The following is a 72,089-nucleotide window of genomic DNA, read 5'->3' as shown; positions in this document are numbered from 1 at the left end:
TTATGCTCCTTCTCAAATATGCCCGGAACATTAATTAAAAAAATAAAATATTTAAAAATTTCAAAAAATTTCGTTTTTTTATAATTTTTGCTTATAACTTTAAAACGATTCATTTTGTAACAGAGTCGTATAGGAATAAAACCAAGATTATTAAATTTTCTATCAGATACCATTGGTTAAAAATGTCTTAATTTATCACCCTTGCTGCAAAATAGCAATAAATATAAAATAAGGGGGCAAAACAAGCCTGTCCTTATTCAATGATTTTACATCACTTAGGTTACACTTGTAACCTTCCTAGTTCGCTTAGAAAATTATTATAATGTGCTAAAACCGTACACCAAATTTCATTAGAATTGACTTACTAGATTTTGAATAATATTTTGCAATCTAAACTTTTTTTAAAAAATTAAAATGTTTTAAATTCTTGCACAACAAAAACTAGAACATACAAAGATTTGTCAATTTTTTAACATACAAAGAAGCAATCCACCTATCTAGTGCACTTTACTGAATTCAAATCCGATTATTTAAGCAGCCTCAGCAATGTTTTCAAGTTATAGACAGTTTTTTGGCTTAAAAACAAATTAGTTCTCTGTCCATGAGGGGGTGCTACGGGCTCCTTTATTTAGATGGACTTACCCAAGTTTTTTTTATGTATTTTGACCCGTAGAACACGAATTTTTTGGGTAACAGTTGATCCGGATGTCGATAAGATTGTTATAAACAAAGAACTTGGGGAATTACATAACATCGATTTTTCGCAAAATAAAACATTTTTTTGTATTTCTTGGGTAATTCTAAGCAAAAAATGTTCTTACAAGTTTTTTCGTAGGATGCATAGTTTTCGAGATAAACGCAGTGGAACTTTAAAAAATTCGAAAAATTGCAATTTTTGAACGCGAATAACTTTTGATTAAAAAATAAAATAGCAATTCTGCTGACAGCATTTGAAATTTTAAGTCAAATTATACCGGATTTAATTAATTGCATTGCTAAAAATTAATTTTTTTATTATTTGTTTATAATCCAAAAAATTGTTTATAAGTTTAAAACATTGCTGAGGCCCCTTAAATAATCCGATTGTAATTCTGTAAAGTGTATTAGATAGGCAGAGCACTTCTTTATATGTAAAAAAATTAGACAACTTCTAAATGATCTATTTTTTGTTCAGAAAGATTTTTAAAAATTTGAACTTTTTTAAAAACATTTAGATTGCAAATTTATTATGCAAAATCTATTAAATCGATTTTAATAAAATTTGGTACACGGTTTAAGTATGTTAGAAAGAATTTCCTAAGCGAATTACTAAGGTTCTAAGTGCCACCAAAGTGGTTAAAAACATTGAATAAAAACAGGCGTATTTTGCCCCCTTATTTTGTATTTATTGCTATATTGCAGAAAAGGTAATACGTTAAGACATTTTTGACCAGTCGTATATCATACAAAATTCAATTATATTTATTTTATTTCTCTACAACTTTGTTCCAAAACGAATCGTTTTAAAGTTATAAACAAAGAAAGCAGGAAAAAATCGATGTTTTTCGAAATTTTTAAATATTATAGTTTTTTTTATTAATGTTCCGGTCATAAAGTCAATTATTATTATTACTGAAGATGTCACCTAACTTTATCTGCAAAAATCCGAATGCCACCTTTCACATCTAAAAATAGACGTTTTTTTCACAGATCCTTACTGGTCTATATAGTCGATTCGCTAATCTGAGACACAACTGTCTACATTACAATCACAATAAAAATGTACTATATAGAAGTAAACAAACCAAGACACGTTGAATGTTCGAGGAGCACTCCCAAATCATGATTTGGGAGTGCTCCTCGTGCTTGTTTATTTCTAATGCATCGTTATTGCGATTGTAGTGTAGACAGTTGTGTCTCAGATTAGCCAATCGACATAACCCAAATTTTGTAATGACATTAGGTAATTTCTAATTAGTCTGGTTTAGAGCATAGCCACACACACATACACAAACATTTTACTAGAACTAATGGGTGACATTTTAAATTTGAAAGCAAAACTTTGTAACTGTAAATCTTATTTACGCGTTTCTGTATAAAGACGAAAATGATGTATAGTCCGTGCAGGTACATAGAACAAAGCACGGGGTAACAGAGTGTAAAGGTGTTATAAATAATTCGCTTACCATCAGTCGGCTGTAGGATTATCATGAAACATGGATGTTGCGTTGATTACGAGCATAGTGTGACACATATTCTGACATCTACCCGCTAACGGGAAACGGGTAACGGGAATCCATGCGGGAGCGAATGCATCAGTTGACTGCGCCACTTTTAGTCATACGTACATACAATGCATGCCTGAATAGACGGTAACAACTAAGGCGATACAAAGATAGACTGCATACCAAACACATTACTTATAATAATGATTAACAACATTCATCAAAAATTTAGATAGAAATGATTCTGAAGCTTTTATTCGATGTGGATATGGTTTTACTATATTTTCAAATGAATTAATTTTTTTTTGAATAATGAGAAAATTAATAACTATCTTTGAAGAATTTAAACGCATCATGAAAGATTACATTATTACCGAGGGCACAAAGTCCCTTAGAGTAAACAAATAGTTCCGTTTGAATGAGATATTTGAAATTAAAAATCACACTAAATTTTCTCTTTTTTTCACCTCTGTAACTTATTAAAGTTAACATTATAGAAGTTTTCAGGGACTTTCTGCCGTCAGTAATAATGTAATCTTTCATTCAGCCTTTAAATTTTTCAAAGATATTTATTGGTTTCCTCAGGAATCGAAAAAAATTAATGCATTTAAAATGCATTGGTCCGAGATTTTGCGCCTACCCCATTAAGTGTAAAATTACATATAGTTTCAATTACCGTACTGAAATAATTATGAAGACGCAAAAAATCTAACAATAAATAAAGCAAATACTGAATACATATCAAACACATTACTTACACTAACTAACAATATTCATCACAAACCTCGATAGCAATGATTTTTTGAAATTTACTTTGTGCTATGTGACTGTGGTTTTAATATACAGGGTGGGCGTGACAAGTTTTGATTAAAACTAGTGGCGGATATATATAGTTATGTTAAAAATCTGAAATTATGAAACTGTAGGTTTTGGATGACGCTGAGTTGAAATATAATGTTGTCCTGAATGTGACACTGCCGGCTATATCGGAACTAGACGTCAACTTTGTTATTTTAAATATATCCTTAAATGTTTTATTTTATTTTAAAATTGTACATGACATTTTTATAAAATATGTGCGTGCACAATGTCCTATACCAAAAATGAAGCATTTTCGGGATATTTCGATGTATTTTAAATATTTTGAAAAAATCCAGTTCATATTGAATAACAATTTATAACTAGGCTAGTGACATGAAATTGTAACCAATACACAACAATGGGTTGCCAGTTAACTTTATATAGGGTGTTTCAATAATAATTGGAAACGTTTTAACTGTAGATTCCTGGGCTCAAAATAATACGGTTTACTCCAAATCACCTAGGCTGAAAATGCTTCCTGAGGAAACCAGAGCTCTTTGAAGGGGGCGTCTTGTATTTAGTTTTGTTTAAGTATCTTCAGAACACTCTTTTTAAGAAAAACGACAACTGCAATTTCATTAATTGTGAATTTTTAGGTATCCGTTTGCGATAGGGCAGCGGTTATTTTATCGCATAACTTTTTTTACTTGAAATTTTAAGCTTTTGACACTTGATTATTAAATCGTGAGGTATTCTAGTCCTAAAAGGAACTCTTGCTGTAAGTCGGTAGAATACACCGTTTTCTAGAAAAATCGATTTCAAAATTTAGCGTTTTTAGAATTGGAAAAAGAAATTTCAAAAAAAAAGCTACTTAGAAAAACGGAAACTGGTACGTTAATTTACCTTTCAGAGATGAATCGATTTCATCAATGGCGAATTTCTAGTACCGGTCAGATGCGTCGTTTTGGGTAGGTCAACGGTTATTTTATCATATTATTTTTTGTTTCTTTAATTTTTAAGCATTTTTGACAATATGTTATTAAATTATGAGGTCACAACATGTCCGTTGCGTTTATTTTTGCCTTGTAATACGTTCGATAATGACTTCTACTCTGTTGTCTACGAACTTTCTCGTTTTTAGTTTATTTGTTAAGCTTGTTACAAGATCTGAGAACAATTTCTGAAATGAAAATCAAAAGTTCAAAATTAACTAGTTTTAAAGTAAAATTGTGGCTTATTCCCAAAAATAGTAAATTGCGTTAATATGCTATAAGAAAACAGCTTTAAAACAATATTATGAAATAAAATTAATACCCCACTAATTATTAAATACTAGATATTCGTATCCTAGTATTTTATCCTAAAACATTCCTAAATATATGCAGAGACAGAAGCTTTAACTCTAAGACCTACTATATACAAACATTGCCTTTTTTGTACGGAGTAAAATAACAATTTTGCTGACATAGTTATTACTGTTTATATTAATCTTAAGAACAAATATTGAAATATTCAAATCTCGTCATAAACGCAGAAATTATACGTCACTCAATAGCAGTAGAAACACGCAATTTCTAACAGGCAATCTGTTCAACGCCTGCGGTGGCCTCCTAACCAGTATCGGCTTTACTGCTAAGCTCTTTGTACTACTATTTGCCCCATGCTTATTTTTCAATAAGCATAATGTAATAAGCCCAGAGAAATATATATTATTGTTGCTGAATTACCATTGTTAAAATCGATTCTATAAGAAGGGTCTTCTGGAAAATTTTAATTCTAGTAACCTATTTTTTTTTTTCATTTTCTTAGGTAACTTGAATCAGCGATGTATCAATGTAAATATAAAACATGTATAATGTAAAACTCAAAATTTATCGCGTTACTCACACCTAGGCGGTTTAAAATAATTTTCCATAAACAATAATTTTTAATTGCCAAATAGATTTATATTATTTTTACGAATTTTTTTATTCTTTTTATTCGTATATTTTTATTCTTTTGATGACACAAATTGAGCATTGGTATTCTGTAATTTCTGCGTTCAATATACGTGGTTCTGAGTCGCCTCTAAGCTCTAACGTGGTCTTCCTTCTAGTCTTTGCTCCTGCTTTTTATTATCTAGCTAGAGCCCTTCTCGACAGTTTACACTAAAGATCTTCTGGATAGTTTTCTAATATAGTGGTATAAGTTATGTTCACCTAGTGATGGTGATATATCTGTTATTGTCATGACGTATGGGCTAATCTCTTTTAGTAAGAACTGTATATATCTCAGTTTTTTTTTCATTTTTTTTCGTTCTGTGTGATTAAATAATAACACTCAGGGAAATTTTAGCACACCACTCCTTTGTTTCAACCGCCTACCCATAAACCGTCATTTTCCCTATTTTTTTTTAATTGCAATCCGTTTTAAAATTTAAAAAAATTCACACGCACAGTTGAGGCTTTTACAAAATTTATCCATTTTTTACCCATAGGTTGAGTGTACATAACCTAAAATGCAATTTGTTTCGAAAAAAAAGCGTATATTTTTTTTGTTTTGTGTATTTTATCAAAAAATATCATTCAGATCCTTTCCAGATTTTTCCGTAAGGTGTGCCACTTTCAAAAACCCTAAAAACTTTTTTTCATGTGGTTTTGGGATTTTCCCCAATTTATTTTTAAATATATTAATAATTATTAGATTTAAATATATTAGATCAATGCTTTTTTATATTTATCATCAATATATTTATATATAATTTGAAGTAAATAAGTTCTTTAGGATATTCAAAATTGAGATAAACACCTTTATACCCTCAAAAAATCATGTTTCTTCAAAACCCGCAAATACCCTGAAAAACCATTGAAACAGTTTTTTGGGGAGTTTTAAGGTATTTCCCAGAATTTTTAATGCCCTAAACGGCTAATTTATTTTCAAGTTATATATAACCATTAACGAAAACCTTGATTTCATCTATTTTGTATTAAATCTCCCAAAACCTCTAAAAAACAAATGTTTCGAATTTTTGAAGGTGGCCCATCATATGAAAAAAATCTGGATAAAATCAGAGATATTTTTTTTATCAAAAGAAAAAAAAAGTGTTGCAGCCATCATAAAAAAAGCTATACGCTTTTTTTTTAGGAAAAAGCATTTTTAGGTTAAATACACTTAAACCACGCTTCTATAAAAATAGAGAAGTTTTATAAAAGCCTCAACTATGCATGGCAATATGTTCAAGTTTTTAAATTGCCTGCAATCCATCAAAAAAAAAATAACGAAAAATTACGTTTTACGGGGCAGGGTAGAGACGGCGGGCTAAAATTGCGCTCTTATTTTTTAACACATAAAACGAAAAAAAATGATTGAGGTTGTATTGATCCTAAAAAATATGATTAACCCCGCAAAAAAATCGCAAAAACCGTTAAAAACCTTGAAACATATGTTTTTAAGGCTTTAAAGACGTTTAGCCCAATTTTTGAATGTACTAAAGGACTCATTAACTTCAAATTCTATATAACCTTTAAAAAACCTATAAAATGAAATTGAAATCTATAAAATGAACAAAACCTCCCAAAATTCCCAAAAACCAGTTTTTCGAATTTTTAAAGGAGGCGCGCCATACGGCAAAATCTGGTAACAATCAGAAATATATTAGATAAAAAAAATTAGATCTGTAGCTATCTCAAAAAAAACCCAGTTATACGCCTTTTTGAAAAAAAAAATGCATTTTTAGATTGTACACACTTATATTCTCCAATCTCCATGTACCTCTGCTCGTCAAAAGTTAGGGATATAGAAAATTCTGCTGAATTTTCATAGTAGATTTTTTCGTGAACAGATTAACGGATTCCGCTATTTTTTTTATTCTTTTAGATTTTTTTTTTAGTATTTACACAGTTATGCAAAGGTTTACTCAAACTTTTTTTTGTACTTATACTGGGTGGAAGAAAAGAAATGTTTTTCTTATTTTAAGTTTGAGACGCCCTGTAGGGAGGACGAGGTACAAATGTGAGTATACATCGAAATCGCATTGTAGTCTTATGTTTTGTGAACATTTTGTTTTTTGAATATCCCTGATATCTTTAGAAACAAAAAAATAGACGGTTTTGTAATTTAACATGTGTTTTAACCGAAACAAAAGTTTGAGATACCTTATAGGAATAAAAAGGCACAAAGGTGAGTATACCTCGATATTATGTTGTAGTCTCATATTTTGTGAATATATTATTTTTTTATTTCTCTAATATCTTTAATAACAAAGAAACTAGATGGTATTATTCTTTAATATGTGTTTTAACCGACGACATGCATCACATCACACATGTGAAACATAGAAACACATATTAAATAGTAAAACCGTCTAGTTTCTTTGTTGTTAAAGATATCAGAGAAATTTAAAAAATAAAATATTTACAAAATACGAGACTACAACATAATATCGAGGTATATTCTCCTTTGTGCCTTTTTCTCCCTACAAGGTGTCTCAAACTTTTGTTTCGGTTAAAGCACATGTTAAATTACAAATCTGTCTATTTGTTTGAAGTTATACTCCTTTAGGTGCGATTTCATTGAGGGTGAAATTTTATTAATCTGCGCGCATGCGCACACAGGCAGTATGGAGTTAGTTACTAAATGTTTTAATTTATGTATGTATCAGTCCAGAAAAAGTTTTGAAAAAAAAATTAGTCTTTTTAAATATATTTTTCTACAAACGTGTTAAAAATGCAATTTATAGCACTCCATAGGAGCGTCAAAAATGCTACTTTAAAGCACCAGTGCTTTAAAAATTTTAAGGCACTGCAGTTAAAAGTGAATTGTCAAATTGTGAAACGTCAAATTATTTATATTTCATTTATTAACATTAATATTAATAATACAACTTGCGCAATTTGAAAAAGGTGGTTTAAAAGGTTTTTTAAAATTTAATTTAAACTGTATTATTGCATTTTTAACACGTTTGTAGAAAAAACTATTCAAATTTGTTAGAATATACAAAAATAAAAGTAGATGTTATTCTGATTTACGTATTGACAATATAGGCAGTTTTGATGTAATGTCAAGAAAAATATAAAAATGGAATATCAGTCAAGTTCAAGAAAAAAAATTTTGTAGTTATTGTCCTATTGAGAATGAATAAATTATAATTATTGTTGATATATAAGACGTTTCTAGAAAAAATATTGTATGATATAGGTACGTGTTAAAAAGTATATTTTTAAGGCACTTATGTGAATTGCAGAATGAGCGAAGCGAATCTTTCACACGAAACTTTCACATACGTGCCTTAAAATTGTACTTTTAACATTTATATCATAAATAGGTAACTATTATTATAATTTGTGTGTATTTGGACTTGTCTACCTCGGGAATAAGATAATAAGTAATAATATTTAAAGTATTTTATAATTCACTTCGTCTGTTTGTCACTATATCTGAGAAATATTGTAGCCCGGATAAACAAAAGGGTATATCTCAGTGGTAGAGCGTTGGACTGGAGATCAAGATAACCCCGGTTCGGATCCTGGTGTTTTCTAATCTTTTTTTTAATTTTTGGTATTGTTTTAATAAAATTTTTTGGAAAGTAGTAAGTAAAAATTAATTTAATCTTTAAATAAAATACAAATAAACTGTCCGAAAGTATATTTATTTCATTGAAATCATATTTAGAAGTATAACTTCTTACGTGCGTACAAAGTACACACATTCTTTTTTTTTGTTTTTAAAGATATCAGGGACATTCAAACAACAACATTTCCACAAAACATAAGACTACAATGCGATTCTGATGTATACTCACCTTTGTACCTCGTTTTTCCTACAGGGTATTTTAAACTTAACATAAGAAAAACATTTATTTTCTTCCATCAGGTATAATAGACTAGGAGCCGCTATAGGTGAAATTTCTTAATCATTTTAGGCACGACGGGACCCTATAACTTAAATAGTAGAACCTAAAAGAAAACGTTTGAGCACTGTGCCGTCACTTTTCAGTGGCACATGCGTCGACAGTGGCGCATCAAACTTTCCACTTATGGACGGGATACATAAATTAAAAAATACCCTCCCTTATTACCAGAATTTAATTTTTTTCATTTTTTTTGAGTTCTATGTGATTGAGACATAAGATTCATCGTAATTTTAACCCACCACCCCCTTCTCCCTGCCCCCACTATCAAAAACTTTATTTTTCGATTTTATTTTTTTTGTGGGATGCAATCAATTTTAAAATTTCAAAAAATTCAGAAGCATAGTTAAGGCTCTTATAAAACATGTCTATTTTTTATAGACCTGTAGGTTGAGTGTACATAACCTCAAAAAATTTTAAAATTTTTTTTTTGGAAAAAAGTATATAACTTTTTTTTGGGGATAGCTGCAGATCTAATTTTTTCTAAGTCTTGTGTATTTTATCAAACACTATATTTATAATTTTTTTCAGATTTTTTTGTAACGCTGGTCACCTTTAAAAATCCAAAAAACTGTTTTTTAAGGGGGTTTTGGGGGGTTTGAATGTGTTTTTCTGATTTTTAAATATTCTAAAGGACTCACTTACTTCAAGTTACATATAACCTATAAAAACAAAATTGATTTGATATATTATGAAGTCTATAAAATAGGGAAAATCCCCCAAAACCCCCCAAAAAACAGTTTTTCGGATTTTTGAAGGCCTTACAGAAAAATCTGAAGAAAATTAAAAATGTAGTGTTTGATAAAACACACAAAATTAAGAAAAAATTAGACCTGTAGCTATTCCATAAAAAAAGTTATACGCTTTTTTGAAAAAATTTTTTTTTTAATTTTTTGAGGTTATGTACACTCTGCCTATGGGTCTATAAAAAATAGGCATGTTTTATAAAATCCTCAGCTATGCTTGTGAATTTTTTGAAATTTTAAAATTGATTGCATCCCACCAAAAAAAATAAAAACAAAAAATGAAGTTTTTGATGGTGGGGTAGGGGGAAGGGGGTGGTGGGTTAAAATTACGCTGAATTTTATGTGTTAATCACATAGAACTTAAAAAAATAAAAAAAAATTAATTCTGTTAGTAAGGGAGGGTAACTTTTAATTTATTTATCCCGTCCAGAAGTGGAAAGTTTGATGCGCCACTGTCGACGCATGTGCCACTGAAAAGTGACGGCACAGTGTTCAAACGTTTTCTTTTAGGTTCTACTATTTAAGTTATGGGTTCCCATCGTGCCTAAAATGATTAAGAAATTTCACCTATAGCGGCTCTTAGTCTATAAGTACAAAAAATAAGTTTGAGTAAACCTTTTCACAATTGTGTAAATACTAAAGAAAAATCTAAAATAAAAAAAATAGCGGAATCCGTCTGTTCGCGAAAAAATCAACTATGAAAATCAGCATAATTTTCTATATTCCTAACTTTCGACGAGCAGTTTATAAATATACTAGATATAAATATCGTTCGATAATGGTACTCCATATACTCAGTGGCTCAATGGATTTTGTTATAACAGTTTCTCAGACCGACCCTGTCTTCGCCCTATTACAGCCTTTCTAGGCAGCCCTTATCTTTATTCAAAGTCTACAAATTAAACGCGTCGGTTGTTATGATTATGAATTTGACCTAAAATGCCGAGCACACGGTTATTAATGATGAAAGAGTAAAAAGTACGTTTAAGTAGCAATAACGTTCTCAAATGGCTCAAATAATTTATTAATGTAAATATTCATACAGCTAGATTAAAGTCAATGATAAATTTCCTGGTTTACATTAAAATGTTATTGCAAACAAAGATTTTGAGTACATATAGGATTAGCCTTACATAAAAGCATCACTTCTGTTCTTCTTAACGAGATTTTTCATAGAAACTCTTATGTATTTCTTTTAAAATTTAAGAGAAAAGCAACTTTTTCTTAAAACAAAAAGAGTAATTCATTTGAGAAAGTCGTTGTGTTTATCGGATTGAAAAAAAAAATACATAGACCAGGGCTGATCTGTTTTGAGGTGGATGTGAGATTTGGTATTCGGATTTTGGCAGATAAAGTTAGGTGAAAACATCAATAATTATAATTGACTCATGCTCCTTCACAAATATGCCCGGAACATTAATAAAAAAATTTAAATATTTAAAAATTTCGAAAAATATTGATCTTTTTTTTCTAATTTCATTGCTTATAACTTTAAAACGATTCATTTTGGGGCAAAGTCGTAGGGAAAGAAAATAAAGATAATTGAATTTTGTATAATATACGACTGGCTTCAAAATGTCTTAAATTATTACTCTTTCTGTAAAATAGCAATAAATAGAAAGTAAGGGGGCAAAATATACTGTTTTTATTTAATGTTTTTCAACCATTTTGGTTTCACTTAGAACCTTCATAATTCGCTTAGAAAATCATTACAGCATGCAAAATACAACAAATGTGAATACAAATCGTCCACCAAATTTCATTAAAATCCATTTAATAGATTTTGCATAATAATTTTGTAATCTAAATTATTTTAAAAAAGTAAAATTTTTTTAAAAACTTTCTGAACAAAAAGTGGAGCATTTAAAAGTTTGTTTATTTTTTTACATATAAAGAGATTCTCCACCTATCTATTACACTCTACAGAATTAAAATTGAATTATTTAAGCGACCTCAGCACTGTTTTAAAGTCACAAACAATGTTTTGGCTTATAAACAAATAGAGTGAGGACGTTTGAGTTGGAATAAATTTATTTTCTTGAGAATGGGCGACTCCGGAGATAAATCCCGAAACAGATCGATTTTTATTTTTAAATTATAATTTAATTTTTTGGCATAAGTATCATACTAGTGACGTTATCCTTCTGGATGTGATGACGTAATCTAAATATTGGAATTAATTTAATAATTAAAAAAAAAATTTTTAATTCAAACTCTGTATAAATAATTATGTTAATGTGTATATTAGTGAATACAAAATTGAATAGCCTTTCGATTGAGGTATCAGACGGCACCTATTCTCATTAAAAAAAAATCATCGATTACGTCATCACGCCCAGATGGATGACGTCACTAGTATGATATATATACCAAAAAATGTAAATTTAAAAATAAAAATCGACCTCTTTCGGGATTTATCTCCAGAGACGCCTATTCTCGAGAAAATGAATTTAGGCCAATTCAAACGTCCTCACTGTATTTGTTTATAAGCCAAAAAATTGTTTATAACTTTAAAACAGTGCTGAGGCCGCTTCAATAACCATATTTTAATTCTGTAAAAGTGTATTAGATAGGTAGAGAACCTTTTTATATGCAAAAAAATTAGCAAACTTCTACATGGTCTACTTTTTCTTCAGAAAGTTTTTAAAAAACTTGAACTTTAAAAAAAAAATTATTCTGCAAAATCTATCAGGTCGATTTTAATAAAAATTGGTGAACGATTTAGATATGTTGTAAGAATTTTCTAAGCGAACTACGAAAGTTCCAAGTGCAACCAAAGTGGTTGAAAAACTTTGAATAAAAACAGGCTTATTTTGCCCCCTTATTTTGTATTTATTGCTATTTTGCTGAAAGAGTAGTAATTTAAGATATTTTTAACCAGTCGTTTATCATACAAAATTCAATTATCTTTATTTTATTTCCCTACGACTTTGTTCCAAAATGAATCGTTATAAAGTTATAAGTAGACTAGGGCAAATATGCAAATAAAAAAGTAGGAACTATGCGCATAAATATGTAGTATTTTACACAAAAATATGCATGTTTATCTAAAAAATATGCATATAAAAATAAAATAGGTATATAAACATCTCGGAAAGTAGTATCCGTTTTAGTTACAAAAATAATTTACAATATCTTTATATTATAAAGTAATTTAGTAACATTTATTTATTTTACAAACTAAGCTTAGGTACTTAAGTATTTAAGTATTTTAACAAATAAGTGATATTACTTCGAATTGTGCTAATAATGAATGATTAAATTAAAAAATTTTAACAAAAACTCATGGCTCCTGAGTAGGTATATATTTTATATATTTATAAAGAAAAAACGTCTTTCTACATCAACTGATGTATCTGGGGCATTTTTCAAATTTACGATAATATTTACTTTCAAATTAAATGGTTCCAAAAAATGTCCCACCTTGTACTTGAACTAAGTACCTACTTCAGAAAAAACCTGCTAACTATTTGCATAGCAATTAATATATTTAAATTAAATATATCAATAAAACTCAGTGTAGGAATCTTAAAAATATCAAGATAATATGACTGTGAAAGCATAAAAATATCCCCCAAATATTTACAGGACATTCTTGGTTTTTTTCTGTGTATCTAAGAGAAAAATACTACTAAATTAAAAGCACGAAGATAAGTCCAATATATTTATATGTTTTTGTTTTTAGTCAAATAAAGGCTATTGTACGAGAAAACAATGTTAAGCGACCTTTCAGTACACTATTAAATGATTTAAATTTTTAAGATTTTATTTTTTCATCACAAAAAATTACAAAAATGCATTAGAAAAGAAAAAATTGCGAACTAGCCTTGTATCCGCACGTATTAAAAAATATTCTCATATAAAATAAAATAACACATAATAATAATATGTAGTAATTCCGGTTTTACCACAAATTGAGCAGAAAATTTTATCCTTATTCATATCCCTAACCTCTTTGTAAGGTTTTATCCAAGTTCAAGCAGTGTTTATTTTTGGCAGTTTCAAATTTGAAGCAGTGTTTATTTTTGGCAGTTTCAAATCACAATTCACAATTATTACAAAGACAAGTGTTACCGGTTTCAATTTTACAACATAATTGATTTCTAAAATTGACCATCTGTATAAAGCTAAGGATATAAACACCGAATAGCGATAAAGGTATTTATTGATAGAACCGACACTAGGGTAATTCTACCCCGGGAGTACTTCCGAACACTCACTAATTACTGATACGCGATTAGCTAAAGACTGATGTAGACTGCTGAATGCTCTTTCTCTAGGCCAGATATCTTGGTTTTATAGAAGCTTAAATTGGGTCATTGGTGACACGATGCCCGCGTGATTTGTATATTTAATTAAGGTAAATAATTCTACTTTTGTCAGCACTTTCGTGTCATTTCCAAATTATATTGTTGATAATTGACCAATTTGGATCTAAACTAATAATCTACGTGTGTGAATATAAAAACAAATAAATTCGTGCAATCTACTGGGTGGTATAATTATTCTGTTCAATATCGGATATGAATTCTGAATATTTGTTATTGGACACCATCCTAATAAAAATTTTTATCTAGAGGTATAAACTAGCAGATTTTTGAACCCTTATATTCAAGGACAAAACTATAATTAGAGATATTGAAACAAAATTGAATATTCGAATTTCCAAGCTCTTTGATGATTTATTTCATAAATATCTATAGTTACACCTAAAATGTTTAGTTATATGCACTTTATGCACAACTTTAGAGAAATATGCAAAATTGGATATTTTTGCATATTTTATGCAAAATATGCAATTTGAATATTTGCCTAAGTCTAGTTATAAGTAAATAAATTAGAAAAAAATCGATATTTTTCGAAATTTTTAAATATTTTAATTTGTTTATTAATGTTCCGGGCATATTTGAGAAGGAGCATAAGTCAATTATTATTGTTGAAGTTGGCACCTAAATTTATCTGAAAAAATCCGAATGCCACCTCGCACATCCAAAAATAGACGTTTTTTCACATATCCCCCCTGCTCTCACAGTTAATTAAAACGATTTCCAGCACCTCCGTTTTCGTTTTACAATTCCTGAAACGACGCAATATTCAAACGGACATTTCTAAGACAACTCCTCCCACAGTTGTCTCCAACAGTGTGCATATTATTAGGGACATTCTTTACTAACAATGGAAACGTTCATTCGTCTGCTGCTAGAAATTTTCATATTTCCCTGGAGTGTTTATAATTTATGCAGTGCTCTTGCCTGCTGCGTCACAACATTTTCAAACAACGAGCAAGCTAAATTAGTCTAGTAGTTTATTTTTCAATTTGTTCAGTTGCAGTTTGAATATTACAACGCCGAAATCTATTCGAGCGATGCAGATGCATATTTGCCGACAATTTTTTCAATTGGCTTTCGTTTAAAATCTGTAATTTTTGGTAATTTTAGTAATTGAAATGATTTAAAGACGCATTACTATTTGAACCGACCGTAACGTATTTGTTATTTATCGATAGAGTGTGTTAACAACATTTATTCAACAATATCACTTACATTTTTGATTTTTAGAACATACTTTGTTGTTTCTTATTTATTGACATTCTCCTCTTAGTTACAAAAATTAAGTGACGCCCTTTTTCTATATTCTCCTTCTTATCTATGTTAATTGTATCTTATTCATTGAACTATCTATGTATCCTATTTTATGTTATCTCTGGCAACTTGTTCTGTTGGACCAAAAGCCCATTTCAAAAGCTAGTTTCGAACCCACGAATCGCTCTCCATCAACCATTCAGCTGCCATTAGCAGTATATTAATTTGTAACTCTTTTAGCCATATCAAAAAAGGGTGATGAATTGGTATACATTTAAATGGCGCCTAACGTGGGGCCTGACCAACCTTATTTGCTATATTTATATCTGCTGCATTTCTATTTCGACCAATTCGTTATTTTCGTCCTACATTATTCTGGAAACCCACTTTATTAGTTTATTTATATATAAATTTGGATGATGTTCTTTCGGCGTTATTAACAAAACAAAAATATGAATAATTTTGAAGTTAATTTTCTTGCTTTGGATAAACTCAATTAGGAGTTAAAAATCAGAGGAACTGTTGCTAGTAGGAAAGTCGAGAAAAAGGAAAAAAATCCTCAAAAGATTGTTAGATGCAAGAAACCAATTTTTACTTCATAATCTAAATTTTAACCATGAAAAGACTGCTATTAAAATTTTAATTCGAAATATTTCAAAGTTACTAGAAGAATTTGAAGTTTCTTCAACAGATTCTTGTTTTCGCAGGGCAAAATCACGAATAATCAGTGGCGGCCCGTGAGGTAGTGCCATAGAGCCATGGCACTACCTCGCTAACTATGCAGAAACATATTTTTTATCTTAAAAACATTTTAATGCCTGTTTATTTTTTTTGTGAATATTTCTCTTTATTTTTATAAATTATATCAAATCTGGCAACTGTGTAGCGCAATGCAAATCTACCGACTCTGGCCACCCACAGCTGACCGGATAAAGGATGAAAATCATAAAAATCCCAGTGCCGAACGGCATAGTGGCTCGTGAGAAAAGAGAAAGATTGTATGAGCATCCTGTGTAAGTGACAGAGAGAGAGCGGTATTGCACTTTTAACATACGTTTAAATTGGAGTCTCCGTGCCAGGCTCGAAATCTCGAAAAGGAAGTTAGTGGATCTTAAGATACAATGTTTTAGATCTACATATTTCTAGTTTCTTTACGCGTTCGCTTGACGCTATTGTGTTTATTGTCTACTACTGTATTGTATATTTGTGTTTATACTCTACTATATTTTTTAATTTGTAATTATTAGTTAGTGCGTTGTGATCGTGGGTGTCGTAGGTATAAAAATAATATTTTGATTATTTTCTACGTTTAATTTATTTATTGACAATGAATCAAATTAGTATATTAAAAAACTCTTTTGGTGGTTTTTCGTTAGAAAAAAAACTACAAATTAAAGAACTCGGTCGGCCTTTACCCGATTTAAAAATTGAAAAACAAAGTGGAAATGGACAAAAACTTCGCTGTCGTAAGTTTAATAAAATTATTTATGATAAAAATAGCTGGTTGTGTGGTTGCGAACAAACTAATAAACTCTTCTGTTTTGTATGCGTTTTGTTTGGAGGTGACGAGACTTGGTCAAACAAAGGAACCGATGATCTTGTACATATATGGGAGAAATTGAAATCCCATGAAAAATCTAAAGTGCACATGAATAACGTTTTTAGCTTTTCAATGCTTGGTAAGTTAAATATAAAAACCCAATTAAATTCAGCTTATCGTGATACTCTAATTAAACATAATGAACAAGTAGATAAGAATCGATATGTCTTGAATCAAATCATAAATTGTATAAGGTTTTGTGGAGCTTTTGAGTTAGCTTTAAGAGGTCACGAAGAAAAAGAAAATTCAGAAAATAGAGGCATATTTAAGGAGCTGGTCAATTTAAGCGCCGATTTAGACAACGACTAAAGGTTCATATTATTCAAAGTACCAGATCTTTCAAAGGTCTACTCCGGACGTTTAATTGCTTCTATTTTATTTATGTCGGAGAAGTTTTCTGCTTATAAGCATCAGTTCTTCGAATCATTTCTTAATGAAACATGGAGACAATTTTAATTTTTAAACAAAACTCGATTTAAAACTGAATTAGAAGTAGGTACTGTATTGGCGAGACGAATTAAGTACTACCTGTGGGGCTGTTTCGCTATCGGTTTTATTGTAGAGGGAAGGCTTAAAAAGCACATTTGAAGAAACTATTAAACTTTTAAGTATTTTAGTTACCATTCCTATATCAACATCTGAAGCAGAACGCTGTTTTTCGATGTTAAAACATAGTGCTTTAGGTATGCTATCTGCAGAAAAGCATTTTGTAAATTGTATTGATAATTTTAATAGTAAAGGCATTGAAAACTTTGCAACCAAAAAATAGAAGAATGAACTTCATATTGTCGTAAACTTTAAAGTGACATTACAAAAATTTGTGCATGTGTGTAAATAATTTATTTTTTTTTTTTTATTAAACACAAGCTGTGTTTAGACTACTGAAATCTGGTCATCAGTTGACCAATTATCAGTTCTTCTTTAACTTATATTACTACATAATACATAATCTAAGATCTTAACCCTATGGTGTCCTCTTATTTTTTTTAACAAGTATGAAATTTTAAAACTAAAACTAACACACAATACAACACTATGCTCTGCTTTTACACTAACACTTTACACTAACTCAAATGGTTTTCTTCGTTTGAGTCTTCTTTCTAGCCCAGTATTATCGAGGAGCTGGATGGCCTCGATGTTTACATGACTATGGAGCCGTTGTTCGTGACTACCTGCCATCTTCTTGATAACTTTGTCTACATCTTCCATCTCAAGATCCTTGTGGAGGTCGACATTTCGGATATACCAAGGAGCATCAACGATGTTCCGTAATACTTTATTCTGGAATCTCTGGATAATCTGAATATTACTTGAATTGGCACAGCCCCAGAGTTGGCAACCATACATCCATACTGGTCTAAGTATTTGTTTGTATAAAAGTATTTTGTTATATGTGGACAATGCAGAGTTTCTTCCCATCAGCCAATACATTTTTTTGTAACGGATACCTAATTCTTCCCTTTTCTTTTTAATGTGGACTTTCCAGCGAAGCCTTGCATCAAGTGTGATACCTAAATATTTTGCAGAAGATGCATATGGTATTTGGGCATCATTTATTCTAATTGGAATGTTTTCGATTTTTTTATTTGTAAAATTGACATGAATAGATTTAGATTCATTTAATTTGATTTTCCATTTTTTAGTCCAGTTGTGTATTTTATTGATTGCCGACTGTAATTTTTCTGCTGCTTCTTCGCTGGTATCACCTACTGCTAAGATAGCGGTGTCATCTGCAAATGTGGCTATAGTATCATTTTCCATTTCAGGTATATCGTATGTGTATAACAGGTAGAGAACAGGACCTAATACGCTTCCTTGAGGGACTCCTGCTCTGATTTCTTTTAGATCAGTGTACACGTCTTCTTGCTTAATTCTGAAATATCTGTCAGATATATATGATTGTAAAATTTCTGAATATTGTTTAGGGTGTGTAAATAATGAAATAGTATTATTTTTATAAATTGGTAAATAGAGACTAAATCTTAATAACAAACTTCAAGCACTATCAGCAGTAAATGCTGGTGGTAGGTTAAGAGGTTTTTATTATTAATTAATTTACGGAACTGTTTTGATCAATGTTGGATAATTGCTTGGCACCTCAGATCAATAAACATAAGATACATAAGATAAAAGTATCCGCGCATATATTTTTTCAGTTTTTGTTGTAAGTATACCTTTTTCGACAATACCGTGAATTCGTCACTAAAAATTTTGGCGGCTGCCCGAGTTCTGGCACTACCTTCTTAAAGTGGTACGAGCCGCCACTGCGAATAATACCTATATTTATTAAGTAGACTAGAACGCCAACCTATTTCCGAAATCCTCACAGAAGAATCTAGTTCTTTTCGTAACATAACTAAAAGCTATGTGTGTAATAGTAGAGCAAAAGGAAAATAAAATTCATCTAGATTTTCGAATTCTATTGGAATATTCTGGAATTGTTCAATTTTCTTCTATTGGTCATCGATCTTTAGCATCGTTCTTAAGATTTGAGGATTACTAGTGAAGATTAAAGCGAGTAAATAGTGAATATAAGGGAATTTATACTGAACTAAATACATTGTTTTATTAGGGTCTATTCTCTCTAAAATCTAATCTAAAGTCTTAAATCTCTATTAATCAAATATAGTAATGCAGTCAAACCTAAAAAACAAGACTAATTTTTCTCCTATTAATTATGTCACTACAACACATTGCAGCCAGATACACAACAAATTTTAATACAGTGATAAGCGCGCTAATAACCGGCAAAATAACGCAAAAGATGGAAAACAATACATTGTGAAATAAAAAGAGGTGAGACTAGTAGAGGTGGAAATTATCGATATAAACGTATAAATTAACATTACATTACATAGTTTCCCACCTTTAGACGTCTGTGACAAGAGTATTTTATAAAATTCTCCTGTCACAGTGACAGTTATCATACTCCTCCGATACGTCTAAAGGTAGGGAACTGTGTAATGTAATGTTAATTTATACGTTTATATCGATAATTTCCACCTTTAATAATTTTATTCCTTTTTACTTCACAGTGTATTATGTTTTTTATCTTTTGTGTTATTCTGCCGGTTATTAGTGCGCCCATCACTGTATTGCGAATTTTTTACCCAAATGTTAAATTTTTCTTATGTTAACTTTGCTTTTACGTGCAAGATACTCGTCTCAAACATTCCTTATTTAAAAAAACTTCGATAAATTAAAAAGTACAAGAAAGCGGAATATGAACGGCTCCCCAGAAATCGCGAACTCTCAAAAGGTAGACAAGCCATTCCTGAAATTATTGAAGCATAACTTTAGCCTCAAGGAAAGTTTAGAAACAGATGGTTGACAAAATGGAGGGTCGGGGTTGTCCCTTCCCTCAAGTTGTCCCTTTCCCTCAAGTTGGAACAAGACACGGCGTGACGGGTCGCAAGCTTCAGCTAAGAACGCCAAGATAAAGATCAAACTATTCTTGCGCTTTGTGTGGAATTTAATTGACTTTTCGAGGTTTAGGATGACGTGAGCTGGGATGTGTATCCACATAAACACATGTTTGACTAACTAAATGGGCGAAATGTTTTTAAAGTTTAGGGTAAAATATACCAGGAATGTCAAAATTACGTTAATATTCATAAATAAACAAATAAAATTTGTAGCATACATTAATTTTTGTGGCGCATAAATATAAAACGATGAAGGTTTTCCGACGCGCGAATAATTATTCATGCGCGAAACATCTCTCTCTCTTTTGTCGTTTTCCCATTACTGAGGGTCGTGATTTCTTCCAATATTCCAAACAATTCTTCTCCATTGGTTTCTATCTTCGGCTGCTCTAAGAGCTTCGCAGAATGAGTTTCCAGCTGAATTCTTTATTTGGTCGGACCATCTAGTTGGTGATCGTCCTCTTGATTTCCTCTCTAAACTATCGTCACCTCTACGAACCACGTGACCGAAGAATTGCAGAATTCGTTGCAGACATATTGTGGACATTTCTTATTTATTCATTTTTTTTATTTATTTATTGTTTATACATATGACCTGGCCTCTAGTGACTAATCCAGGTAGTTTTTTCCTGATGGGATTACAGATATTTTTTTATATTTTTACATTTTTTACTAAACTACTTAATCTAATTTTACAATTTATTAATAAATTTGCCATAATCTATTAATTACATTTAACAAATACATTTAACAAATTTAAATAAACAATATACATTTATTAAAATATTTTTGGTACTATCAACTCCCTTCTAAGTTATAAAGACGTCTCTCTATTTTCAGAAGAGAGTTGGTAGTTTTTTTTTAATTTAATGAATTATTTATTGAATTATTATTTTTATTTATTTATTTTATATTGAATTATTATTATTATAATTGTAAATATCTATTTTTGAATTTATATTTTATTTATTTTAACTTTATCTTCCTCAACTTCATCAGGGTTGGATTATTTGTTGTCTTCTTCTATTATTATAGATTTCTTGTTGTTTTTTAGATATTATTTCCGTTAGATTGTTTAATATTTCAAAATATTCTTCATTTTGTAATATATCTTTTATTTCAATTCTTTATTCAATTCACATATTGTGGACAGCCCTTTTTGAAGTTATACTTCTTTACCGGCGATAGAGGGTGATTTTTTATATGTTAACACCTATCAGCCCGGCGCATGCGCATTATAACTTTGTTCTGATTGGATGTTCAAATGACATGTCAAAAATTATCCGATATGGCAGCTGTGGTTTGGAGGTAAAGGTAAAGGTAAACAAATGTATAATATATTAGTTTTATTGTTGTGAGGACAGAAACAAAAAAGTTTATAATATTGTAGTGACTTTTAAATAGTTTTTAAAAGCAACAGGTACGTAATAATTGTTAATGTATCATGGGTATAAACCTACCTATTTGATCTGCCAAAATACATAGTATGTAATACTTTTATTTATATAATTTGATTACCATCAAAATTTCTATCAATATTCACCTAATATATTGTTTTTTTTACTCTATGTTTTGTTGTATTTTTTCAATTCTAAATCATTTCAATTCAAAATTAAAATAATTTGATCAATTTTCAAAATATCAAAATATCACAAGTTTAATCCGTTTAGTTAGTCGATCTTCGTAAATAATGACACATAGTGTCCGTGGCTAAGCGGAGAAGGCAAATGAATTCCAATACCAACCGCTCTTATCAGCGCTGGTTCGAGTCCCAATAGAAACTTTCTTTTTTGTTTTTTTTAATACATTTTATGATTGTAAGTATATTTATTATATAATTGTATTTTCAGAAAATACGTATTTATTTAAAAAAATTTTCGACAATTAATGTTCAGACATCATTTGTGGCTTGTTTAATGTGTTTGTGTGTGTTTTATTCTTTTATTATTTTAATTTTTGGCACTGTTCTAATAAAAATGTTTGAGAAGTAGTAAGTATAAATTAGTTTAATATTTAAACAAAATATAAATAAAAAGTATATTAATTTCGTTTAAATCATATAATAGAAGTATAACTTCTTACGTGCGTACAAAGTACACACACATTTTTTTTTTAATCTCCGAGTTGGTTTAGAATGGAAATGTTTGTCCTATGAGCTGTCCAAGGTATGCGCAGCATTCTTCTCCAGCGCCACATCTCATTGGCATCAATTTTTGGAGCTAGCGTGCGCGAAGAGTCCAAGTCTCTGCTGCGTATAGAAATATTGAGAATACAAGGGCATTCACCAGTCTCATCTTGATATTTTGAGAGATCGATCTGTCTTTCCAAACTTAGTTGGACGACACATCGCATTTTTTGCCATACCAATACGTCTCCGAACTTCTGCTTCACAGTTACCATCGTTAGTTATACTAGACCCGAGATACACAGAGGTGTTTACTGTGCAGCAGATATGTGAAACAATTGTGCGTTTAATGATAGAAGCATATAATTTGGACCACATATACTACACATATAAAGGTTCAAATTTAGATACGAGGCCATCTCAGATTTTGCATTTTACAAAAATGGCGGGGATTCAAAATGGCGACTATACATATGTGACTAATAGCACGATAACTTTTGAACGAGACTTCAGGTTTCAACCAAATTTGGTATATAGGTTCTTTTTTTGATGTATAAGATCGAGGTCTTGAACCGGAAGAATCAGTTTACCAGAAGTTGTGTTTTTCCTTGTTTTTATGTAAAAATATGCTTTTTTTTTTAATTCTTTCACCCTGTATATATAAATTTTTCAAAAAGGTAATAACGCCATTAAAAAGAGTGTAAATATATTTTTTAGGAAATATTTTGAGCTTTTCAGTTGTGTTAATTACCATTTAATAAATGCATAACGTATGTTCACATGTACCTATATGCGGCAGATTCATTTTGAATGCCTGCCATTTCTGTAAAAGACTAAATCTGAGATGACCTCATATCTAAATTTGAATCTTTGTATGTGTAGTATGTGTGGTCCAAATTATATGATTTTACCATTAAATGCACAATAATTCTTATATTATTATTTGCACGAATCTGCCGCACATAGATACCTACATGTGAAGATACGTTTTGCATGTATTAAATGGTAATTAATATAACTAAAGAGTTCAAAATATTTCCTAAAAAATATTTTTACGCTCTTTTCAACGCCGGTATCACCTTTTTTAAAAATTAATATATACAGGGTCAAAGATTTGAAAAAGAAGCAACATATTTTTACATAAAAAAAAAACAGTAAAAACACAAATTCTGGTAAACCGATTCTTCCGGTTCAAGACCTCGATCTTATACATCAAAAAAAGAACCTATATATCAAATTTGGTTGAAATCTGAAGTCTCGTTCAAAAGTTATCGTGCTATTAGTCACATATGTATAGTCGCCATTTTGAATCACCGCCATTTTGCTAAAATGCAAAATCTGAGATGGCCTCCTATCTAAATTTGAACCTTTATATGTGTAGTATATGTGGTCCAAATTATATGCTTCTATCATTAAATGCACAATTCTTATAATATTTGCACGAATCTGCCGCACTATAGTATTCCTGTAATATTTTAGTCAGTTGAATAGTGTCGAATCTGTCGACCACCATTATTTTTGTCTTAGCTTTATTGATTTTCAGACCAACTTTATTGCTTTCGTACTCAACTCTTCGCAGGAGATACGAAACATGAAAACGTGAAAACTCAAAATTAATTCCGCAAACTTCCAACAGTGGACCTTGCGATTTGTTTATTGTTGTTGCAATATATCTATCATTAGTAGGAGCAAGCCACAACTACTGAAAGCGTTCAAGGAAATTGATTCTGAAGCACGAAAAAGAGGGCTTAAAATAAACGAAACAAAAACTAAGTACATGACCGTCAAAACAATACCTTAGAATAAAAATAATACCGCAATAGAGAACTATACCATTGCACGTGTGGATGTCTTCACATATCTGGGCACAGAAATCAATCAGAAGAATTCCGTAAATAGCGAAACTAATGCACGTATTTACAGTGGGAATCATACATACTATGCTAATACAAGATTGATGACGTCGAAATTATTAGACAAAAGAACCAAAATGACTATCTACAGACCTAGATTATAACCCTAGTAACCAATTGTTGTGAAACCTGGGTAATGAAAAAAAAAATGAAGAAAAACTCAAGACATTCGAGAGAACAAATGAAATGAACATTGTTTGTCACTTAGTGACTTCAGTATTTCTCTTAGTATTGTCAATTGCTGGCGATTTGTTTTTCTTTAGCGATTGCATTGCATTTTTCCTTCAGAGAAAAAGACAGAGGTTCTCCAGGGTAGTCGGTGGGCTACATATTTTCTGCTAGAGTCTAGTTATTTCTCTATAAATCGCTACAATAGTTTTGCCACTTACATATAATTTTTATCCAAACAAAAATCTGCAGATGTTATTTATAGTAATAATGGAAAATCCAGAAACAATTTTAAATTAAATATAAATATTTATTTTTTTCATACAAAGCTTAAATATACTCGTTATAGTTTTCACTAGCCGAATATTCTTAAAATTGTCAATTTAAATTCCCATGTCAAAGTCCCCATCAAGGCACTATGTTTGCTTATTTACTGAGCTATATATATCTAAACCAAATTTGTAATGAGTTTTCTAGTGTACTCAATACCTTTCGTGCAGGAAGTTCATGTTAACATCCGACATTATATTTTACAAAAAACATACATTCAGTGCGTCGATACCGGCTATCATTTTCGTTGCCGACAAACAATGGATCAGTTATTTATTATTTTTCCACGGACGAATAAAAACCGTGTGAACTATGGGCTATGCTCGAGCGATGTTATGAGCTCGTTGTTCAATCAAATCTATATGAAATGAAAACTAGTTCAAAGGTCACGCGATGGCGATAGTGTAGTAGCCGCGGTGGGAAAATTACTTAGTCCATGTTGTGATGTCGCTCCCATATAAAAACTGTTTCTGATTTGGTTTCTTTGTCCAACCATGTTCAAAAGTGCCCCCTTTAAACCAATCAAAACGGTGCCAGGCGAAATTTTTTGGCATAAGTTTTTTGAAAATAAAAAGGTCTGTTGTCATTTTTCTCAAAAGCTCATAGTTTTCGAGTTATAAATTATTTAAAATCTAAAAAATGCAAAAATATGCATTTACTTGAAAACTCTTATGTAAATTATTCTTAGAATCGAGATAGCCCGCACGACATTTTTAAAAATGAGGTCATTCTTCTGTAATGATAACTTTCAACTTCAACAGCGCATGATTAAATGTTACATTTGGTCAGTCCTCTTGTATGGTGTCGAAGCATGGACAATAAAAATATCCACCATTAATCGTTTGGAGGCCTTTGAAATGTGGCTGCACAGACGTACACTGAAAATACCATGGACGGCTATGTTGACAAAGGTGACAGTCCTTAAGAGAGCAAATGCTGCCCGCGAGCTGCTTGATAACATCAAATATAGAAAGTTGGCCTATTTTGGACACGTAGTAAGGGGATACCGGTATAATATTCTTCAACTTATTATGATGGGTAAAATCGAAGGACGCAGAGGAATTGGTAGAAAGCAGGCCTCTTGGTTGAAGAATATCAGGGAGTGGACAGAAATAAAGAAAGCAGAACAACTATTTAGAATAGCTCGAGACAGAGACAGTTTCTCCATGTTAATCACTAACATCAAGGGGACTTGATAGGGCACGTTAAGAAGAAGAAGAAATTATTATTTTTATTGTTGTCAAGAACCTAAATTAATGTTTGAATATTCAATTTCAAGGTTATCACGAGTAATCGTGACTTACTTCGGGACATAGTGCGATGTACCGACGCACCTCGCACAGAGGACTAGGAGGACCCTAGTCCTCCAGGGTAAAGGAATATACCCTATCGCAAGACAGAGCCTAAATATCCTGACCAGTGCGGGAGCAATCAGGTCCAAACACTACTGAAGCAGAGCCGGTATAATTGCGTCCTCACCTGGTAACTTGAAGGGGGCAAAACTCCTAACAGCCCAGCACACCTTTGTATACGAGCCTCCTCGTCAGTTGATGATAGGCTTCCACTAAGAAGCACCTAACCCACCCTCGGAGTCAGATCTTGGAAAAGACATAATGGAGGTTCTCCAGGAGCTCCCCTTTAACCTCTTAATGGAAGACTTGTATTCGCTCTGAGCCTCATTAAAAGAGTCCCAGTTTGCAGGCTGACGAGTCCTCATGGCCCTATTGAAGAGGCCTTAAGTCAGTTTACATTGCCTTTCTACCTGAGGTGTCCACCCGGGAATAGCTGAACCAGCTGCACTATGTACAAGAGGGCAGCTAGCTTCATATGCCGAGTTTTGGGATCCAGATAAGTGATCTAATGATATCTTTATCTCCTCTAACGCCTCGACAAGGGGGGAAGACCCACCATAGCTAAACTCCTCTTGCATGTTATTTACTCGGTCTCTAGGATAACAGAGAGATAGCCGTGTATACTTTTGTGCAGTCTGAAAAATATTGGTGGTATAAATTCTCAAATTTTGTAAACCTTGGTCTGTCCAGTGGCAGCTTCTAAATATTGATACGTTTTTCTGAAAAATTTGTCAAATCGATCCTCAGATAGTCACTTCAAGATGTGCTTTCCTCAAGGTCGGGAGATTGAACACACTAAAGAAAAAAAATAGCGATTCCAAAGCGCGGTGTCGATAATGTGTATTGAGGAAGAACAACTTCTCAGGTTCAATAAAGTGTTGCCATTATCAGTCATTTACTTGCAAGAGGTAGTTTGCAATTATTGTAAGGATGAGAAAGTTTATTCTGACCACTAATCAGATTTTTTTAAAATATGTTTTTAAAGTGTTGCTTGGTTTTTTTGTAAAAAAAATTAAAAAATATTAGTCTAAAATACCGTAAAACATAATTTTTTACATTCTCATAAGAATTTCCCAACATTAATTTTTAAAGAAAACATCATTTAAAAAAAGACGTAAAATTTACGATACGCGCCCGCTCATGAGATATTAAAGGACGCGCCCATTGGAAGGTTAAAGAATTTCTGTCCAATAATTTCGCCAGGCACCATTCTGATTTGTTTGAAGGGACCATATTTAAACAGGAATCCGCAAAGAAACCGAAGCACAAATTTTTTCGTACTGGGGCTTCCTCACAGCATCGACTAAGTGGTCGGGGTGGGAAAATTACTCCCAAAATACACACTGTTACAGGGTATAATTTTCAAGAGCTATTCCGGTAAATGCCTATGATGTTTTTTTAACCAACGTTTTTAGTAACTTGCAGTCAAACAAATCAATGGATGGTTGTTAGTTTAATAAATACATTTTCATATTTTTTGCCACAAAATTAGGGATGATGTTTATGTTTTTTTATTTTCAAGTCTGTATTACTCAAAAAAATACAAGACTTAGTTATAATCGATTTATAAATGCATGTTAGCGTTACTTTTTTATTAATTTCATGTTTTGTGTTAGTGTCATAATAAAGTTGACATTTCGTGTAATTACTAGAGCCTCAGTGTATTAGTAATACAACATGGCGCAGTCAATCGCAAACTAAAATCACATTTATTGTGTCACAAAGTTTCCCTAAAAGTTAAAGTCAAATAACGTGATGGGATTTACAAAACTATTATTAAATATATAAAAAAAAATTAAAAATATAAGATGGAGGCAAGACTACCCAATCCTATAAAACTTGAGGGCACTGTAGCCAAACATTTCAGAAAATGTAAGCAAAAGTTGGAAAATTACTTGATTGCTTCTGAAAAGGACAGACAAAATCAAAAACGCAACAAATCAAAAACAAAACGCAAAAAATTAACTAAGATTTTTCTTAACACGTTGACGGACACGTCTATAGCCGTCAAATCGGAGTTTGACGGGAATGGCCGTGTGGCATGACGGGAATGGCCATCCAAAACGAAACGGTTGTTCTACGACTATAGTAAATATAGAAAAACATATTTTCTGCGTTGTAAACAATGGAATAAACAAACAGAGAATACGGAAGGACACATCATAATTTTGTTTGCCATTTATTAAGCTTTGTTTAATATTATAAATTAGCTTTTTTGTAAAACTCTCAAAAACACTTTGTTGCAAATAAAAAATTGCTTCTATGACTCATTAAACCTGTCATGTTTTTAAATTTTTGCTGTTATAGCGGCCATCGTCCCATGTCCGCTGACGCCATAACGGTTATAGCCCCAACCTAATTATAGGTGTTGAAAATTAAGTAAAATTGAGTTTATTTAAGAGCAAAATTATACACTATATACAAATTAACACTATATACAAAAATATATAGTGTTAATTTGTGTATCAATGTGTTAATTATGTGCTAATGTAATAAATAACATTCTCGTTTTGACTGGATTTTACAGCAACAAGTTCGAAACGCAACAGCTTACACCATTTTGGCTACTACCGCTTTAGTTTTTCTATCTGTCCACGATAATAAAATAATTTTAAAACAATTTTTGATATTTTGGCTGCACTTGCTATGGCTGTGTTCCAACAGCTGCGTCGTTAGTGCAACTTTTCGTGTCTCGTTTATTCTAGTACAACAAGTTTGAACTAGTCGAATGTTTCAACTCTGTCGACTTTATGAAAGTTAGGAAAACTGAAAATGTACGATATGAAAATTTTTATTACGTACAAACTATTCTTGACTTTATATTAAACATATTTATGGGTAATTTTAAGTCTTTTCCACAGATTGAATGAATTAAATTAAACACAACAAAGACAATGCAGCAAAAATAAATTTATAAATTTGTTATATCAACATATAAGCAGTTTAATGAAAGAATTTAACACAAAAAAGAAAAATATACCCTACTTGTACTCAAATTTAAAAAGATAAAAAATAAAATGAATATAAACAAATAAAAAAGTAAATAAAATAAAATAAAAAAATATTCTAGATATAAAAAATTATTAAGCAATGTAAAGATAAAAAGAAAAAAAAATAAAAAAAATAAACAAATAAATAGATATTAAAAAAATACAATCACTGGATACGAAACTGGATAATACATAATTAAAAAATATAACCACTGGATATAACCACACGATAATATTAGAAAACTGTACAGGAAAAGTAGTCCATTCTTTCACGGTTTTTGCTCTAAATTTTAAAGAACCGCTTGGATTGACATGAAATTTGGCATACGCATAGCTTACATGTCAAAGAAAAAAAGTGATATTGTGCCGATGTGTGCTTTTGCCCTGGGGGTGACTTTCACCCCCTCTTGTGGGTGAAAAAATATAAGTCCAAAATAAGTCCGGAAATGGATAAACCGACTAATTTTAAGTAACTTTTGTTCTATAGAGCTTTTTCGCCAAGTCAACACTTTTCGAGTTATTTGCGAGTGAATATGTTCATTTTTCAACAAAATAACTACATTTTTAGACGGTTTTTCGCAAATAACTCAAAAAGTAAGTATTTTGTCGAAAAAAGCGTTCTTAGCAAAAATATAGCCTGTAAAAAAGTTAAAAAAATGGTGTACGCGTTAGGTCTCTGGACCTCGTAAAACCAGAGTTATAGTCAATGAAAAATAGATTCATATTCACCAAATTTCAAATAGAATACTTCGAAGTGTAATATCCAAAAAACTAAGCACTTTTTGGGGAAAACCCATTATAACTTTGTTAAAGTGTTTAAAAAAAAGCTTTATTTATGTTTTTATAAAAAGTTTCTAGCATTAAATTTAAGCAAGTTACGCTCAAAATAAAGTTGGTCGCCTTTGTTTTGGCAAAACAAATGGGGAAGACCACCCCCTAATTAGCAACTTAAATGAAATTAATCGTTACCGCTCCACAAATTATTTTACTTATGTTGTGTTTATATGATCTGTAAGTTTCATCGATTCAAAGTGCTTATTTTGGAAAAAATTTGGTTTTAAAATAAAATTTTTAAAAATTTAAATTTTGAAAAATATGCTTTTTTTCAAAATAACTTAAAAATTGTTAGAGATACCAAAAATCTCGAAAAACAAAAAAGTCAGCATTGCTTTTCTGAATATCATGTATTTTTTTGTTAGACAAAAATTGATTGAGATTTGGTGTTTCTAAATTTGCATACATTCGCCCTTTCAAAAATAAGGACTTTGAACCGATGAAACTTACAGATCATATAAACAATACATACACGGGTCAAGAAACTTGTGAAGTCGTAACAATTAAGTTCATTTGAGATACTAATTGGGGGGTGATTTTCCCGATTTTTTTACCAAAAAAAAAGGAACTAACTTTATTTTGAGCGTAACTTGTTTATTTTTGATGCTAGAAAGTTTTTTTATAAAACAAAAATGAAACTTTTTTTAAACACATTAAATAAGTTGTAATGAGTTTTCCCCGAAATGTGCTACATTTTTGGTTATTTCACGTTAAAATATTCCATTTGAAATTTGACAAATATGAACCTATTTTTAATTAGCTATAACTCTGCTTCTACTAGGTATAGAAACGTGATATATACACCATTTTTTAAAATTTTTTACAGGCTATATTTTTGCTACGAATGTTTTTTCGACAAGATACGTACTATTGTAGTTATTTGCAAAAAACCGTCTAAAAGTGTGGTTATTTTGTTGAAAAAATTAACATATTCTCTGGCAAATAACTCGAAAAGTATTGACTTAGTGAAAAAACTCTATAGAACAAAAGTTACTTAAAATTAGTCAGTTTATTAATTTCCGGACTTACTTTGGACGAATACTTTTTCACCCCCAAGAAGCGGTGAAAACCACCCCCGGGGCAAAAGCACATATCGGCACAATATCACTTTTTTCTTTGACTTGTTAGCTATATGTGTGCCAAATTTCATGTCAATACAAGCGGTTCTTTAAAATTTAGAGGTTTTGTAATATTTTACCATTAAAGAACGGACTAAAGCAGTATGACAATATAATAATATTTATAATAATATTTATATTATTTATAATAATATTTATAAGATTACCGATTGTATGTAGAATTTGTTCCGTAGTTATTTTGTTTTTAAAATATTAATAGCTAAGAAAGCAAAGCATTCTTAAGGGGATAGACGCCAGATCTTTGTCAAATGCTGTTTATATTCATCAAATTTTTTCGAATCCTGAGAAAACTATAAGTATTTTTGAAAAATTATTTAAACGCTGAATGAAAGACTCCATTATTACCGAGGGCCCAAAGTCCCCAACAACTTCTATAATGTTTATTTTAATAAGTTACAGGAGTGAAAGAAAAAGACAACGTTTAGTGTGATTTTTAATTTCAAATATTTCGTTTAAAAAAAACTTTTTTTATTCTAAGGCACTTTCGGCCCGAGGTAATATTGTAATCTTACATTCTGCGTTTAACGTTTTCAAAAATATTTATTAGTTTTCTCAGAATTCGAAAAAATGAATGCATTTAAATAGCTAAAGTAATTTCGATTTAAATAGCATTGGCCAAGATGTTGTGTATACCCCCTTAATTTAAAATATTAATACATTTTATTATTTATCCTAATGTGACGCTTCTAGGCCCCGGTTGACCACCGAAGATTCTGGCACATTTTTGGAATTCCACGTAAAACAACTTTTTATACCTGTTTCATTTATTATGTAAATATTCTCTGCATTCTATACCTTTGCCGATTGTATTAGTAAATTCTTTTTTACCTGTTAAAGTTGGCTGCTGTCGTTGATGAATTTTCTGGATCTATTCGCTTAGGTATATATAAGACGCTTTTGAATTAGTATAGGCAGTCAGTGTTGTAGGTATAGTCTCGCGGTCCGTCTAACAAATAAATTGTAATTTGACATGATAAATCGATTAGATATATATTTAGATATTTTTTTTAGTATTACTTGTTTTGTTTTTGTAAATAAAATAATATGAAGTAAGTATTTTTATTCAAATAAATATAAGTGTTTTTATTTAACAATAAATAAAGTCATGTCGTTTAACACTAAGAATCAAAGTCAAATATGGTTAGGTGAATGAAACCATAGGTTTTGCAGTTAATATCCCAACCATGCACACACTCAACTGCGTTTATTGGTATTATTTTTTTTGTAAATATGAATATGAATAATAATAAAATGTAGACAGCATGGCATATTTTCAAAAAATGTAAAAATTTGGCATCGGGAAATTGTTATTACGTGAATTTAAACATGTAATATACAGTTACAATATACTCCTTCCTGTTGATGGAAACTGTCAGTCTGTTGTATGTATAGAGCAAATATGAATATGCAGAAATTTGCATCGGAAATTTTGTTGCTTCTCTATGGGTGGAAATGTCGATAAATACAACAACTGTTGATTTCAATGGAATAATATTTACAATAATATGGAGTTATTGGTTCGATTGTACATAGGCATGTAAATTTTATTAAATAGGGTGATTGAGTTTGGTTCCTATTGTTTTGGCATTGGTATTTTTTATATCGAATTCTAAAAGTATTTCTTTTATTCCTTCCATATTTAACTTTTTTACTTAATAAGTTTTTGGAAAACCAAACACAAATGGAATAAAATATTTTATTTCAGCTTTTCCAGTTACAACTATGAGATTGTTTTTAAAATACATGAATCCAGGGTGTGGAAAGATTCAAAATGTGTTTGACTCAAAATCACGGAGTGTGTTACTATACAACTCATCGCTTCAAAGTTGGAGTTTTTTGGCCCAAGGGAGGATTTCCACAAGGCCAGAATCATTTAATTAATTATATTATTAAAAAATATATTTAACAGGGATTGGACTCTTCTCTCCCAGGGGTCGATCAAGGCATTTAAATTGATAACAAAAGGTAGACCATGAAAAAATTAAGATATAAGGTCATCCATAAGCTACGTCGTTGAGAAGAGGGAGGGGGGCTTGCTTATTACGACGGAGTACGACAGGGGGAGGGGGGTATGAGTGCCCATTCGACGTCGTTTAATATATTGGTATATTTAAATTTGTCGCTATTGTGTCTATAAAAATAATTTTTTACTAGTTTCTACCAGCATTAAAGTATCAGATATTCATATAAAAACGTATAGTTTTTGATATGAAATTGAAAATAAAACAAAACGTTTACGAATAAATATACCTTTGTTAAAATTAAAAAGAATAATTCTATTATAGATACTTTTATCGCATACTGTTCATTTCGTTTTTATCAGTCACGGCGTTAAAATAATATTAGGTAGCACTTTTGTACAGGACACCAAACAAAAAAACATTGTTCTTTGGGTTTAAACAATCGCTTCTATATACAGAACAACGTCTGGAAGCAAAAACATATTAAATTGTTAGTTTATTTATGTGCTGCATACTGTGTGTGAAATAACAGTTCTGAAAGAACGAATAGAAATAAAATATTGTTTTCTATTTAGTTAGTAAGTCGTATTTATACTTTAGAAGAAATGGCATTGAAATCAAAACAAAATAAATATAAAGATTTATATGATGCAGTTAAGAAAGCATACCCCGCAAAATCTTGGTCCAATGCTATTTAAATGCATTCAGTTTTTTCGAATACTAAGAAAACTAATAAAGATTTTTGAAAAATGTAAACGCAGATTGAAAGACTGAATTATTGCCGATGGCCAAAAGTTCCTGAAAACATCTATAATGTTTATTTTAAACCGGGAGTAGTCGCGCTCACTTCTGTAACGTCGATAGTCGCGTGTGAGATTCTATCTCAAAATACGAATTTAAAACAAATGTTTATTTTGTACTATTTTTATCTACTTTTTATATTTCCAACAATTTTATTAAAAAAACCTGTATTAACGGCCACCTGCCAACGTCGGCCACCTGTCCTAACGGCCAGTTTAAAAATTTCCCAAACCAATTATATGTAGACTACAAAAACTGGCAATACCGTCCACCTTTCTATATCCGCCAATAGTTCTTTCATTTTTAGTGGTCGTTACTGACAAATTTTACTTTACAGTAAAACCTGTGTTAACAGCCACCTGCCAACATCGGCCACCTGTCCTAACGGCCAGTTTAAAAATTTCCCAAATCAATTATATGTAGACTACAAAAACTGGCAATAGCGGTCACCTTTCTATATCGGCCAATATTTCTTTCATTTTTAGTGGCCGTTACTGACAGGATTTACTGTATTACGAAAAAGGATGAATTGTGAGATTCTATCTAACGGCGCGACTACTCGCGGGTTAAAGCTAATTGGCTCTCCCCAAAGCCACAAATTCCACAAAAAGAAGAAGAAAAAAAATTCCTACGCATTACTACACCCTTCCTCGAGACACTTACGAAATTTTTTCAAAATTGCAAAATTTTTCATCAAGTTATCTCGAAAAACGATAAAAATTGAGATTCTATCTCACCGGGCGACTACTCGCGGGTTAATAAGTTACAGGGGTGAAAAAAAAGAGAAAATTTTGTCGGATTTTTCATTTCAAATATTTCATTCAAAAGAAACCTTTTGTTTATTCTCAGGGACTTTCAACCATCGGTAATAATGTAATCTTTTATTCTGCGTTTAAATTTTTTAAATATTATATTTATTAGTTTTCTCAGGATTCGAAAAAAATTAATGCATTTAAATAGCATTGGACCAAGATTTTACGCCTACCCCCTCATATTTGATTAAAAAATAGAAATAATATTGTTTTTTTTTTAATCAATGAAGGGGAAAGAAAATATGAATTCAAAAATGAATAACCATTTTCAATTTCGTTGCAAAACGACAATACAGCCGCACCATATTCTGATCCAATCAGAGAGTGCAGCAAGCACCTCAACCGCTTTTGAAACTTATTAGTCTCTTATCAGGAGGCACATTTGCTGCTCCCTCTGATCCAACTAAAACAAATCCCAGCGTGCAGTCACGGATTGCAACGAACGAAATGGCATAGATGCCCTAGCGGCAACTGCTAGCAAAAGACTAAGTTTTCAATCTAGTGGCATATAAAACAACATAATGTTACCCTACATCCCACCAGACTGAAAACAATGGGAACCCTCTCCGGTTACACCTCCGAGGCTTCTAAAATTTGCAAGCCATAACGGATGCTGAGACTAAGGAAGATGAGGGAATTTTACAATTTATATTAATTCAGGTCCCATCTGCTCAGCGCGGTAAAGTTCCAACGAGAACTTTAAAGTCTTATAATATAAATTGTTGATTTACCATCTCCGAAACCAGCCTGGTAGTTTTCTATTATTCGATGTGCATAGGTATTATGCATAAATGGTCGAAATTTCTCTGTGGTTACAACATTCCCCCACTGACGAGGAATTTCTATATCCATCGTTGGTTGTTCTTCTTCCTTTCGTCTGTTCCGCTTACCTCATATCTTGTTTTCCAGGTTTTCATTCTTCCTTTATATTAAGTACCCAGTTAAAGTATTCTACCCATCGATTCCATACATCTTTCCTTGTTGCTAATAGGTCACCATTCAGACTTCTGCATTTGTTTGGGGTAACCTTAAATTTTTTTCTGTTGCTGTTTCTCTTTGTTACAATTTTGTATACATTTCAGTTCTATAGTTAAGTAGTTTCGTTTCTTTATTTTATGTATCCTCTTTCCCTTTTAACTGATTATCTGGTAAATCTTTACAGTAGCTGTTCTAGGTCGTAAGAATTTTTCTGTAGGCTTCATTTTTTCCTTATGTTACATTATTGCATTCGTCCAACCAATAATTTCTTCGTGCACAAGTATTTGTTCCTGTTTGATCTTTTGCTGCTGCTTCAATAATGTTGTTCCCTTTAATCAGGTCCCGTAGGTGTCTATACCGTTCTTGTGTTCTTCATTATTGAAACATTATGTAACTCCAAGCTTTTGGCCATTCTATTCTGGTTTGAGACGTCTATGCTCTTATTTTTTCCATAGCTATATATGCAGCTCAAACTTGGACTCTCAAAAAAATTGAAAGAAATAAGATCCAAGTTTTCGAAACATGGGTCTACAAAAGAATTTTGCGTATATCCTAGATATAACATAGAACCAACATATCAATGGTAGAAAAACTTAACCAAAAAGAGATGCTACTACAAAAAGGGAACCAAGCATAAGCTCATAAACAATAGATCGAGGACTATGAAATAATTGGCAGTAGAAGGAAAGGTAGACAGCTGAAGACCAGGAGGAAGATCTTTAAAAAGATGAACAGACCAAATGGAGACTCTGATGAAAAAATCTCTAAATGAAGCCGTCCATTTGTTGAATGGAGGTAGCTAATATCTAGCTAATAATATTTAGAGTATCAGAATGCCCTGCCAAGAGCTCAAGGAACGAGGATAAGAATCTTTGATGGCACCATTAATCTCCTTTTTAAAAGAGTTTAAACAGCAATAAATAAGATTAGAATACCGTCTATTATTTCCAATCTCCAATAGGAGAGGAACAGAATACATAAGAATGGTATATGAAACACATCTCAAAATATACTTAGTAAATTTTAACTACTATTTTGTTTCTGATATATTTGGACGAATTGCGTGTCCATATGCGTAATCATATTGAGGTGTAAATGGGTTTTGCTCATTAACTTGTACTCTAATTCTATTTCCCTGAAGATCGTAGTATTTAACTTTTATGTTTCCTACATCATAATACTTATGTACTTCCAAAGGTCTTACATCTAAAGTACTCAGTAGGTCATTCTTTATTATTGGTTTAACAAACGAAGACTGTCTAGGATCTGGTTCCTGCTCAGCTTTTCTACAGCATTGTAAATAAAAGGAATAAGAACGTAAACGTTTCCATATAAAAAAGAGTATTATAAGGAAACCGATACCACAGAAAACCATGCTGATTATTGCGAAGACTGATGGTTCTGATGGTTCGATGGGGCTCTCAGAAACTACAGAACCATTATATCGCTTCGTGTTGAGTTCACTCCACTCAAAATTTTCTGGATTAGCATCACAACCTGGAGAAGCATCTGGCAGGTCTGGAGTTATAAGTGAAGCCAACTTCGAGAATGGCATCGACTCCCCACATTGAGTACCATTATCAAGAAACACGTAGTCTTGGTTCGTCTTCCACGAAGACCACATCTTTTCTTCATGTCGCTGTAATGTAATGGACCAACCACGTATCCAGAATGTTACGTAATGGGTGGATTTCTTTGTGTTCAAAACAGACTCTATGGCAGCACTGTCGTAGCAAAAAACGAGCATGTCTGTATTCCACAAATAAATAATGTCGTAGGTTTTGTTGATGAAGAAACCTAAAAATAGAAATTTATAATTAATTTAATGAAATTACATAATTTATGGACAAAATTTAATATTAATGACACTCTGCTTAAGAGTATAAAATTATTATTATTATATTCCTAAAAATAATAATGCAGGGAATGATTCAAAGAAGGTGCAGCATAGGTAGAAGAAAAATGTCCTGACAGAAACCTCAGAGAATGGTTTCGATGCAGCTCAACTGCACTCTTTCAGGCTGTAGTGTCAAACGTTAGAATAGAAATGATGATTGCCAACCTTCGAAGGTAAAAAGTATGCTATTACTCTTATACTGATGTGAAACGTGGCGATTATCCGAGAGAAACCAAAGAAAGGTAGAAGCCATGGAAATGGAAAATAACGCTAGAAATGGAGAATATACGAAAGGTATAATGATGGATGTACAGCAAATAAAGAACAATAGACTCCAGAAACAAGTACTGTCACCCTCAGAAAGACAGAATAGAAGTAAACATGGATAGGAGTTTCACAGCGGGGAAAGCATGCTTATATGACATTTACACGGTCGAACAACTAATGGAAAAAAGAATGGCCAAAAATAGATCCGTTCATCTCGCTTTTGTAGATTTTAAGAAGGCATATGACTCAATACCTGGAACCAAACTATGGGAAGCAATAGAAGATATCGAAGTTCCACGAATATTAATAAAAGCACTCTACAAGAATAACAAAGCAGCTATCAAAATAGCTACTACAGGGTTTTGTTGACGACCAAATAGTGATCGCACAAGACGACGATGACCTCAGATTTATGATAAGAAAACTGGAACAGGAATATACAAAGAATGGGATGGAAATATCCTAAAGAAAACTGAATATCTATACCTAAACAACGGAGAATACAGAAATGAAACAGCTGTAAACAGATCAGGGGAACAAACAAGTATAAGTATTTAGGTTTTATAATCTCAAACAAAGGAACAGCGGAAAAAGATATAAAAAATAGACTTGGACAAATAAGAGACTGCATACGAAAATTGAACCTGCATACTTGGTACTGTGAGATAAGACCCACAGCATAATAAAAGAATGTGTGTGTGTACTTTGTACGCACGTAAGAAGTTATACTGCTATTATATGATTTCAACGAAATAAATATACTTAAAAGTTTATTTGTATTTTATTTAATTAATAAACTAATTTTGATATTACCACTTTCAAAAAATTTTATTAAAACAACACAAAGAAAAAGAAAAAAAAATAACAATCGTCCGTGTCAGGATTTGAACCCGGGACCTTCGCGTTATGTAGTCGAATGCTCTACCAATAACCCATTATAGTTTTGTTTTTACGGTTTCTGGGACGTAGTTACAAACGACGGTGACGGTGACAAATAGATCGATCAAGTGAAGTATTAAATATATAATAAATGTTTAAAATACTTATTATCTTACTCCCAAGGAAGACAAATCCAAAGACACAAAAATTATAATAAATATATTTACTAAAAACACTAATATATCATTTTTAAACCTAAGTTGCGCTGATACATACATAGATTGGATGATTTAGCAACTAACAACATACTGTCGGTGTACGCATGCGCCAGGGAATGTAAAAATTCACCCTCGTGCCTAAAGAAGTATAACTTCAAAAAGAATATATAATACTATGACAAGGAGTATCCTCCCTTATGGGTGTAAAAATTGGACAATAAATAAGAAACCCAAAAACAATAAAAGCAACAGAAATGGAATTCCTAAGGAGAAGCTGCAAAGTAAGAAAAAGAGATAAAATAAATAACATAGAGATCAAGAGAAGAAGGGGAGAGAACTCGGATATAATAGACTACATCGAACGGAAGAGATTAATCTGGTACGGGCATGTCCAAAAGAGCAGACCAAAATCGTTGCATAAATAGAATAAAAGAGCGGATAAAAGAGTGGAACAGAAAGAGCTAGAGAAAACCGTTGAATGAAAGAATTCAGTGAAAACTGTGGAAGTCCTTAGTATAAAATACATAAATAATTATTAATTTTATATGTACAGTGCTAGTCAAAAGTCCGTACCCCCCCTCGTATCTTTTGAACGGTTATACCTATAATAGTGAAATTTGGAGGAAGAAAATAAACGGACGTAAGCTTCTTAACTAGTCATGACAGGTGACGTAATAGTGACAGATGACGTTACAGAGCCACTGTGACCGATAATTTTAAATGGGACCTTATGGCAATTGATACCTCGTTTGAAAGGTATTGAAAATACCTATTCAGTCATACTAATTTTGTTTGAGTTTAAGCTAATTTTGATGAACAAATGAAATAAATATAAAATTGTAGTTTCGCATTTAATTAATAAAAATTCAAAATTCCGCCTATGATTACTTGTCAAACAGGTTGACGTTGACGTAAAAACTACTAGAGAATTAAAAAACGTCAACTTTTTTGCCAAAAAATTCATAGGCGGACATTTGAATTTTTATTAATTAAACTCGAAACTACAATATTATATTTATTTAATTTATTCACCAAAATCAAATTCAGCTTAAACTCAAAAAAATTAGTATGACTGAATAGGTATTCTAAATACCTTTCAAACGAGGTATCACTTACCATAAGGTCCTATTTAAAATTATCGGTCACAGTGGCTCTGTAACGTCATCTGTCACTATTACGTCACCTGTCATAACTAGTTAAGAAGCTTACGTCCGTTTATTTCCTTCCTCCAAATTTCACTATTATAGGTATAATCGTTCAGAAGATACGAGGGGGGGTACGGACTTTTGACTAGCACTGTATAAGAAGGTAAACAGTATGTTCTAGTTTTTAAATTAAATTGAAAAGAAATCAAAGTCTAAGGGCCGGTTTTTCGAACGCTAATCAACGTTGATAACTATCAAATACTTAATTACTGTCACAACTGTCAATGTCAACTTTGGTTGGGTTGCCGAAAACATAATTATTGATGACAACTATGAAATTAGTTAATCAATTATGTTAATAATTGTTATGTTAATTGACTAACTAATCTCATAATTATAATTAACTATGTTTTCAGCAACCCAACCAAAGTTGACATTGACAGTTGTGACAGTAATTAAATATTTGATAGTGATCAATGTTGATTAGCATTCGAACAACCGGCCCTAAGTTTATCAACCTAATAAAAATATTTGAAAAATATTTTTAAAAGATATTTAATTGAAAAACTTATGGGATCATTTTCCTGGTGACACATCCATGGCTTCTAAAAATTGCAAGCCAGATGGATGCTGTATTGAAGACAAGAGGGAATTCTAAAAAGTTGCCATTCACAACGCCGTCTACAGCTTAGTAAAATTCCAACGGAAAATTAACCTAGTTACTCTATAGGATTAATACTAATAAAAATAAAAATGTATACTATTTTTATTCAATTGCAATGCGAAGGCAAACCCGTCTTATTTTTCACTTAGTATAGCGAGCGCAAACCAGCACTCTTAATCGACGATTTTCGGTTCTTGTTGGAATCATCATCAGAGAGGCGTAGGTTTGCTGTTCTCTACCCCAAGTGACAAACTACCGAGAGTCGTGCTCTCTATACTAAGTGAAAAATAAGACGGTTTTGCCTTCGCATTGCAACTGAATAAAAATGGTATATATTTTTATTTTTAAAAGAAATCATTGACTAATATTTATATTCTGGGTGAAGTACAAAAGAAAATTACAATTTTTTAGATGTGTCTAATAGTTGTGTATTGAAGGTGTCTGATAGAGCGCCATATGTTATGCTGATCGAGCGGACGAGTATTCAAAAGAACAAGCCTAATACTATTATTAATGGAAAACGTTTCGTACATGAATCAATTCATATCATTAGTTCCCATATGAATATACCACAGCTGAACTCTATGTTGTATCATACTAAAACTATGTACATTACCTTTTTGAAATTCTTCATCACTGAGTAGAAGGGGGTATATTTTTTCATGAAAGGGCAAATAAGTCACTACAGTATGATCCAATTGATATTTTCTTAAGTGCCATTGAACTATCTTTTTGAAGGTTTCTTGATAAAATTCTCTTTTTAAATTCATAACTCTATCTATATTAATATTACAGTCGCTTTTATATTGACAATAAGTGGATAAAGCATCTGAAACAGAAATTTAGATTATTTTGTAATTCTTTTAGTATGACTATTTATATCAGATTGAGAGAAAATGCTCTGTACTGAGTAATGAATAATTCTAACTATTGGAAGTGGTCAATAAGACTCAAGAAAAAACACTAATCACAGAAAAATTCGTAGGTTTAATTTATTTACGAGCAAAAGCTTAAAATAAATCTGGAAGAGGTTATATTTTATTAACGTATGTTGCTAAGATACGGAAAATATGGTTTATGCCACGAATATACAACTGTTTTGGATTATCGCGACAACGAATATTTTAGTGCGCAACAAAAGAACTACGAGAGTATTTTGCTCTAATAATTACTTCAATAAACAACAATATAATTTGCAATTTACTTTCGTTCTTCATATTTTGCACAGTAAAATATTCGTTGTCGCGATAATCCAAAAGGGTCGTATGTTCGTGGAATGGGGTATAACTGAGGTAATAATAATTTTCAATAATGCAAATCAAAAAAATATTACAATATTTTAATAATAGTACAGGCCGAAGAAAACCTATTGCAGAAGAAAAAAAAAACAATACGATATGACACAAGAAAATAGCTTGGGAACAATATTAGGAATAAAATTTGTCAGATTCGCTCAATGACTAATTTATTTACTTTTTTTTGGGAATAAGCAATAATTTTACTTTAAAATAAGTTTGACGTCTCTATTTCAGAAGTGGAAACCGAAAGGTCAAATAAACTCATTTTAATGTAAAATTGTGACTTATTCCCAATAAAAATAATAAATTTGGATTCAGAAAGAGCAATTGATTTACAGATCAGGCTCCTATAATCTTCTTTGACTACTCTCTTCAATCCGCGGTTAACAATCCTGAAGGCTATGTAATGTCTTCTTTCTTCTATTTATCTTCTTCCGTTTTATCGTTTCTTACATTATAAGTTAAAGTGATATATTTTCTCCTCTCGTATCTTATACAAAGAAGTTTGTCATTTTAAACATTATATTCCTTAAAAAGTCCCCCTCTTTCCTTGAGATCGTTATGCTTTATAGACTACAACAAAGCATTCGATAAGGTAAAACATGACCGACTTATAGAAGTACTCAAAAACGAATCTGGATGTGAGGGAAGTAACATTAATATCAAATTTATACTACAGCCAACAATCAAATATGAAAGTTGAAAGAGAAGAAATGGAGATAAGGAGAGGGGTCAGGCAAGGTTGCATACTGTTGCCTTTATGGTTTAATGCTTATTCTGAAGAAATTATACAAGAATCTTTGCTATACGAGACAGTGGGTGTAAAAGTGAATGAAAATTTAATTAATAACATTAGGTATGCCGGTGATACAGTTATAATAGCCGACAACTTGGAAGACTTAGAAAGAATAATGAAGAAATTATTAAGATATGCCTAATGGAGAACGCGGACTCTCTTATCATAAAAAAACCAAAGTACCCCACACAAACCTTATGGAAATTAGGTCCGAGTTGATTTAGTTCATACTTTGGGAAAATACTCTTTAAAGCATCCTGATAAAAAGTTCTCCCGGGCACATCTCGATCGTATGGAGAATTTTCAAGATATAGAGGCACAAACTCGGAAAATTATAAGATTTGCCGGGTATTCCAATTCCCTGAGTTACTAGTTATCTGGCAACATGTAGAAGTTTGGAGTAAATAAAAGTACCAGTAGCCTAAGATTTTTCCGGCCTATCCAATGGCAACCTTTACTTTGACCTTGACTTTCAACGGACGTTATCTTCTAGAATTTTGAGGGTTCTCAGCATTAAATTGATATAACCGGATTACTCATGGCTTTTGGGATCGCTAAACACGAATATGCCATCAGAACCGATCTCCGGAGGACGTGGTGGCCAGGGCCACTGAAAGATACGTCATCTTCTAGAGTTTCGATGGTTTTCGGCATTTAATTGATGCAAATGAATTACTGGAGGGTTTTTTGAGGTCGCTAAACACGAATATGCCACTAGAACAGACTCGCGGAGCACCTGGTTTCCAAGGTCAATGAAAGGGGCTCCTGGAGTTTAGAGGGTCTTCGGTACTACATTAATGCAAACGGATTAGTTATAGGCTTTTGGGGTTGCTGAACTAATTATATTCGAACTTCTTTGTTCGAATAACTAAGAAATTGCAATGTCTTTATATTGAAGTAATACTGTATCTATATTTGTTTATTGTTTATTTATTAAACTTATTAGTTCCTAAGGTAGATTTGGCAATTGGCAATTTATTTAAATTTTGCAATAGTTTGTTTTTGTTTTGTTTCATTATTTTTGAAGTTATACTTCTTTACGCACGATATGAGGGTGAATTTTAATAGGATTAAAACCTTTGATCCAGGCGCAGTCGCATTACAACTTTGTTCTGATTGGATGTTCAAATGACATGACAAAAATTATCCAATATGGCAAAACAAAAAAGTTTATAATTGTAGTGATTTTTAAATAGTTTTTAAAGCAACAGGTACGTAATAATTGTAAATGTATCATAGGTACCTACCAAAATACATAGTATGTAATATCATTTGAACTATCATTTGAACCTACCAAAATACATAGGATGTAATACTTTTATTTACATAATTTGATTACCATCAAAATTTCTATCAATATTCACCTAATATATTGTTTTCTTACTCTATGTTTTGTTGTATTTTTTCAATTCTAAATCATTTCAATTCAAAATCAAAATAATTTGATTTACATAATGCAAAAATGTCAAAAGTTTAATCCGTTTAGTTAGTCGATCTTCGCACATAATGACACACTGTCTCCGTGGCGAAGCGTTTAATGCGAGTGAACCCCAATACAACGCCAATACCAGCCGCGCTGGTAAGTTGGTTCAAATCCCAATAGAAACTTTTATTTTTTTTATTTTTTTTATACATTTTATGATTGTAAGTATATTTATTATATAATTTTATTTTCAGAAAATACGTATTAAGTTAAAAAAATTTCCGACAATTAATGTTCAGAAATCATTTGTGGCATTTTTAATGTGTTTGTGTGTGTTTTATTCTTTTATTATTTTAATTTTTGGCACTGTTTTAATAAAAATGTTTGAGAAGTAGTAAGTATAAATTAGTTTTATATTTAAATAAAATATAAATAAAAAGTATATTAATTTCGTTTATAATCATATAATAGAAGTATAACTTCTTACGTGCGTACAAAGTACACACACATTCTTTTTTTATTTATATTGATGATTTATGTTATTTTGGTAAATTGTATTTGTTATTGTTTTTTTACTCTTTGTAAGCTTTGTCTATAAAACTGTACAATTTTCAATGACAATAAAGCATATTTCTATTCTATTAAATTGCTCTATTTTACCAGATGAACTTAAATGTTGCTGAGGGCTGTTTTTTTGTTGATTTTTACTTTAGTCAAAAACTATAAAGCAAACTTAATCGATGTTTAGATATTGTTAACATTATTCGGCTTTCCAAATTTGATTAAAGCTGGAAAAAAATAACTAATTTTTAAAGAGTTGTACCTGTTAAATTAAATAAAGTTTTATATTTATCTCCAATGCCGTAAGCTCTATAAGTGGATACAGTCACAGACCAGTTTCCATACGCAGTTTTTTGTAAACAGTCACTTAAAATAGGAGAAATCAAACTCACTATCACCAACAATTCTGATGGAAAATACATGTTTTTCTATCATATTTTATTCACCGTAAAAGCCAAACTAATATTAAATTTGCGTCTGGATTGAGATTAGTTCGCAACTTCGATTATAAAATGATAAGGAGGTTGCTACATACCTGAATCATATTTTTTTAATACATTATTTTGTGTGGTTGGGAAATACGGTTTTTTATCAATTAGTAGCGATTTTGTTTATTTTACATTTAAGTATATATAAGACTGCGGTGGCTAAAGTGGCTGAGGTAAATAACTACTAACAATATAAATATACAGTGCTAGTCAAAATTCCCCCATCGTATCTTTTGTTGTCATTTGTAAACTGATAGTACTTTTGTTAGGCTACGTTGTTTTTAAAGGCCATTGTTTCAGTTCTATATGTGAGAACCGGCAATGCGTACTGATTGAAGGTTTCTGCAATTAAAGTATTTGGTAAGTTTGATTTAAATACTGTTTTCAAACGACCAAATGCTGCCCATGCCAAAGAATATGTTCTATTTAAATAAACTTTCAGGTTAAGCTTTGACAGTTCTATTTTTTGTCGTAAGTATATATACGACTCAACCTTTTCTATATTATTATTGTCCAGAGTTATACTCCCAGTTTTATCTAGAGATTCGTTGATTAGATATTTGGTTTTTCTAATCCTATTTCTTTTGGTTTTGTATTTAGGTCTAAAGCATTTCACTTTACATAATTCTAGTAATCTAGATCCAAATGAACAAGATATTAGGACACTTTGGTCCCCCAAACCCTTACGACGTTTTAGGTGAAAACCATAGACCAGAGATTCAATAATATACAAATTATTTGATATCTAATACATTTTATTTAGTAAAGAAATACAAAATTAATGATTTTATGTTTGATAAAAAACAGTTATCTCAAGCGGTTCCTATATTTGATAATAACTTTATTATAAAAGTATAACCTAATGCTCATAACAGTCACTAGTATTCAATTTATCCAACTCCTCTCAATAGAATTCCTTAATTAACCTTTTCTCCCTCCAAATCATAATATTGTTTTCCGCAAATCGCCAGGAAATTTTGACATTCCTCTCAAAATCTCTTGAAGAAAAAGTCAGGACTTCCTTACTGTAAGGAAATGTCATTTCCTTACTGTAAGGAAATGATATTTCCGTACAGTTGTTAGTGTTCTACATAAATGATAGAAAACACATTGCTATTAAAACCTTGTAAATTACCTTAATCATTAAATTTTCTTTATCTGGAGCTTCCTGGATAAATTTTTCAATTTCTTCCTTCGTTAAAATCTTAGATTTCTTTGCCCTATAACCTTGAGCTTGCCGTTTCAATAAAGAACGAAGTTTTGAGTATGTAGATATATCTACATTGTGTTTAAGTGCAAGGGTTGACTTCAGCATTGAATAATTGGCCCATAATGTTGAAGATTTCATCTTTAAACAAAGGTCTAGGAAGTATGCCATTACAACATTTTCTGAGAAAGAACTCGTATTTTTACTCATGCGATAATCCATAAAACGTCTGTATGCATTTTCGTACTTTTCTCTTGATTTCTTTGGCAATAATTCTAATGAAGCAGTATTCACTGCCTCAACCAGCTCTGGAGGAGTCCCAGGAATGGAAATTTCATCATCACTTATCATTTTACTTTCGAGAACACCAGCAATTAAATTTATAAGCGTCAAGTTCGACAATTCAACCTCAATACGTTTCCATAGTAACCCAAGTAATTTTATTAGGAATTTCAAAGCACCATTTATTTGGGAATAAAATTATCGCGTTTTTTTTTTAAATCAATCAATATCTGTCGAATTTTAAACGATTTGCGGAAAAATAGTATGTTTACCTCGTAGGAAAAGCCACATTCCTGGACTCTGTGTTGCTAAGTCTCGGCTTGCGCCTCGACTTAGCAATCTTCACAGTCGTCCAGGAATGTTAAGCTTTTCCTACCCGGTAAACAATGTACTATTCTACTATTACTAGAATTAAAGTCCACCACGGTTGCTCTTCAACGCATCTTTTTAAAATGGAAGTCTTTCACAGCCCCTTTTGTGAGTGTCATACACCTTTAGTGGAAGACTTAAACCACATATTTTTCCAGTGTACCAAACAGTAATACTCAGGGCTAATTAGCAAAATACAAGGAAAAGTTATTTACCAGCAATTTTATTGCTGGAATCGAATCTTATTATTGTATGTATTAATAATATAGGTATGCAAAGTCCGCAGATAGTGTGCTACTTTTTTTATAAACAAAATGGCGCCCAAAAATCGTGTTTTTTTCAATTTTTGCTCTATAACTCCAAAGATTTTAACTTTATACCAAAAACACTCAAATAAAAACTCACCGGAATTAAATTCTGCATAGAGACGTGTTTTCCCCGATTCACCTCGACGAAAACTTTCCCAGGAAAAAGCGGGTTTTTCCAACAAAATCTTTAATTTTCAACTAAAATTTTAGATAAGTAGTTGTTAATCAATAATTAAATTACTTGGTAATGTAAAATCAGTTTTCGTATAGATTATAATTCCAGAAGCCGATGGAAATTGAATAAACAGTTTAGCAACAATTGAGTTGTTAATTAAAAATTTACGGTTGCTATAATAACGACAATAATTATGATGCATAAGAATAACTATAATTTTTTCATAAAAAGACACTATACCTATCTAGTGTACTTTACAGAATTGAAATTGGACTATATAAGCGGCCTCAGGAATATTTTAAAATTATAAACAATTTTTTGGCTTATAAACAAATAGAATATCTCGGTAAGTATTAAACTAAATTAAATCATGAAAACGGTATTCGAAAAACAGCGGCAGGACGCTTCTTTTAAGAGAAAAAACGTTTAATTATGAAGAGTGGTTCCTGAGATACAACCGGTCAAAATTGACCGGAATTTACGGCAAAGATATAAACAATAGGATCATAATTTTCAAACCATCACCTTTTTATTTTTGTCTTCTTTCTCCACACCAATTTTTATATCTTTAAAATACTCACAATATATTATATTATAATAAAAACTATCAATAATACGTGTGAAAATTGCCAAAAATAGCAAAATTCCAATCAAAAATTAGGTTGGAGAAAATGTAACCCTTAAAGTTCAAAATCGGTATACGTTAAAAAAATGCATTTTCTCGGCTTTCCATGGAGCAATTTCCTTCATTCTTTTTTTGTTCCCCAATAACTCGAGTAGAGCCATCGAACTAACACATTATTAAATGTCAAACTTGCTTTTGTTTTGTTATAATAGATTAATTTATTTATAAGAACAGAAAACTACATATTTTTTCCAGTTGTAGGCTTTTTTTAGATAAACTTACTACAAGTGTACCTTATAAAGTTAAAAACATAAATATTCTCATTTGAAAGTTGTATAATTATTTAAACAATTTTTATTTAAACAAATTAAAATTTTGTGTTATAATAAATAAATTAATTTATTATAACAAAACAAAAGCAAGTTTGACATTTAATGATGCATTAGTTCGATGGCTCTACTCGAGTTACTTGGGAACAAAAAAAGAATGAAGGAAATTGCTCCATGGAAAGCAGAGAAAATACATTTTTTTAACGTTTACCGATTTTGAACTTTGAGGGTTACATTTTCTCCAACCTAATTTTTGATTGGAATTTTGCTATTTTTGGCAATTTTCACACGTATTATCGATAGTTTTTATTATAATAATATATGTTATGAGTATTTTAAGGATATGAAAATTGGTGTGGAGAAAGAGGACAAAAATAAAAAGGTGATGGTTTGAAAATTATGATCCTATTGTTTATATCTTTGCCGTAAATTCTGGTCAACTTTGACCGGTTGTATCTCAGGAGCTACTCATCATAATTAAAGGTTTTTTTCTTTTACAAGAAGCGTTTTGCCTCTGTTTTTCGAATACCGTTTTTATAATTTAATGTGGTTTATTATTTCCCGAGATATTCTATTTGTTTATAAGCCAAAAAATTCTTTATAATTTTAAAATATTTCTGAGGCCGCTTGAATTGTCCAATTTCAATTCTGTAAAGTACATTAGATAGGTATAGTGTCTTTTTATGAAAAAATCATAGATATTCTTATGCATCATAATTATTGTCGTTATTATAGCGACCGTAAATTTTTAATTCACAATTCAATTGTTGCTAAACTGTTCATTTAATTTCCATCGTCTTCTGGAATTATAATCTATATGAAAAGGGCTTTCGCATTACCAAGTATTTTAGTTATTGATTAACAAGTACTTATCTAAAACTTTAGTTGAAAATTTAAGATTTTGTTGGAAAAACCCGCTTATTCCGGGGAAAGTTTTCGTCGAAGTAATTCGGAAAAAACACGTCTCTATGTAGAATTTAATTTTGGTGAATTTTTATTTAAGTGTTTTTAATGTAAAGTTAAAATCTTTGGAGTTATAGAGCAAAAATTGGAAAAAACACGATTTTCGGGCGCCATTTTGTTTATAAAAAAAGTAGCACACTATCTGCGGACTTTGCATACCTATATTATTAATATAGACAATTAGTCTAGTAAAATAAAATTTCACTACATGTAAAACCAAATGTAAATTCGTACAGGTTGAAACAAATTTTATATCAAAGTTTAGGTGGGTACAAAAGATATTTTCAAGAAAGTATCCAAATCACACAAGGGGATCATTCTTTAAATAATTAAAAAGGGGTCATTTTTGCAAAAAAATTACTTTTTTAACTGCTGAGGTCATTCAATTACTAATGAAGGTCTATAGAATTATTTTCTGCAAAGCTGAAGGGTTAATCTTTCACATATAATTTACTAAATTAAATTTGACCCCCTAATTATTTAAATAATTATACATGAAACTTTAAAAACAAATTTGCAAAAAATTATTTTTAGCGTTTTAAATAAGCACTATAAAATATCTTATTTTACAAGAGAAGTTGCACTATGTTATCAGTATTAATCAAAAAAAAAAATTAGTCCAAAAATATTTAATATTTTTTGAGATATTGAATTTGTTTATTAAATGTTACTCTATTTTCAATTGCAAAAACGCGGTTATTTCCAAAGAAATATTCACCTGTATTAAATCTTATTAGTTTTATTTTTATGTATATTTTCGATCAATGTATTGATAAATTCAAATTTCAATTAAACTTCCCCCTAAAATGATATTTGAAAATTATTCAAATTTGTTTATAATTTGTTTTTTTAATAACGTCGCGGGGATTAAATATTTTGAAATGCCGTTTCGATAATTGGATTTCTGGGAATTTTTCACTAATTAACAAATTTTTTTGTCTTTTTTTCCTCTTCTTTTTTTTTCTTGGAATTGTATTACTACGGGCCCTTTCAGGGTTAAGTTTCATTAAGAATGTCGAATCTCTAAGTTATAGATTCTAGACCTAAAAATATTAAGATTGGTCTAAAATCACTTAAATAAAATGTGGCTGGTTACTGAGTTACAGGGTGTTTAATTTAAAAATTAAAAATTATTTTTACCAAGTACTTTCAAACTATTTGACGCATCCTTATCATACTTGTCAGAAAGTGTGGGTACTATACAGTCTACTAAATTGTGACAAATAAAAGTTTCTAGCTGCTACCAGAGGCGTACGACAGGGGATAGTTAATGGTTGACCCTTTCCAAATTCTACGCCACTGATGGAATTACTATTTTAGCGAAATTTTTCGATCCTCCAATACTTTATATGTAAATAATATACTCTTTACTGGTAACGATTAAGTCATTAGTTTTCGAGATATTGGACGTTAAAAATGAAACGGCATAGTTATTTTGATTAATTCATTCATTCATTTTAAACTTCCAATATCTCTCAAACTTATGACTTTATCGATACCAATAACGTTATTTACAGACAAAGTATTGGAGAATCGAAAAATTTCGTTAAAATAGTAATTCACTCAGTGGCGTAGAATTTGGGAAAGGTCAATCATTCACTATCCCCTGTCGTACGCCTCTGGCACTAGCTAGAAACGTTTATTAATCACAATTTAGTAGGGTGTATAATAGCCACACTTTCTGCCAAGTATGATAAGGATACGTTAAATAGTTTTAAAGTACTTGGTAACAATAATTTTTAAATCTTTAAATAAAGAAGAAGAAAAAACGACAAAAAATTGTGTTAATTAGTAAAAAATTCCCAGGAACCCAATTATCGAAACGGCATTTTAAAATACTTAATCTCCGCGACGTTATTAAAAAAACAAATTATAAACAAATTTGTATGATTTTCAAATGCCATTTTAGGGGGGAGTTTAATTGAAATTTGAATGTATCGATACAATTATCGACAATATACATAAAAATAAAAATAATGAGATCTTAAGCAGGTGAATATTTCTTTGGCAACAACCGCGTTTTTGCAATTGAAAATATAGTAACATTAAATAAACAACTTCAATATCTCAAAAAATATTAAATATTTTTTGACCAATTTTGTTTTGCTTAATACTGGTAATATAGTGCAACTTATTCTGTAAAATAAGATATTTTATAGTGCTTATTTAAAACGCTAAAAATAATTATTTGCGAATTTGTTTTTTAAGTTTTATATACAATTATTTAAATAAATAGGGGGTCAAATTTAATTTAGTAAGTCTTATGTGAAAGATTTGCCCTTCAGCTTTGTAGAAAAAAATCCCATTGACCTTCATTGATAAGTGAATTACCTCAGCAGTTAAAAAAGTATTTTTTTTGCAAAAATGACCCCTTTTTAATTATTTAAACAATGATCCCCTTGTATGATTTGGATACTTTCTTGAAAATATCTTTTGTACCCACCTAAACTTTGATATAAAATTTGTTTTAACCTGTACGAATTTACATTTTGACTTTTTTTATTTTATTAGGCTAAATGATAAGATTCGATTCCAGCAATAAAATTGCTGGTAAATAACTTTTCCCAAAAATGGCCTATTTTCCGATAATCAGCCCAGACTATAAGTACATATATTACACAGAGACAAGGAGACACCGTTTCTCCCAAACTATTCACTATTTAAATTATACATAGTTTTAATAGCTGATAATATCCAAGAACTAAAAAAAATATTACCACAATTAAATTAACTTTTTAGAACGGTAGCCTTAAAAATGAAGTACAGTAGAACAAAAATAATAATCCAGGACCAGAGAAATATAACAATACAAAACCATTCCATAGAAAATGATGAAAATTATGTATACCTGGGCCATGTCATCAAACTGGAAAAACCAAATCCATATGCTGAAATTAAAAGAAGAACACACCTAGCATGGACTACTTTAGGTACTAAACTGGAATATACAGGGTGTCCAGAAACTCTACCGACAAACGAAGACAGGAGATTCCTCAGATAATTTTAAGACAATTTAACCCAATTCACCTAGTCCGAAAATGCTTGCCAAGGGAGCTAGAGCTCTTAGAAGATGGCGTCATGAAATTAGTTTTTTAAATACCTCCAGAACGCTTGTATTTAGAAAAACTAAAATTGGTATGCATATTTACTTTTCAGAGATGAATCGATTCCATCAATTGCAAATTTCTAGTACCGGTCATAGGCGTCCGTTTTGGGTAGAGCAACGGGTATTTTATCGCATAACTTTTTTGTCCTTAACTTTTATGCATTTTTGACACCGGATTATTAAATTGTAAGGTATTCTAGTACTAAAAGGTACTCTTGCTTTAAGTCGGTAGGATACACCGTTTTCTAGAAAAATCGATTTGAAAGGTTTTCGTTTTTGGAATTTGAAAAAAGATTGAAAGAACTTTTCAACAAAAAACGAAGTATTTTACCAACATAAAGTAAGAGTAACTTTTAGTACTCGAATACCTCATAATTTAATATTCTAGTGTCAAGTATTACTAGAAATTCGCAATTAATGAAATCAATTTATCTCTGGAATATAAATAAATGTACCAGTTTTCGTATTTCAAAAGAGTTTTTTTTTAATTTTTTTTTTAATTCAAAAAGCGAAACGTTTTCAAGTCGATTTTTCTAGAAAACGGTGTGTCCTACCGATTTAAAACAAGAGTACCTTTTAGTACTATAGTACACAATTAAATAATCCAGTGTCAGAGATGCATAAAAGTTAAAGATAAAAAAGTTATGCGATAAAATAACCGTTTCCCTGCCCAAAACGGACGCCTATGATCGGTACTAGAAATTTGCAGTGGATGGATTAGATTTATATCTTTAAGGTAAATACGCGTACCAATTTTTGTTTTTCTAAATAGAAGCGTTCTGGAGGTATTTAAGAAAAACTAATTATAAGACGCCATCTTCAAAGAGCTGTAGCTCCCTTAGGAAGCATTTTCGGACTAAGTGAATTGGGTTAAATTATCTTAAAATTATCTGAAGAATCTCTTGTCTTCGTTTGTCGGTAGAGTTTCTGGACACCCTGTATATTGAAAAACACCTCCATGCCAATAAATAAAAAAAAATGTACCTATACAGGGTGTAACAAAAATACAGGTCATAAATTTAATCACATATTCTGGGGCCAAAAATAGTTCGATTAAACCTAACTTACCTTAGTACAAATGTGCATATAAAAAAAGTTACAGGCCTTTTAAGTTACAAAATGAAAATCGATTTTTTCCAATATATCGAAAACTATTAAATATCTTTTATTGAAAATAGACATGTGGCATTCTTATGGTAGTGGTATCTTAAGAAAAAATTATAGTGAAATTTGGAAACCCCATAAAAATTTTATGGGGGTTTTGTTCCTTTAAACCCCCCCAAACTTTTGTGTACGTTCCAATTTAATTATTATTTTAGTAGTATTAGTTAAACACAATATTTTAAAAACTTTTTTGCCTCTTATTACTTTTTCGAAAAATCAGTTTTTATCGAGATATTTCGAATATTTGTCAAATCCACCACATATTTGTATATGGCTAAGTACGATTATGGAGACTTGGTAATAATATGAAAATTTATTTATGATTTACATTTTTAGGTATATTTTGAACCATATTAAAAAAGAAGTAATATCTCGATAAAAAGTGCCTTCTCGAAAAAATACAAAGAGGCAAAAAAGTTTTAGAAATATTGAATTTAACTAATGGTACCACAATAATAATTTCATTGGAACGTACACAAAAGTTTGGGGGGGTTTAATGGAACAAAACCCCCATAAAATTTTTATGGGGTGCACAAATTTCAGTATAATTCTTTTTTAAGATGTTCCTGCCATAAGAATGCCACGTGTCCATTTTCAATAAAAAAATCTCTAATAGTTTTCGATATATTCGAAAAAATCGATTTTTATTTTGTAACTTCAAAGGGCTGTAACTTTTTTTGTGTGCATATTTGTACTAAGGTAAATTAGGTTCATTCGAACTATTTTTGGTCTCAAAATATGTGATTTAATTTATGACCTGTATTTTCGTTACACCCTGTATAACACATGTATATTACCAGTTTGTACTTATAAATTGGGGACTATTGCCCTTATGAAAAAATATGCTAAAAACTAGAAAAAAACGGAAAGGGCAATGGAACTAATCATGCTTGGAATATCACTGAAAGGTAAGATCAAAACACTGGAATAAAACGTAGAACGAAGATCAGAGATATAGTGGAAGAAATTAAATAAAATGAAAAGGTATTGGGCCGGTTACATAGCCAGCTCTGATGGTACCAGGTGGACACAGAGAATCCTATAATGGAGACAAAGAAGGATGACAAGAAGCATGAGAAGACCTTAAAAGAGATGGTTGATGAGATAAGAGCAGTTGCAGACAAACAGTAAATTAGATTGGCGTAAAATAAAGAAAAACGCCTAATGTACAGAGTAACGACAGCATTTAGAGGATTTGGAATGAAATTTAATACAAAGAAGACAAAAACAATGGTCATCAGGAAACACCAAAACAGAAAGAAGGTCAATGTCGACGAAACAGATCTGGAAAGAGTAACAAGAATAACGTACCTTAAAAGAAATCTTGATGAAACTTGGGACCACTTACTAGAGATAAGGAGACGTCTGGAACAGGCAAGTACAGTATTTTACAAAACGCAAAAAGTTCTATGCAACCGCCAGCTGGGTATCTCATTGAGAACTAGAATACTTAAGTGCTATGTTTTCTCCACCTTGCTCTATGGTGTTGAAGCCTGGACAATGAAATCAGCAACACAAAAAAGAATCCAAGCATTCAAATCCTGGTGTTACCGTAAAACGCTTAGAATATCCTACATGACCCATGCGACAAATGCGGAAATCTTGCGGAGCATGAACAAGGAAAGAGAGCTTATACTTATAATAAAAAAATGGAAAACACAATATTTTGGTCACATCGTAAGAAATCAAAGATATGAACTGCTCCAACTTATACTCAAAGGCAAAATAAATAGCTAAAGCGGAGCAGGAAGAAGACGCAACTCTTGGCTTTAAAACCTACGACATTGGAAGAATATGACCTCCATAGAACTATTCAGGGCGGCTGCAAATAGGATTAAATGGGCAAATGAAATGGCCAACGTCCTTAAGGAAAAGGCACCGTAAGAAGAAAAAAGTTAGAAGTAAGTGGAAGAGATATACATTAAGAAGTGGATGTAAAATGGTTGACGAAGAAGAAGAATACGTGATTAATACGATTTGAAGGTGAACATGAACATAGTTCGAAGACAAACGTCACCACACACACACACACACACACACACACACACACACACACACACACACACACACACACACACACACACACACACACACACACACACACACACACACACACACACACACACACACACACACACACACACACACACACACACACACACACACACACACACACACACACACACACACACACACACACACACACACACACACACACACACACACACACACACACACACACACACACACACACACACACACACACACACACACACACACACACACACACACACACACACACACACACACACACACACACACACACACACACACACACACACACACACACACACACACACACACACACACACACACACACACACACACACACACACACACACACACACACACACACACACACACACACACACACACACACACACACACACACACACACACACACACACACACACACACACACACACACACACACACACACACACACACACACACACACACACACACACACACACACACACACACACACACACACACACACACACACACACACACACACACACACACACACACACACACACACACACACACACACACACACACACACACACACACACACACACACACACACACACACACACACACACACACACACACACACACACACACACACACACACACACACACACACACACACACACACACACACACACACACACACACACACACACACACACACACACACACACACACACACACACACACACACACACACACACACACACACACACACACACACACACACACACACACACACACACACACACACACACACACACACACACACACACACACACACACACACACACACACACACACACACACACACACACACACACACACACACACACACACACACACACACACACACACACACACACACACACACACACACACACACACACACACACACACACACACCACACACACACACACACACACATTTATATTTGATTGATAACTAAAAACTAGGTTAGTTTAATCTTGTTGATTTTGTTGGCTTTAAAGCGAAGCCTTGTATCTATCTAGATGTTAACCGTAGTTTTCGGCGCATCTTCTTCTGCGCCGAGAAGATCCAAATCAGCATAATCTGACTCCTGATTAGTGTGCTTATCCTCTTCTGTGTTTGGAGGTTTAACGCAATTTACGTACCCATAATCACCTGGAGCTCTTTGGATTTGTTCATACTCAGGTGGTATGGAATTTTTTGGGATTTCTTCATAATCTGGGGGTAGAGGAGCTGTTGGAATTTCGTCATAAAGTGGAGGCTGGATCCGATTTCCTTGAAGATCGTACACTTTTTCGAGTAAACTACCGGGTTCACAATACTCATGAGGTTCCAAAGGGTCCAAATACGAGCAAACTTTATCGTTCCTCTCTATTTGTTTCGTAAATGAAGGTTGAAGTTTGTGATCAGTACGGTTCATTGCATAATAAGAAGCAGAGCACATACATCTCCATATGCAACACATTATTAGAAATATGAAAAAGAAAATGCCAACTAAAGCGATTACTACAATAAGAGTCGGATCTAATGCGCCATCTAATAGTCTTTCGTAACTTGGTTCTTCTGGATCAAGTTCCTCTGAATCGAGATCACATGATGGTGGAGCATGATCTGAAGTTACAAGTGACGCAAATTTCGTAAAAGATATTGGACTTAAACAATGAAATTCTTTTCTTATCATCACATAATCTTGGTTTGTCTTCCATGCAGTCAAAATTGTTTCTTCACTCCTCTGTAATGTAACAGATGAGTTCTGATTCCGGAATGTTAATTGCTGGACTGTTTCATCTTCATCTAAAACAGATTCTGTGGCGGAACTCTGATAACAGAACACGCCGTTGTCCTCATTGGCATTCCAAATATAAAAAATGTTGTAATTTCTGTCGAAGTAGATACCTAAAAATATTTTAATACGTAAGTAGATTAAAAAAAAAAACAAAATCCAAAATAGATATACAGATGGAAGGCAACCGGATACATAGATATACAAAGGATTCGGTCACGGTGCAGACAGGTTAGAAAAGGAATATGTTAACTTGAGAAAGGATCACTATGAGAGCAATGCGGCAAGTTTGAGCGACAACTAAGAAATCCACAAAGGAAGTTACTGCTAACTGAGGAGAGGAATGTCAAACTTTTAAAACGTTTTAAACAAAATCCACAAAGAAAAAAATGTTTTTCCTGGACTTGGCTGTATACCATCAATCAAAAAAATTGGAAAAAATCCTTTGTAAAAGTTATAAAATTTTATTAAAATCCCTTTGAAGGGCTACATCACAACAAAACGTTTTCGATTTTTATAAAAAAATCATCATCAGTGTTAGATAAACTGGATGCTAGCTGAGCCACCAAAGAAAAATATCCGGGTAAAAACCCTTTAAATATAACATAGATGCGTTAAAAGTGCATACTTTAATAAAATGCCTTATGATGGTCACATGGCAACTAGGATAATGCCCTAAGGTAATGAATCCCACGTGTTGGGAAATTTAAATACATTACCTTAGGGCATTATCCTAGTTGCCATGTGACCATCATAAGGCATTTTATTAAAGTATGCAATTTTAACGCATCTATGTTATATTTAAAGGGTTTTTACGCGAATATTTTTCTTTGGTGGCTCAGCTAGCATCCAGTTTATCTAACAATGATGATGATTTTTTATAAAAATCGAAAACGTTTTGTTGTTACGTAGCCCTTTAAAAGGGTTTTAATCAAATTTTATACCTTTTACAAAGGTTTTTTCCAATTTTTGTTTTAAACAAAGTTTAAAGCAAAATTACAATGGTCATAACTCGTTAAATACCCTGTATGGTTTGAATAATTATGGAAAAGGCATCAAATGAGACAACTAGATAATACACAAATCATGATCCTGTAAGAAGCTCAAAAAATTTAATTTAGAGAAGAGTGGAAGCCAAACGAACAAGGAAAACATTGATAGATATAAAAAAGAATGTGTGTGTACTTTGTACGCACGTAAGAAGATATTCTTTTATTATATAATAGGTAATTTAAACGAAGTAAATATACTTAAAAGGTTATTTGTACTTATTTTATTTAAAAATCAAGCTAACTTTCTTATCTACCACTTTCAAAAAAGAAGAATATCTTCAAAAATTTTATAATAATATACTTACAATCATAAAATCTATAAAAAAAATAAAAAAATAATAACTTGCTTGGGGCTTGAACCCACTTCACGTCTACCGCGCCGTACGAAAGTTGACGCCATTTCAAACTGCACCAAACTCTCGTATACGTCATGTGGGAATATACACAAACTAAACGTTTACACCATAAATTTATATGAATTTAATAAAATTATTAGTTTGATTTTTGTCGAAATAAAATACAACAAAATATAGAGTAAGAAAACGATATATGAGATGAAGATTTGTAGAAAGTTTGTTCGTAATCAGATTATGTAAATTAAAGCATTGCCTACTAATAGGTAACTACATTACTTTGTTTACATTTTCCAAATAGATAGGTATTGAAACTATTAGGTATTTCCAACTGAAACATTTAGAATTACGTACCTGCGGCTTTTCAAAACTATTTAAAAAGTCACTATAATTATAAATTTGATTTTATTTCTGTCCACACATCAATAAAAACTAATATTATACAATATTTTTGTTTACCGATAACCTCCATATTGAACAATTTTTGACAGATCATTTCAAAATTTCAACACCCAATCAGAGCCCGTATAACAACTAATACCATATTGTCAGTGTGCGCATGCGCGCGAATCAATCAAATTTTACCCTCAATCGATTCGCCGCTAAAGAAGAATATCTTCAATAAATAAAATGCAAATGAAAGACAGAATATTTAATTCATTTCAGATGCAAGCACCATCCTCTTAAATACGTTTCACGCTTTTAGGATCTCTAGAGAGACCTAATGTCTGCTCTAAACAAAATGAGCAGAATTTTTGAGCAAAACTATATAAAATAATTTGCTGCTGGACGCTGTAAAGACTTCTATTTAAAACAATGTAGTTAGATCCGAAAATCTAAAACTTGTATCGTTGAAGTTTCACGTGACAACCTGAATTCGTCCCTTCTAAAATTTGCAAGGCAAACGAACGATGCATAATGCAGACTAGGGGGAATCTAAGATTGGATTTCATCACCATTCAATTCATCTAAGTAAATTTCCAACGAATCTTGAAATTGTGTACTCAGATGGGAGTAAAACTAAAAGAAAATGAAAGACAGTTCGTTTCGTTTCAGAAGCAACCTCTTATGTACGTGTCACCCTTTTGGAATCTTTAGGGAGGCCTGTGGTTTGGTCTAAAACGTAACGGAAACCAACCGTCTAATGTACTACCGCAAAATTTAACAAAAAGGGGGAAACACGTTCACAGAAATATTGAACAACTGGAAGAAATGGATAAACAACCAACAGTAACATCAACAGTCAGACACTAAAAGGGATAAGAATTCTCCTGAAGAATAAGAAGATTCTGTAAGTGGATAGAAGATATAATATTACAACAAAATTTTATTATTTTACTTAGTCATTACCGCTGAAAGTAAGACATATCTGCAGACGTTACTTAACCCAATTTGTGATAGTGGGGAACAATTTGTTTTAACAATAAATAGAAAGAAACAAAAAACCATGAATATTATAACAAGGATCCAGATAAAAGGTATTGTACAGGTGGAAAAAATGAAAAACTTACGAGCCTGGATTATTGAAGATTTAAATCAGAAATCAGTTTTATCCCGATAGAACAATCCCGAGCAGCCTCTTTAAAGATCAGGAAATTTCTGAGTAACCAAAGAGTCAATTTTCAAATCCGATATCGGATGCTAAAATGTTATATATGTTATAGTCAAAGCCCGAATTTCAGGCACTCCTAGGTTTGACTAGGCAATCCTCAGGTCTGACTGACAGTCTTAGTCAACGCCCGAAATAAATTACAGTTTCGGCCTTTGACTAGTCAAACGTAGGAGAGACTAAGTTGGTCAGGCAAAGGTCGAAATTTAATTTTATGAAGTAGGGGTTTGACTAGTCAAACCCCGATCAGCTATTAAAATGTCGTAATTTGTTAGATTAGGTTTTAATAAAACGCAATTTTTTAATTTTAATGTTTATTATTTTTATATTGTCGTAATTAAAATAAAAAAAATTAGTGTTGATTCTCTATAGTATAAGAGCTGTGAGACATTTTTGTGTAGGTATTTTAGGCAACCTGAAAAATTTTCAGGTGACTCTTCCATGATAGCCTAATACAAAAATGCCGGTCTGGCTGGAGGGTAGCGGTTATTTTCCCCAAAAATCCGCCCCAAAGTAAAAAAAAGGGTAAAAATTGTTATTACAAAAAATATCATTGACGTGTCTTTAAAGTAAATTTAAATATTCACATATAAAGAAAATAAACAGGCCAGGCGATTTGAAGGCGATTTTAACACTGCAAGATACTTGCATGGGCGCCCCAGGATTATTTTCAGGGGATGCATCTGAACTTCAGAAGATTTCATCTGAATCTGTACATACTATTAACGAGTATAAAATATACAACTATACATGCAAAGCTATGTACATTCCTTCCGGACAGGGAAGTACAATTATTATTTTGACAGGGTATTTTTTAATATTAAAAATAAATATTCTAAAAAAGACAGTTTTTTCTTGGTGAAATTTTCCAACTGCCATGTGATCGAACAAATTACGCGTGCATATAAATGAAAAGCACTATAGGTAAGCAGCAGTGTGAGAAAGAGCGTATATCGATAGCTTTTTTTTTAGTCCTCTGTTGTACCTGAGCGAGTCCGTTGGCTCGAGAAAAATCACGTGACCTGGCGATCCCATGTTGTTGTGTCTCGAAACGTCAGAGTACTTATCATATATTATAGTTTTTTAAGTAACTTTTTCTTAATTAAAAGAAAATAATACGTACTATACAATAGATTTTACAAATATGATAAAAAAAGACAAATTTATTATTATAAAGATATAGGTAGAAAAGTATAAAAGTATAAACTAAATTAATTCTGTGTCCAAATCTTGTACTTTTTCTTGAAACTCCTCATCTGAGCTTAAATATTCACTGTCTTCTTCTTCGTCAGACTCCCCTCGAGACTCAGATTCCTCTTCTACATGATCTGTAAATAGTTGTAATATGTATTTAGAATTAATTGAGTTGCTACGTATGCTCTGTCCTTTTATACGGAGTCGAAGGCTGGACAATCACGGGCGCATCTTGAGATAGACTTGGCATTGTTGAGATGTGGTGTTATCAAATAATGTAAAAAATATCATGGACGCAACACGTAACAAACACGGAAACATTAAGAAAGATAAAAAAGGCAAAACAAATACTCAACACTATGAAGGAAAGAAAAATGAGCTACTTTGGTCATATACTAAAAAATAAAAAACGTGATGTGATTTATAATAAAGGGAAAAGTATTAAGTATTAGTTATAAGTAAGAATACGTAGCAACTCAATTAATTAATCACTAATTAATTTTTAATTAATTCTAAATACATATTTACAACTAGTTACAGATCAGGTAGAAGAGGAATCTGAGTCTCGAGAGGAGTCTGACGAAGAAGAAGAGAATGAATATTTATTTTGGCTCATTTTTCTTTCCTTTATAGTGTTGAATATTTCTTTTGCCTTTTTCATCTTTCTTAATGTTTCCCTGTTACGTGTTGTATTCATGATATTTTTTACATTATTCAATAACAACACATCTCAACAATTGCAAGTCTTTCTTCAGATGCACCCGTGATTGTCCAGGCTTTGACTCCGTATAAAAGGACAAATAATACGTAGTAACTCAATTAAATTATCGGTAATTAATTTTTAATTAATTCTAAATACATATTACAACTATTTACAGATCATGTAGAAGAGGAATCTGAGTCTCGAGGGGAGTCTGACAAAGAAGAAGACAGTGAATATTTAAGCTCAGATGAGGAGTTTAAAGAAGAAGTACAAGATTCGGACACAGAATTAATTTAGGTTATACTTTTCTACCTATATATTTATAATAATAAATCTGTCTTTTTCTATCATATTTACAAAATCTATTGTATAGTACGTATTATTTTCCTTTAATTAAGAAAAAGTTACTTAAAAAACTATAATATATAATAATTACTCGTCAGAAGAACGTTTCGAGGCACAACAACATGGGATCGCCAGGTCACGTGATTTTTCTCGAGCGAACGGACTCGCTCAGGTACAACAGAGGACGAAAACAGCTATCGGTATACGCTCTTTCTCACACTGCTGCTTACCTATAGCGCTTTTCATTTATATGCACGCGTAATTTGTTTGATCACATGGCAGTTGGAAAATTTCACCAAAAAAAAACCTGTCTTTTTTAGAATATTTATTTTTAATATTAAAAAATACCCTGTCAAAATAATAATTGTACTTCCCTGTCCGGAGGGAATGTAGATAGCTTTGCATGTATAGTTGTATATTTTATACTCGTTAATAGTATGTACAGATTCAGATGAAATCTTCTGAAGTTCAGATGCATCCCCTGAAAATAATCCTGGGGCGCCCATGCAAGTATCTTGCAGAGTTAATATCGCCCTCAAATCGCCTGGCCTGTTTATTTTCTTTATATTTGAATATTTAAATTTACTTTAAAGTCACGTCAATGATATTTTTTGTAATAACAATTTTTACCCTTTTTTAACTTTGGGGGGGATTTTTGGGGAAAATAACCGCTACCCTCTAGCCAGACCGGCATTTTTGTATTAGGCTATCATGGAAGAGTCACCTGAAAAATTTTCAGGTTGCCTAAAATACCTACTCAAAAATGTCTCACAGCTCTTGGACCACTAGTGTTGACTCTCTAGTTGATATGTTGAGGCATTATGGCATTTAGTTTTTCTTAAGTATCTCCAGAACACTTCTATTCAGAAAAATGAAAACTGGTACGCTTATTTATCTCTCAGAGATAAATCGATTCCATTAATAACGAATTTCTAGTACCGGTCATAGGCGTCTGTTTTGGGTAGGTCAACGGATATTTTATCGCATAACTTTTTTGTCATTGACTTCTAAGCAGTTTTGACACTGGATTATTAAATTGTGAAGTATTATAGTACTAAAAGGTACTTTTGCTCTAAGTCGGTAGGATGCACCGTTTCTGGAAAAAACGATTTGAAAATTATTCGTTTTTTTTTAATTTGAAAAAACATAAAAAACTATTTAGAAGAACGAAAACTGGTACGTTTTTTTGCGAAATTCTAGTACAGGTCATATACGTCCGTTTTGGGTAGGTCGACGGTTATTTTATCGCATAACTTTTTGTCTCTAATTTTTAAGCATTTTTGATACTTAATGATTAAATTATGAGGTATTCTAGTACGAATAGCTACTTTTGCTTTAAGTCGGTAAAATACACCGTGTTTTTCTGATGATTTCATTCATAGGAGATGCTGACTAATAGAAAGCTACAGAAATAAAAACTAAAGTGATAAATTTTGATAATATCCCGTCGTCAAGCATTACGTCAGATGCCCTTCGTTACTATACAAAAATGAAAATTCAGTGACATTAATGACAATTAATGTTTTAGAACTTGTCACAGAGAACACCAAGAAACACGTTTAGCAAATATTCGGGTGAAGATATCAATAAAATATTAGTTAAAATTATTTAAAAAGACAGTTTTATTCATGAAATAATCAACGAATTACACTCGATCTCTAAAACTATTATCGACTTGTAGCCCTCGTGCCACTTTGACATAATTTTGTCAACATATAACTCACAATTTTGTCACAATAATAACTCCTCTTCGGGTCGTGAAATTAAAACTGTCAAAGTGTCACTCGGGAAACAAATTGATAATTTTAGAGCTCTCGTGCAATTACTGCTGAAATTTTTTTTCAGATTCAAAAAACTAAATATTTCGAAATCGATTTTTCTAGAGAAAAAGTGCATTTTATAGACTTAAAGTAAGAGTACCTTTTAGTACTAGAATGCCTTATAATTTAATAATCCATGTCAAAAATGCTTAGAAGTTAAAGACAAAAAAGTTATGCGATAAATTAACCGTGGCCTTACTCAAAACGGAGACCTATGACCGGTGCTAGAAATTCGTAATTATTGATGGAATCGATTTATCTCTGGAAGATAAATAAGCGTACCAGTTTTCGTTTTTCTAAATATAACTGTTCTGGGGATATTTAAGAAAAACTAAATGCCATAATGCCTCAACAAGTGAGAATCAACACTAATTTTTTTATTTTAATTACGACCATATAAAAATAATTAAAAATAAAATTAAAAAATGACGATTTATTAAACCTAATCTAACAAATTACGACATTTTAATAACTGATCAAGGTGTGACTAGTCAAACCCCGATTTCATAAAATTAAATTTCGACCTTTGCCTGACCAACTTAGTCTCTCCTAGGTTTGACTAGTCAAAGGCCGAAACTGTAATTTATTTCGGGCTTTGACTAAGACCGTCAGTCAGACCTGAGGATTGCCTAGTCAAACCTAGCTAGGAGTGCCTGAAATTCGGACTTTGACTATAACATATACACTGTATTCTTCTTTATGGTGCTGAAGCTTGGACGGTTAATGTTGACAGAAAGCTGGAAGCTTTTGATGTGTGGCTTTTTAGGAGAATTTTGAAAACACCATAGACTGATGATATTACGAATGAAATGGTGTTGCACAAAAAATGCACAGAATGGGAAGAGACAGAGAATTTTTTTACCACCATTAAAAGTAGAAAGACAACATATTTGCCGTCGAGTTGTTGTATATGAGTTGTTGAAGCTGACTATGAAGGGTAAAATCGAAGAGAAAAGGGGTTCTAGTAGACGATAAATATCATGGCTGAAAAACAATCGCGACTGGACCGGGTTACACAGATATTGTTAAGAAAAGCAAAAACTTCAATAGTGGAGTCGGCACTATAAGAAGACGAATAATACTAATAATATTACCTTTCTTAATTTCTTCATCATAGTTTATGGGAACAGGATATATTTTTTCATTTACAGGCAAGTAAGTTATAGTGGTAGATTCCTCTTTATAATCTTTTAAGTAGGATCGAACTATTTTCTTAAGCTCTTCTTTAAAGTATTCATCATTTACACTATTAATTGTATTTATATTTATATTACAGCCAGTGGCATATTCACATTGCGTGGGGATTCCACCTAAAACAAAAATTTAAAGAATATTATTTTGTAGAAATAACGTTTTTTTACATTTAGGAAATAATGTCGTATCAACTATAAGTTATTTAATGTGTAGACTTAAGATATTCTCTTAGATTCTTCTTGATGTAGGTTGCTTTCTTTCGATAGAGAGACTCTTTGATTCTCTTTCTCTCGATAAAGAGTCTCTTTGAGTCTCTATCTGACACATATCACATATCATATCATAAATAGCATCTTTATTTGCTTTTATTTTTTGTTTGCTGCATTGACTATGCCAAGAGTAAGTAATAGGCAGGCCCCACATCAAAGAAACATGAAACGTAAATCACGTTTCATGGAAATAAAACACTGCTAAACAAATAGACGTACGGCCATTTATGAAACTTTCCGAAAATAAAAATGTGTTATGAGCATGAATCACACTCGTTTCATTGGTAGGCAGACTTCAAGATTTGTTTAGCCGTGTTTAATTTTCATGAAACGTGTTTTACGTTTCATGTTTCATGTTTTTCGTTACATGTTTCGTTGGTGTGCGGCTTGCCTTAGAACTACTTTTATGAAAATAAGCAAACAGTTTCTAAAATATATAAGAAAAGTAGTATTAAAATCCTGTGATCTTTGAAGTAAATTCTGCAATGTGTTCTCCTTCTGAGGTCAAACAGATATGTTATTGCTCTTTTTGGTATTTTAAAAATAACATCGGATTGGGCAGCTGTACCAGAACCACAAAAGGGAAGACCCTATCGAAGATGCGACTTGAACAAATAAAAATTTATGGTATTTTGGAAGATGCTAAATTTATTTCCTTTGAAACAAATCTTATTGCATAGCAAGCTAAAGATAGTTTCTCACGTATCAAATCAATGTGAAGGAACTATTTAAGGTTGCTGTCTAAAAAAATATCAAGAAATTTTACAGAATCAACGGTAATGATCTGGCTGTTATTAAGAGGTAATGTTTGAAGAGCTCCTTTATAGGATACTGCTACTGTTTTGTTTACGTTAAAAGAGAGTAAGTTAGATCAAACCAGGTTTTTATTTTGAGTAGATCAGAAGTTATAGTAGCATAAAGATTTGCAATATTTGAGATGCTCCAAGTGATACTGGTATCATCAACAAAAATAAATTGTTTTTTATTTTTATCCTCTAAAAGTTAATTTTATTTTCAATCTAACGTTAAGCCAACTGACATGGGAAGGGGCTCTTATTTGTTTGATGGAAAACTCCAAAGAGAACTACAAAACTTTAAGTTATTTAAAAGATATTTAGGTACCCTTTAAAGTCGATTTCGAATATATCAAAAAAACGGTTATCTTATCTAAAGTACTATACCTGTTACATTAAGCAAACTATTATATTTATCTCCAATGCCGTAAGCCCTATAGGTCGATATAATTACGGTCCAATTCCCATCCCCTATTGTTCGCGAACAGTCACATAAAATAGGAGAAATCAAACTGACTATCACCAACAACTCGATCGGCAAAAACATTTTTTGCAATAATAATCATAATACTTTCATTGTAAGTGAGTTATTTTAAATATACCAGACATTCACTTTGGTTTGAGGTTATTGGTAACGTCGATTATAAAATGATAAGGATGTTGCTATATTCACGCGAATCATACTTATTTTATCGAATTTTTATGGTTGATTAGAAAAGTACCACATTTTGTAATAAAATTGTTTTTATCTATAGGTAAGTTGCGTTACATAAGCATTAATGGAAGAGCGGAGAAAAATGCAAAGTAATAGAAGTAAAGAACACCATGAACTTAGAGAGATAAGTAAAAAAATACAAAAATCTCTTAGGACGGAAAACCGAAAATATAAAAACAAACAAATTCAACAAACAATTGAAGATAACAAGAGCTTCAAAGTTCAAAGAAGACAATTAACAAATGGCAAAAAAGAAATAACGAAATTAAAGGATAGAGATGGAAATATCATCAACAACAGAGATAAATTATTAAGGGTAATAGAAGACTTCTATACAGAACTATACAACAGCCAACAAAATCATGATGAGCCACTAGAAGATTCAGGAAAAAGGTTAGTCATCTAAGGATCGGAATTGATGCCTGATATATCTACAGACGAAATTAGGAACGCATTGAGAAAAATGAAAAGAAATAAAGCTCCGGGAGAAGACAATATCGTTATAGAAGCCGTAAATATTGGAGGAGATAGACTTTTAAACAACATAAAGAAATTGTTCAACCTATGTCGTCACCAAAGTGAAACACCTGTAAGATGGCATCGTGCACTTACCATCTTGTTACACAAAAAGAGCGATCCAACAGACTTCGAGAATTACTGGCCCATAAGCCTATTAGACCACCTTTACAAGTTATTCAAAAGAATAATAACAAATAGACTTGAAATAAAATTGGATTTTTACCAACCTAGAGAACAGGCGGGTTTTAGGAAAAACTTTGGCACTAACGACCACCTACACTGCATAAAAGGAATTATAGAAAAATCTATCGAATACAACCGACCATTGGTCCTGGCTTTCGTAGACTTTCGCAAAGCATTTGATACGATGGAAATTAACAGCATAATGAGAGCATTGTAGGAAAGTCGTATAGATTATCGGTACTTCAAACTAATAGCGAACATATACAATAATGGAACCATGACCGTCCGACTACACAAAGATACCAAATCTATAAAAATCAAAAGAGGAATTAGACAGGGAGACACGTTATCTCCCAAATTCTTTACGGCAGTACTTGAACATGCTTTTAAACAATTGGAGTGGGACGCCAAAGGAATAAATGTCGACGGTGAAAGGCTCTCCCACCTACGATTTGCAGACGACATAGTTCTTATAACAGACAACTTAAAAGATATTAGAACTATGCTTACTGAGTTAGATGCCGCCTGTAAAAAGTTGGTTTAAACATAAATTTTGGAAAAACACAATACATGACAAACCTGGTACCAAGCGAAAATTCAAAAGTCGACGTCAACGAAATAGCATTGGTCCATGAATATAAATACTTAGGGCATGAAATCCAAATTGCCAGGGACAATGAAACTGCCGAATTACAGAGAAGGATCACCTTAGCATGGGCCGCATATGGAGCTCTATCAGACTTCTTCAAGAGCAACTTGCCAAATTATTTGAAAAAGAAGACGTTCAACCAATGTGTGCTTCCAGTCATGACTTACGTCGCCTAACATTATCGTTAACCGAGGCCACAGCAACGAAAATTAGAGTGGCCCAAAGAAGAATGGAATGGTCACTACTTGGACTGACTCTCAAAGACAGGGTCAGAAACGAAGAAATCAGGAAAAGGACAGGCGACACAGATGTCATAGAGCGAGTAGCATGGCTGAAGTGGAATTGGGCGGGCCATGTAGCCAGAATGAAGGACGGGAGGTGGACCCAAAAAATTACAGTGTGGAGACCAAGAGCAGACAGAATAAGTAGAGGTAGACCACCTACACGATGGAGACGACGTCAAAAGGATTGCTGGGAACTGGTTGCAGGAAGCCCAATATCGACAAAACTGGAAGAAATTAGGGGAGGCCTATGTTCAACTTTGGATGCAGAAGGCTGGATGATGAAGTTGTGTGTTATTATTTTTAATTATTAACTATACGAAATGTTTTAAGAATCCTGCTACTTACGATACTGCGGTGTTGTTAAAAAAAATTGGCAATGATATTAATTCTGCACTACTGCAGCAGAGAAACCAGTTTCTCTGTGGAGAAGTTTCTCGTTGCAAAGCCGATTAGGAGACCTCTCAAACAAAATATCACTTACCATAAGGTCCCATTTAAAATTATCTGTCAAAGTGACTCCGTAAAGTGATCTGTCACTATTACGTCACCAGTTATATGAGAAGCCTACGTCCGTTTATTTCCTCCCTTAAAATTTCAATATTATACCTAAGTATAACCGTTCAAAAGATACGACGAAGATCTGGACTATACGGCGGATGAGGAAACATCTCCCACTTGAATAGAAGAGACAAGTTCATTAGTCACAATTAGTGTTGCCCAAATGCAAGACCAAGACGAGACTTAAACAGTCTTGGTATTGGTCTTGCGCCAGAACACCTGGTCTTGGTATTGCGCTACCGGTCTTGGTCTTGGTCTTGCAGCAAGAGTCTTGCAAGTCTCGCAGTTGCCCATTAGCCTATTGCATATCTTAGAACAACGTAACAGAGAGGTACATTTTAAGCTTGACTATCATAGCCATAGTAAAGACTAGCCAAATTAATAAATATCGAAACAACTGAGACCGGGTGGGGTTTGAACCCACGATCTAAGTGATCCCTGCCTATGTTCTAACAAAATAATGTTAAAACTACCTCTTAAAACTTACAAAATTTCATTTGCATATCTCCAACCGGTTTTAGAGCAATAAATAAATCGTCAGTTTTTAAGAAAAATTTCAACCCCCCCCCCCTATTTGGTAAACAAAGCATTTATAAAATAAACGTTTATGAAGCAAACTGTCAATACTTTTTCGTGCAGAATTACCCATTAGAGTTTGCCATACTTATTTAAAAATATTCTGTATTGATGAAAAACATGGCTTGTTAAAAAAGTACCTGACTTTTTTATTATCCAATATAAGGGAATGAATAAAAAAACAATGTAAAGAAAATATGAGGCTATAGTTGGGCTTTAATTTCAGTATGCTATTGCATGCTAGAATAATAAGTTAGCATAATGATACAATATTCCACAGAATGAGAAAAAACCCAGTTTGATTGGTACACCCGGTATACGCTGACAATAATTGACCTGTCTAGCAACAATATCTATTATTACTGCTATATTTATGAAGAATAAAACAAAATATTTAAAAAGTTCACTTAAATTGGACAACAGGTTTAGAAATTTGAGACATTAAAAATGACCCGTTTTTAAAGTGGTGCGTTAATTTCTTGGAGAAGTGTATATCGTTAAAATAATATTTAGGTATTATGTTTACACAATATCCGGCATTATCTCTATACTTTTGTCTGGTTATGATACTTACAAATAATAGCCGCGCTGTTTTGGCAAATTTTGTTTAGCCGAGTGACCTCATAACACAGGACAAAGTCAGCAGAAACAATACATAATATTCTTACTATAATAATGTATACTGATAAGATTTCTGCTGTTTAGATTCCTAGAAAACCAATAATGAAAATAAATATTTATGTAAATTTATATAAGTGCTAAGGTGACATATTTTTAAAAAGTTTGGATACGATATTCGATATTACTGTAGGCGTCGCAACGCAGGAATGTTGTGTTATATGAATATGATTAGAAGACGACTCTTCTCAAAACCAGGACAATTAATTTCACAGCAAAGAACTCGGCTGCTGAGAAATATTGTATTAAAAAATTTTATTTTTACATTATAATAATGACCTCTGTGTACATGTCAAATGTGTCGAGTGTTATTTTAATGGATATTTTGATTCGCTATGTATGTTTATGGTATTGTTCGTAATGCTCATAAATCCAATTTTTTTTTTTACATTTTTTTTGTTTCTCATAGAGTATCTAACAATATAGCCGAACTTATTTTACTCTCTAAAACGACCCTCAGTTCTAACTGCAAGACGCAAGAGTCTCGCAGGCTTAGTTTTGTTCTTGCTTAAGTCTTGGTCTTGCTAAAATTAGGCGGTCTTGGTCTTGCGAAAACGCACGAACAAGACCAAGACTGCAAGACCAAGACCGATTTTGGGCAACACTAATCGCGGCACGCATTGCAAACAGCTGTTGTAAAATAACGAGAAGAGACAGTGACTTCGCGGCAGCATGGCTGGACAGCTACTGAACGGAGGAACGCCACCATGCTAAGATATCCGCGCTAGCCCCGCCCCTAGCTGATACAGATCAAAACGTAACGAAATTTCTGGATAGCCCTTGTACATAGAAAATTTGACTTTCCTTGAACTTTAGGGCATAACTCCGTTGCCCAAACAACCACGTTCATGTTATATTAAAATTTTGTGTGGGTTATCGTTATTAATTTACATACCTCTCGCTAAACGACTAT

General features: G+C 31.9%; 1 protein-coding gene across 2 annotated transcripts; it reads right to left on the bottom strand.

The window, feature by feature from the left end:
- Positions 1-32,139: 32,139 nt before the first annotated feature.
- LOC114332309 (uncharacterized) lies at positions 32,140-67,566 on the bottom strand. Of its 2 annotated transcripts, XM_028282095.2 has the most exons (4): positions 67,402-67,566; positions 65,852-66,067; positions 41,335-41,547; positions 32,140-37,445 (listed from the first exon to the last, which is right to left on the bottom strand). In XM_028282095.2, the coding sequence occupies exons 1-4, from the start codon at positions 67,559-67,561 to the stop codon at positions 36,679-36,681; spliced, it is 1,356 nt and encodes a 451-aa protein (XP_028137896.1). In that variant the 5' UTR covers positions 67,562-67,566; the 3' UTR covers positions 32,140-36,678. The 2 variants fall into 2 exon arrangements, with proteins under 2 accessions (XP_028137896.1, XP_028137909.1); XM_028282108.2 differs by lacking the exons at positions 65,852-66,067; positions 67,402-67,566 and adding an exon at positions 45,059-45,289.
- Positions 67,567-72,089: the final 4,523 nt, after the last annotated feature.

The sequence above is a fragment of the Diabrotica virgifera genome, chromosome 6 (assembly GCF_917563875.1).
Source record: "Diabrotica virgifera virgifera chromosome 6, PGI_DIABVI_V3a".
Lineage (NCBI taxonomy): Eukaryota > Metazoa > Arthropoda > Insecta > Coleoptera > Chrysomelidae > Diabrotica > Diabrotica virgifera.
This window is presented reverse-complemented; position numbering and strand designations above follow the sequence as displayed.

Excerpts from the sequence above, each read along its gene's own strand:
- LOC114332309 (XM_028282095.2), bottom strand. The coding sequence starts at position 67,561 with ATGTTTTTGCCGATCGAGTTGTTGGTGATAGTCAGTTTGATTTCTCCT. Across the intron at positions 66,068-67,401 it reads TAGTTTGCTTAATGTAACAG|GTGGAATCCCCACGCAATGT; the intron begins GTATAGTACTTT and ends TTTTTGTTTTAG. Across the intron at positions 41,548-65,851 it reads TGATGAAGAAATTAAGAAAG|ATGCTTTATCCACTTATTGT; the intron begins GTAATATTATTA and ends TTTCTGTTTCAG.